This window comes from Armigeres subalbatus, chromosome 2, assembly GCF_024139115.2.
Source record: "Armigeres subalbatus isolate Guangzhou_Male chromosome 2, GZ_Asu_2, whole genome shotgun sequence".
In the NCBI taxonomy this organism is placed as follows: domain Eukaryota; kingdom Metazoa; phylum Arthropoda; class Insecta; order Diptera; family Culicidae; genus Armigeres; species Armigeres subalbatus.
Window position 1 is genome coordinate 236,593,416 of NC_085140.1, and position 72,089 is coordinate 236,665,504.

The 72,089-nt window shown below is 39.0% G+C and overlaps 4 protein-coding genes and 1 pseudogene across 6 annotated transcripts; 2 read left to right on the top strand and 3 right to left on the bottom strand.

Annotated features, from left to right (window-relative positions):
* The first annotated feature begins 14,945 nt into the window (after positions 1-14,945).
* On the top strand, positions 14,946-18,088 carry LOC134216044 (uncharacterized). Its single transcript, XM_062695073.1, has 2 exons — positions 14,946-15,478; positions 17,956-18,088. Exons 1-2 carry the CDS (start codon positions 15,055-15,057, stop codon positions 17,988-17,990), a joined length of 459 nt encoding a protein of 152 aa, XP_062551057.1. The 5' UTR covers positions 14,946-15,054; the 3' UTR covers positions 17,991-18,088.
* A 2,790-nt stretch (positions 18,089-20,878) lies between these two features.
* On the bottom strand, positions 20,879-26,171 carry LOC134216045 (uncharacterized). 3 transcript variants are annotated; one of them, XR_009980449.1, is made up of 3 exons: positions 25,762-26,171; positions 25,292-25,508; positions 20,879-21,369 (listed from the first exon to the last, which is right to left on the bottom strand). XR_009980449.1 is itself a non-coding variant. In XM_062695074.1 (2 exons), the coding sequence occupies exons 1-2, from the start codon at positions 24,738-24,740 to the stop codon at positions 20,941-20,943; spliced, it is 1,116 nt and encodes a 371-aa protein (XP_062551058.1). In that variant the 5' UTR covers positions 24,741-24,836; the 3' UTR covers positions 20,879-20,940. The 3 variants fall into 3 exon arrangements, 1 of the variants encoding a protein (XP_062551058.1); XR_009980450.1 differs by having other exon boundaries at positions 25,961-26,059; XM_062695074.1 differs by lacking the exons at positions 25,292-25,508; positions 25,762-26,171 and adding an exon at positions 24,054-24,836.
* Positions 26,172-28,011: 1,840 nt separating this feature from the next.
* On the bottom strand, positions 28,012-29,240 carry LOC134209627 (CDK-activating kinase assembly factor MAT1-like; annotated as a pseudogene).
* A 4,926-nt stretch (positions 29,241-34,166) lies between these two features.
* Positions 34,167-49,279, top strand: LOC134211944 (inactive selenide, water dikinase-like protein). The gene is made up of 2 exons (XM_062689355.1): positions 34,167-34,942; positions 48,307-49,279. Exons 1-2 carry the CDS (start codon positions 34,430-34,432, stop codon positions 48,988-48,990), a joined length of 1,197 nt encoding a protein of 398 aa, XP_062545339.1. The 5' UTR covers positions 34,167-34,429; the 3' UTR covers positions 48,991-49,279.
* A 14,805-nt stretch (positions 49,280-64,084) lies between these two features.
* Positions 64,085-68,233, bottom strand: LOC134216047 (gametocyte-specific factor 1 homolog). Its single transcript, XM_062695075.1, has 4 exons — positions 68,074-68,233; positions 67,820-68,003; positions 64,680-64,838; positions 64,085-64,454 (listed from the first exon to the last, which is right to left on the bottom strand). Exons 1-4 carry the CDS (start codon positions 68,091-68,093, stop codon positions 64,287-64,289), a joined length of 531 nt encoding a protein of 176 aa, XP_062551059.1. The 5' UTR covers positions 68,094-68,233; the 3' UTR covers positions 64,085-64,286.
* Between the last annotated feature and the right edge of the window lie 3,856 nt (positions 68,234-72,089).

A 72,089-nucleotide genomic window follows, 5' to 3' on the forward strand; every position in this document is an offset into this window, starting at 1 on the left:
CTTCAAAGCTTTCTATTACAAGTGGTTTTATTTGTATCTCGTTGTATTCTCGATATTTGTTATTGAAAAATAACAATTTTTCTACATGTTCTTTGGTATATAACTGCAACGCATTTCAGACCTCATACGCACTTTACTTTGGGTTGTGCGCTGGTTAAAAAAATTCACGATGGCAGAATTTGTTTGAATTTTCCTTGGCGGCGGCGGCGTTTTTGACGTGTATGTAAAAAGGTATTTTGATCATTACATCGGAACGCAATGACCGATCAAATTTACGGCAAAAATTGATTGAATTCTTCTATGACTTGATTTAATCTATTCAACCGTTGAGCTTGAACCTGAATTTTATCTTAATTCCTTCTGAATTCATTTGATCTTTCCGGCATTTCCATGTGACTTTCCTCTAAATATCCGTTGGGAAACTCTTTGAATTTCCCGGGAATTTTTAAAAGAATTTTCTGTGAAGATTTCAAAGAATTCTTCGTGTAAAATAAGGAGAATTTCCGATGAAAACTATAAGGAATTTCTTGTCTAAACTCTGCGGAGTTTCTTCAGAACTTTCTCCAGAAGTTCCTTCAGTAAATCCTTTGGATGTTCCAACAGCAATTCCTCGGGAAATTTCTTCAGAAGTCTTCCAGAAATAATAAGAAGCTCCATCCAGAAGAAAGTTATAAGAAGCTCCATCGGGAATTTATCCGGAAGTTGATCTAGATATTTAACCGGACGTTCCTTCAGAAAAATCTCTGGATGTTTCTTCAAGTATTTTACAGTAAATTTTGCATCCCAACAGGGTATTCTTTAAAAAGTAATTTGGAAGAGTTCCACGTGGAAGTTTAAAAGTTGAAAAATCCGACTCAGTACAAAATCCAGGGAAACTCGTTTTAAAAAAAAATAAAGAATATTAAAAAAAAATAAACATTATTCAACATTAGTAATACAAGAAAATAATTGAATTTACACACCTATTGGATTTTGAAATATCTCGCTGATAATCATAATCAAAATATTGAAGACATTTGAATACATTTTTAAACGACCGTGAAGACATTTGAAAATATCATCTGTCATCCCTGCGTACAATACAATGCTCGAAGGGCAGGGTACGGAAATCATCGTGTTATCGTGATACCAGCGTGATTCTGGGTGACAGACATATGATTTTATACTGTACAGTGATATTGGTATCATATATGTGTCACCAGTAATACAGTTATCACATGACCGTTGGACGGCGGCCATCTCCTGATGATGCTTCTGATCCTATTGATGAGTTGCTTCGTGTCTTTGGCCTTCCAAGCTCCTTTGAATAAAATGGAGCTCGGTATACTTACAATCCTGTATCAGTTTTCGAAACATTTACACGTTCAAAACTGTTCACAGTGTACTTTTCCTACAATCTTTAATCGCTTGACTAAATTGTAGAATGCGGCGCGCATCCTCAATGATTTGACGACATGTTTAAAACGACTGAACATGTTGGAGTAAAAGTGTGTGAGCGACAATTTTCTGAATGCTCTAAGGATTCATTTACATAATGAAATATTTCTCTGAAAGCATTAATGCTCTCATAGAAAAGTATTGAAGTACACTGGATTTTGTTTTTACACGATTTACATTTTCTCAATTTTCCACTCATCCTAAATGTTTAACGTATACTAATTATCATGTGATTTTTCTTTGATTTATTCTGGATTTTTTGAAACATGTTGCGAAAAGTTTGATGGCAAATTGAAGTCACACGATCAAAAATACGAGCGAAAAAAAATCGTGTAAAAACAAAATCCTGTGTATTGAAATTCCCGTTTTTTAGTGACCACCCGTTATATATCGTCGAAAGTTTTGAGCGCAGACACACTGCAACGATGTAGTGGCCGACCACTAATATTCGCACTACGATAAGTGCGGACGTTCGTGATGTCGGAGAAGAATTTGCCGTCGATTAGAACGTGGTCGATTTGGTTGTTCGTTTCTTGATTAGGTGATTTCCATGTTGCCTTGTGGAAGTTCTTGCGGGGGAAGAAAGTGCTTCGGACTACCATTCTGCGGCATGCTGCAAAGTTTATGTATCGTTGGCCGTTGTCGTTCGATACGGTATGCAGACTATTCGGTCCGATGACCGGTCTATACATTTCCTCTCTTCCTACCTGAGCGTTCATGTCGCCGATGATGTTCACGTCTATCGTGTGTTTGCTCCAGCTGTGTATAGAACGCTTCTTTCTGGACGTTGGGTCTCCCTTCGTGTGGGCAGTGCACGGTGAGGATGATATAGTTGATGAACCGGCCTTTTATCCTCAGCTTGTACATCCTTGCGTTGATTGGCTGCCACCTAATCACGCGGTTACGCATCTTGCCCAGCACTATGAAGCCAACTTCCAGCTCGTTGGTGGTGTCACAGCTTGTGTCGCTCGATGCACGCTTTTCCACACTTTCTGTCCTGTCCAGTAAATTTCCTGCAGCGCCGCGACGTCGAAGTAGCGGGGATGTAATTCATCTTAAATTATCCTGTCGCAACGTGTTCAGTTCCATGTTCCAAGCTTCCAATCGTGATCGTTCGTAATTTGTGGCTTATTGGGCCTGTGCAAACCTCTTGTCTCGTCGAAGAATCGTCGTGTCAGGTCTGTTTAGCGTCCCACCTAACACCAGGACTTGGGCTTGTGCGCTTTGAGCGGCACACGGTCGCTTTGGCGGATCCTGCTTTTTATAGAAGTTCAACTAACAACCCACTGTCACCACATCCTAGGTAGGCACCACAACTCGCAGTTGCCCTTGGGAGGAATCGTCTAAAAACAGAAAAAATAGAGATTTTTAGCGAAAACAAAAATTTGGGTCATAGAAGGTTATTAAGCTGAAATTTAGCACCTTCATTGAAAACTAACCAACGCCTCCCAAATAGGGGTAGTAGCAAACTCCTTCCTACATGACTGGTACCAAATATTTTTTCGTGAAAAAATCCTACATTTGAGAACACCCGCGTTAGATGTCTTTCGCCATGCTGATTTAAGGCGGTTAACTACATGCTACGTTAGCATCCGTATGCTGGCAGTGGCTGTGGGTAAGAAACCAGCTGCTGCTTGTGTGTACAATTCTCGATTTCTATCAACATTATACACCAGCTTTATTCGCTTACGTTAAATTATCGAAATCCGATAATTATTATTAGTGCTGTCCAATGAGAGCTTGAAGCAGCTCGGAAGTTTCTCCCTGTCCTGCTCATGCCCATTTGTTGACAAAAAAGAACAAGCTGGACGGGAACAACTTCGAGCTACTTCGAGCTGCTCATTGGACAGCACTATTGAGTTGCTTCATCGTTATCGTTGCAACTGATAACGTTAAACACAATCAGCTTTATCGGCGTTAATAATAAATATTAACGATTAACAACTCTGGTTCAGATGAATGGTATATTAAGTAACAAAAGGTATTAAAGAGTATTATTTTTTTTTGTGTCTTTATTAAGGAGACTTTCAGCCCGAGGCTGGCTCGTCTCCGAGCAAAGAGTATTATTAAGATAAATATATTACAACTCAATAGCCAATTATAATTAATAATTAACTCCTATAATATCTGACTGAAAAGGTTTTCAAAAAGAAAATGAGACCATAAGGATACAAAAGTATTATTTTAAGTTATTTAGTTGAACTACATATTTGTATTTCGAAATTGCCCAGTAGTCAAGAGTATACCTGATCAAACATACGCGCGTGCCAATTTATGTATCTTATCAGCGTTGGCTTTATGTTGATTAGGTGCATATCCGGCCAACGGAATACTTGAATTGCTGTAGCTTTGGACCACATATTAATGTGAACTTCAAAATAACTACAATCTAACTATATACAGTTTTACGTCTCAATTCCAAACGTAACAAAAGTGCGTTGGAAATTAGAATGTAAAACAGGTTGAATCTCAGACAAAATCACATCGTTCGCACAATCCTCTTTTGCTGTTTTTCCATTTTCAATGCCGAGCAAAAATATTTGTGACAAGGCTTTCCTTTCTTTGTTTTTATTTGATGCAAATCGGGCCAAAATCGTTCTCATCCTAGTTAGCGAATAACATCTCGAAAGATTCTTTTGTTCCTGCTGATGATGTGCAATTTTTGTTTGTACTTTTTATTTCGCAGATACTGTATACCGACTCATCGCTGCTGTTCAAGCTCAGCTCGGCGACAACAGCGTGACTGAGTGAAGAATCGCGAATCAAGGCGAGGCAGCGAGGAGGAGCAGGAACGCCCGATCCAGAGAAACATGTCTTCGCAGCCGTCCAGTTCAGCAGTTCGGGCTCTATCGTTGGAGTACAAAAGCCTCCAGGAAGAACCGGTCGAGGGTTTCCGAGTCAAATTGCTGAATGAGGACAATTTGTTCGAGTGGGAGGTTGCAATCTTCGGTCCACCAGACACCCTATACCAAGGCGGATATTTCAAGGTACTATTTCTATTCTCCACTAATTTAGCCAATGACTATTTTTTGTCAATCGGTTCAATTTGGTTTTTGGCCAAACATAGATAGGTTTTCGTTATGTGAAATAGTTTTAAAATACCAATCAAACTATTATGTGTCGTTCGGTGAAAATTTTCTTCCTTGTTCCTTGAACTTCGAGTGCCGTCAAACATCGTGCAGCACGAGATGATGCAGAAAAGTCGATTAGTGGCGCTTGGCAATGCAACAGAGAGGGTAATCAACCGCTATCTCGTAACTACTACATATTAGTCCTAAAAATAATCCCAGACGAATAGATATTACATTAGTGATTGGTTCATTCAGTTGTTTCAACTTCCGATTTGTATAATTGGTCAGCGTAGCGAGCCAATCGCACCATCAATTTCTGACTGCTGTTAGTTAATATGTATTGACAATTCAATGAGATATAGCTCTCCGTGCCTAGGTCGGCTTGCATTCACACTTGGTTGGGCACATTCAGACTGCTGTTGCTGTATGTTGGAACATGTTTGTCTATTACACACTCTCTCACTCTCACGTTCTGTTGGCAAACTTGTCTATTCAGCATTTGGAAGCGAAAATTGTACAGGACAGATAACCTTGTCGACGTTGCTGTAGCCATTCATGCTTCCTCTCCGGTCGTGAATCGCTGCTTTTTCTGTTGCGTGCTCACCGGTGGTATATCATGTCGATAGAAGTTTTATAAGTCAATAGTAGGTACATCAATTTTGTCGATATTTTTTGCAATGATATACTGAATTTCTTGCTAGTCTTAAGACAGGAATTTATAATTTACACTTGTTTCCTTCGAACAATTGATCCATGAACTTTATGGTTTTGCACATGTTTTATGACTTCCTGAATACGATATATATATATATATATATATACTGCAAACTGGACTTGCATAATTACTTTAATTTTTTTATATGAATTTTCAGGCTGTTGTCACATATGTATGTCCCAGTCCACAAACGGCGCGAATTCCATTTCCGCGGATTCATTCAAATTTAGATGCTGTCACCAATTAAGTGTGCTTCCCATTTTTTATGTGCAAGGGTCATAATGAGTGACGATACAAGATAACAGAAATAGTCCGCTCACAAGTGCTGAAATATAAAAAAATACTTAGTACCGTCAACCAGGGGGAAGATGATCATTTTTAAGACAAAACATGCAATAACAATGTGTGTTTACATTTTAAATCGAAACAAATATTTTCAAAACATGTACTGCTATACGTTGCAATAATCAACAACTTTAGTTTTCTGAAATGCTTTCGCATTTATTAAAATAAATTAAATTATCACCCATTTTTTCCAAAGGTTTCCAAACTTTTAGATATGCGACCCACGTATCAGAATCCCATATTGCTTGCCACCCACCAGGTAATTAAATGCATTGATTTTGTGAAATTAGATAAAAATGAGTTCTCGTAGGATTGGACAAATAATAATAAATTGCTTTTCATCCCATCATTGTATTTGTCAAAATTTTGTCATTTTTTTTAATTATATGTGGATTGGATTAAGATGGGATTTGAATTAAATTTGGGTTGGATGGGATTTGAAATTTATTCAGATTGGATTTGAATTGGATTTTGATTTGATTAGAATTGGATTTGAATTAGATTTGGATTGGATTCGAATTGGATTAGGGTTGGTTTTGGATTGGATTCGGAGCTTAAATTTGGATTGTATAGGACTTCTTACTACTTGCCCAAATATCGTATAACAAAAAAAGGCCCTTGACCTCGTCAGGTTTGTTGTTCTTTAATCAACCAATCATTACTTAGACCCTAATTCAGAATATGGAATAGATTTGTGGGTCAAAATAGCAACAAAATTATGAATTAAGATTTGTCTTTCGCGACCCACCACTGAACAGCGACCCACAGTTTGGGAACCTCTGCACTAGGTTATATGTTTGTATGCATGTTGAATTTACTACGTAAAGAAGTCTACGAAGACAATATTTGAAACGAAAATAGCGTCATTTATGACTATCTCTCTCTTCCACAAAATACATTTTCATGATTATAATCGACATCGGTAACATTACTTAAACGGAGAATATTGTTGTTTCATAAAAAAATTTGGCACTTTTGACTGACACATCAAATGATCATCTTCAACTCAATGATCATCTTCCCCGGTACCTATTATAGAAAGGCAAAACGGTACCTATTATAGGTACCTATTATAGAAACGGTACCTGACGGTACCTATTATAGAAAGGCAAAACGTATTGCAAACTGATACAAATTTTGATTTATTTGAGGATGGCTTTCAGTCTTCTTATGCTCAAAAACGGGTTTAACAATTTTATCCGACGTTTCGGTTACATATATTGTACCTTTATCAAGGACTGGTAATGTTGTGTATGTTCAGGATTACTTACTAACTTAAAGTCCCGTTTTATTGTTACTTTGTCTTAGCATAGAACGTTTTGTCACAACTTTATGTAAAATTTTACTTACATCGCCCCCTCTAATGTTCGGTAGGGGCTGCGGAATTTGAATTTATCCGGACACCAGGAACTGTAGTACTTTTTGGCACCACTTCTATTCTGTTTGTATCGAACTGTGTTGTGATGGCGTTTGTGTCTGTCTGTAGGCTCTACACTTATTGTTTTTGAATGTGTGAAGTATGCTGGCATTCGTAATGCTGAGGTTGTCTGTGTTTGTGCGCTTGTTCACTGTGTTCTGTGTGTTGAGTCAACAAGCGCACAGACACAGACAATTCATTCTTTAAAAAAAGGCATTTTCACGAAGTAAGGAAATCGTAGATTTCGTCTCTTCTTCAGAAGCTCGAAGTAACGCAAAGGCGAATGAGTTTCCCTTTTGGGCAACAGGTGTGTGTCCGCTATAAGAATGAATGTGATCTCTTATTTTCTTGTAGGCCAATTCGACCAGAATAAGGAAAATATATATGAGATCCTTTCTTAACCTTCCATGATCCGCATGGTCCTGGTTCACTTACGGAGTCCCGCCGCTTTTTAGAACTACAAGCGTGCTTTTTTCAAAGGTGTTGTACTTTTTACATCGGGCGAGTCACGGATAGATGTGTGCGCCTCCACGCCACGCCGCCGCCGCCGACAATTTTTCATCGGCACGCCGCCGTTTTCATATTTGTCACGCCGCTGATCTATAAATTTCTACGCCGATTTAAATTCAAAGAAGTACGCAAAACTTCTCGATAGGTATCTCCATTCATCGCGTAGAAAATCCACTGAATTTTTCGTGAAAATTCCAATGATTTACTCGAAAAAACTAAGAAGAACTTCGAGTGCAAATTCCGAAGGATTTACCGTTGAAACCCAAAGAATTTCTCGTTGAAATAATGTTCAGAACGAAGCGTTACCTGCTTACTGATAACGCTGCTGCACATTGGTAAAACCACAATGAACAACATCGGAACCAATCTTGTTCACCGGATATGCGATATCGTAAAACCATCAGAGAAGACAGCAACGGGAGCAACCAAGGTTCGTAATGCTCTATTAATCTCAGGAGCACAGGATGCTCCCTCACGAACATTTTCGGGGAGAAATCGCTTTTCGGGAAAGAAAAACAGCCTGGAGAATGATAACCATTTTTCTCTCAAATGGATTACCGACAAACGTTGGTTTGCTCTCTTGCTTTCATATACAAGTCTTCTCGTGGTATCATCAATACAAATGGTAGTTAGGAACAAATAACTTATTGCTTTCATACAGATATCGTGGTGGTGGGGCTCAGAGCATTAGTGATTAATCATAGATTTAATCATGATTAATGAATAATGGGTGTTTTAATCATTATTCATTAATCATAATCATACAAAAAATACGATTTAATCATTAATCACTAATCTTTAATCATACAATTTTACATTTAATCATTAATCACTAATCATATTCATAAATATTTTGAGTTTATTCATTAATCATCAATTTTAATCATTGCATACATCGCTTTTATTCATTAATATTTAATCATAATCATATAATTTTTAAAGCTTTTAATAACCCAATTTGGAATAAAGGTTACTTGCTTTTTGATCACTATGCAAATTATTCAATTTGATTATTCATAATCATTAATCATTAATCATACACATATTGTGTCAACATTTATTCATGATTGGTAATCGTTAATCACACTTCAAACGTTTTATTCATTAATCATAATCGTTAATCATTGTCAAAAAATAATTTAATCTTTAATCATAATCATTAATCATTGGCAAAAACGAATAAATCATTATTCATAATATTTAATCATAAAGTTGAATGATTTAATCATAACATTTTTAATCATTCACTGGAAGCTTTATTCATTAACGCTCTGGTGGGGCTACAGCTAGCGCATCCCTACGGCTATTATTGTTACTATTCTAGGTTCGAATCCCGGCGCGGCCATACAATTTTGTAATTGTTTTGCGCTAATTCTCGCGAAAAGTGAGTGAGTGATAAAAATGATGAAACGAAAAAGGATTTTCATCTAATGGGCAAGATTTTCGTTCATCTTCCAAGGATAATTCTAGAGACAATATTAAAAGGTGAAAGATGATTCTCAACATAAACAATGAATGGCCCGAAAAATGATTGGTTTGGTCTCATTGAAACGAAAAGTCGAAACCCAGGGAGCAGCACATCGCAGCACGCACGTCGTTACCATGGCTGCAACATCTAGCAACAGCCAGCGCGTATTCCTGTTCAACTTAATTAACTTTCTAGAACATTAACTTTACTATAAAAGCAGTGCATTTGCATCGAATGTTTTAGTTTTGAATTGTATAAGCTAGTAATAATATCATCCGAATAGATATTTAGTGACAGTAAAGTGTTCCAGTTTTCATTTACTGAAGGCAACCAGAAGTCCTTTCGGCATTCCATCCAGGAAGAAACCCCAGTGCAGTACAGTCCGTGAAGTTATAGTGGAAGACCTACTCGAGGCCTGAAGCAGGCTCCAACAAATAGAATATTTGAACGGAGAAGATTATCATTGAATATGTCCTTTGACCGAACAAACCGTTTTGTGAAGTCCAAAGATTTTCACCGAAAATGTCATTTGGTCGAAAGGTACATACAGGTACATACTGAACAATTCCTTCGGCTGAAAAAAAACGTTTCTGAATAGATCAATTGGCTGAAATGGTCGTTTGGCAGATAGAGCCACAGTTAATTTCATATATTCGGCAACTCGGCTCGAAAATATTTTTTGTTAAATATCTTTGTGCGTACATACATATTTCGAAATGAACAAATTGATATTAAATTTACGAAAAGAATCCACGTGTCTTGAGAGACTCAAACCTCAACCTCCGAGTCGGAGTGTTTTGCAAAAGGTCTTTTCGTGCCAAAAGTCTCTTTCTGCAAAACAGCCATTTCGGCAACGGCATTTTCGACTAAATGATTTATTTGGCAGAACCACATTCAAGCAGTTTCAGCCTACTAGGGCAAACATTTTGTTAGCCACATAACCTAGATGGGCTGATTCCTTTCAGCTGTATATTGCTTTCACCCAAATTAAATTTTGGTTAAACCATTTTTGACCCAACAATCGTTTGCAAACGTTCAGTTTAATTCCCAATGGAGCTTACTGTGTTATTCTGCCAAGCGGCATTCGAACAAATGGCTTTTCGCCGAATTACCAAACGATGGGAAGGGTTATGTCCAAAAGTATTTGGTCGAAAAATTAGACCAAAACCCATCTGGCCGAAAATGTCGAAATTAGCATACGACCGAGAAAGTCGTTTTGCCAAAATGGTCATTTGACCGAAAATATCGTACACCGAAATGGTCCTTAGCGCAGCAGGTCATTTGACCGAAATGGCCGTCTGGCTGAAATGCCATGATCCATTCAGCCAAATGGGCCTTTGTGTCAAACAACCATTACGATCAAACGCCATTTTCAGCGGCTGACTTATTCGGTCAAACGACCATTTCGGCAAATCAACCTGAATTTCGCCATTTCGGCAAGCAACTTGAATTCTAAAGACTGAAAGTTTTGGTTCTTCGTTCTTTCTTGTAAATTGGGCAACCTTTGAAATCCAGAGATAATGTTTTTGCAAGTTTGCAAATTGAACAAGATATTCGCATTAAACCGAACAGTATCAGTTCTTCCGGTCACCAATCAGTCGATCAAGTAAAAACTGAAAAGGTGTCAATATAAATGGTCCTCCATTTGGTATCCAAGAGTTCCATGAAACATTCCAATGAAGTTGCATCATTCTACAAACAACACGAAACACTTTGAATCAATTAGTTGTCCGATTTTACGAATCGAATCGTCATTCCGCATTCATTACAATCACTGAGCTGTAGTAGTATCATTCGCTGAAATGATTTGTGAATTGTCCAAATATTGATTCAGATAATGAAGACTATGTAAGAACTCTTTCGTCATGGCCAATCCGTCCATATTGAACTGAAGATTAGATTATGCTGAGCTGGTGAAGAGACAGTTGTTCTTGTCATTGTGGACGCAATTGTGGCAATTTTCCTTTTCCCTAAAAAGCTTTAGAAGAAGTAAAGTATGATTTCAGTCACGACGCAGCTCCACGACTACTGTATTACTGCCGGAAGTCCTTAATATAATGTTGTTGCGGATGATTCATGATGTTTTCCTTGAACCTATTCGTATCATGAGCAAAAGCGTAGGATGCAATCCGGAGATGGCGAGTTCGATTCTCGATCCGGTCTAGGATGTTTTCTTCTTCTTTCTTCTTCATTGGCATTGCATCCCCACGGACATTGCCGCCTCGCAGCTAGTGTTCATTAAGCACTTCCACAGTTATTAACTGCGAGGTTTCTAAGCCAAGTAACCATTTTTGCATTTGTTTATCATGAGGCTAACACGATGATACTTTTATGCTCAGGGAAGTCGAGACAATTTCCAATCCGAAAATTGTCTAGACCGGCACCGGGAATCGAACCCAGCCACCCTCAGCATGGTCTTGCTTTGTAGCCGCGCGTCTTACCGCACGGCTAAGGAGGCACATGTGCCATAAAAACATTAGCCAATTTTTCACATAAATAGTAATTCTTATCCGGTTCTCTCACAACAAGTTACATTCGACAGAAAATAAAGCGTAATTGATCCCTATTGAATAGCATTCCAAAAAATCTAAATATTAAAATAGTTCAAGAGAATATTTTTAAAACGACTTATCTGCTTTCGTAATCAAAGATTCAAACGTCGATTTGACGAATCTGATAGCTCTCCCACGCAAACCAACACCATCAACAGGTAGCGGAAGCCTTCATCTACCTATTGATCGTGTTAGTTTGCGTGGGGCTATCAATCAAATCGTCGTTTGAATCTTATTAAAGCAGATAAGTCGTTTTAAAAATTTTGTCTTGAGTAATGAAACATAATAATTGAGATATAGCATGCCATAAAATGCCTTGTTGTATCAACCCATGCAAGCTCTTCTACTCGATTTAGTACACGACTTTAATACACCATTGAAACGCAAGCAAGCTTTGATTGCATGCAAGTTACGACGCATAACGCCATAACGTTTCTGCAGCTTTCTGGTATAATAAAAAAGCTCGCATAAAACGTGCACGCTAATAATACTTTACTTAGTTATTTCAAAATTATCACAAATTATCCAGCATTTCAACGAATTTCCCGATAATGCATTTAATTGTTTGATGGGGTTGTTCAATAATGTACGAGAAAGGCACAATCACTGCTAGGTGGATCCTTCTGAGTTTTATAATAGAAAACAGATTTTTTTTTTATTTCTGAAACAAGTTTCTTCTTGAACAAACTATTTTTTTATATGGTTCGCAAAAAATTGTCATCAAACTTAAAGGTGAAGGTGGGTTGAGTACCAAAACAAAGCTTTGACAGTATTGGTACAATAAAAACTGTCATATACTGTAGTAGTATTGGTGTCGTATTTATAAAAAACATAAAATATTAGTAGGGTGGTTCAAAAACGACCCAGCTCCAACACGCTCACTCGATTCCGTCCCATGCTCCGAGTGTCCTCCAAAAACCGAATCGAACAAAACCTGGGTGAGCACAAGCCGGTTCAAGTTTGTATGAAAATTAGTATGTGAAACTAAACCTTTCACTACACTGGCTACAGCGCCTCCCCTCCAAACGCTGGTGAAAAGAGAACCCACATAGCTGAAAGCAACACTCCAGAGACTTCACTGAACGAAATTCGCACCGCAGGAAAGAACCATTGATTACGTAACGCACAAAAATAGCATTTTAGGGTAAAGTGACCAATAGTGGACCCCCAACCAATAGTGGACCCTCCAGCCATTTTTGCATTATTACTGCACAATGTCAACATTTTGCTATGAAATTCTACCGGGAGAACCTACCTTACAGTCCTATGATTTGCTTACATGCGTTGGAAATGCTATGGAAAGTTAAATTAGATGATTTTTTACAATTTTATAAAAAATAAACACGAGAGTGTCCATTATAGGAATATTTTGGGGGGTCCATAATAGGGAAGAAGAACGTCCCGAAACGAAACATGAAAATCAGATGAAGTGTCGACTAAGGGAAGCAATTTCCTATTATGGACCCCCAGGGGGTCTACTATAGGGCGAATTCAGTTAGACTTTAAAATGTTAATTTCAACGTATAACATTTTGTTTTTGGGTGTTTTATGTATGTATCGTGAAGAGGGGATGCAGAGCTTGTTGTTAGATATCAAGCAGAGTTAATATTTTGAAAATTTCTAAGCCGTATGACAGGAAGAGCAAAATTCCGCTACTAGGGGGTCCACTATTGGGCATTTTACCCTATATCCCGCTCACCCCCATGTCACACTTTCTGTACGAAGTATCTGCCCCTGGTGCAGATATCACAGACAAATTCTGGCTATTTTGTTGAATTACACGTTTCACTGATTCCTTCTGAGTGTAGGTCGCTAGTCGTATTCGACCAACCGATATAAACCCACATTTCGAATGAGTGGGCATAATGAACTTTCAAATGAACATTACAGTGTAATCTGTTATAACCACCTCCTATAAAAGAGTAGCCAATAAACAGCTGATGCGTCGTTTACTCAGAACTAACCGAAGACTTAGTTATTTGTTTTCCTCCACTGAAGAAAGTTCCTGATAATTTAAAGTGGCGACGAGGATAAGATCGGAAAGTGATGGTGTAGTAAAAAAACTTCTGGTGAAAGTGATTAATAGCCCCATTTGTTTGCCATACTGTGTGCATTGAATAGCCATTGGTAAATAGTAACAGCCTGCTGCTGGAATTTGTACTTTTGTTCCTCTGTGCTATTATGGGTGTTGCTATTATTGAGGAGGCCATCGCGTAATAGAACAATAACGGTGAGCAGTTTTTGTCACCATAGTTTTTTTTTGTTAAACGCTTATGTCTGGCAGATCGTGTGGTGTGTATTTAATCGCCGTTTTTATGATCTTTGCTTAGGCGCTGTGTTTTAGTTCCCCCGAAGTGAAAGTATCACCAGGTGCAAGAGGGTGTAAGGAACAAAAATTGGTGGTATTTCGGAAAGGCTGAAGGACGTTTTCGTTGCTGTTGCTTTGGTTGGTCGTTGGTTGCTGCTGCTGTGGTTGGACATTTTGTACAGAAGGCTGGAGGATCGAGTTAATTCGAGCCATTTTGTGATTGGACCATCTTAAAGATTGTACACAAAGGTATGTGGTTTTGTTTGTTTTGTTTGTTTTACAATTGATTTTTAAATAGAACCGTATAGTCAGATTTTGTTTTTCTGGGATTCATTCTTTTTTGCATTAGATAAAAATGCCTTTAATCGGTTCCATTGAAGCTTATGTCCAGGCTCCACCAGTTTTGCCCAGTATGTGGAACAAATAGAATGGATTTTTAAAATTAATAAAATTGAAGAAGATGAAAAACTCGCTTATTTTCTGGGTTTATGTGGTCGAGAGACTTACAGTGAACTTAAGCTTTTGCACCCTGGTGTTGATCTTTCAACAAAGACTTATGAGACAATAGTGGACTCTTTGAAGCGCAGATTTGACAAAGTTGATACAGATATGTTCCAACGCTATAAGTTCTACAACATGGTGCAAGGCGAATCAGAAGCTGCTGAGGATTTTATTTTAAAAGTCAAACTTCAAGCGGAAAGTTGCGAATTTGGCGCTTTTAAGGAAACTGCAATTAGGGATAAATTGGTGATGGGAGTTTCTGATAAACAAGTACAACAAAGGCTGCTAGAAGAGGAAGATTTGACTTTGGCGAAGGTAGAAAAAATAATCGTGAATCGTGAATGCGCAGGTGCGCGAACAAGAATGATGAATAGCAATAATCTTACGGTGGTAGCAAAGGTAGATGATAATAGAAGAGAGATCTATTCAGCGCGACATCCCAGAAGTAAGGAACACTGGAATAAAAGCTATCATAGGCGCAATAGAAGTAGAAGTAGAAGCCTTAGTAGAAGTAGCAGTAGATCTTCTCCGACGCCTAGGAAGCCATATTTTTGCAGTTTTTGCAGTAAAAAAGGGCATACTAAAAGTACTGCTATGAATTGAAAAGAAAAAGAAGCTTCATGTAAAATTTGTTGATACTCCACAACCTCCAGCTACGAGTAACACTGACTATTTCAAACGTCTCAAACAAGATCTTAACAGAAGTGATTCCGAGTCAGAAGAGGGTTGCATGAAAATCTTCTCAGTTAAGTGGTTAAATGAGCCATGTTTTTTGCACCCGATAGTTGAACGTGCAAGTTTAAAGATGGAAGTCGATTGTGGTTCGGGTGTAAGCGTGATAGATGAGCAGGATTACAGAGACAAGTTCGATTATTTGTCCTTGGAACCATACAACAACAGACTAATAGTAGTAGATGGCGCCAATTTGGAAGTGTTGGGATGTGTGAGAGTTTCTGTAACGGTGAACGGAATGCGTGAGCGAGGTCTAGAGCTGGTGGTCCTGAAGAATATTAAGCGCTCACGTAGGATTGTCCCGCTTTTTGGAAGGAAATGGCTAGATGTGTTTTTCCCGGCATGGCGTAGAACATTTTCAAGCGAGTTGGTTGGTCATGTTTCGGATAGAACAATCGAAACCACGGTGGACGAAGTGAAGCGTAAGTTCAGTCACATTTTAACAAGAGTTTTATTGATCCTATTGTTGGGTTTAAGGGTGATTTGATGCTGAAGGAGGATAAACCGATTTTCAGAAAAGCCTATGAAGTTCCTTTAGGGCTTAGACAAAAAGTGATTGATCACATAGATGCATTGGAAAAGGATGGAGTTATTACACCAGTAGAAGCAAGTGAATGGGCTTCCCCAGTTGTAGTGGTGGTTAAAAATAATCAAGATATTCGTTTGGTTATAGACTGCAAGGCTTCAATAAACAAGTTAATAGTTCCTAGTACTTACCCTTTGCCAAATGCGCAGGATTTGTTTGCATCCTTGGCTGGTGCTAAGGTTTTTTGCTCTTTAGATCTTGCAGGAGCTTACACGCAATTGGAATTATCCAAAAGGTCTCAAAAATTCATGGTGATCAATACGCTCAAAGGACTATATACCTAATAAAGGCTACCTCAAGGGGCCTCATCAAGCGCCTCAATTTTTCAGAAGGTGATGGATCAAGTTTTAAAAGGTTTGCCGTTTGTAATTTGTTATTTAGATGATGTTTTAATTGCAGGAGTAGACTTTGAGGATTGCAAAAATAATCTTTTGACAGTTCTAGATCGACTTTCCAAGGCAAATATAAAAGTTAACCTTACTAAATGCAAATTTTTTGTAAATAACTTGCCATATCTAGGGCATATTATTACAGACAAAGGTTTAATGCCTTGTCCAAATAAGGTAGAAACGATCCGTGCAGTGCAACCGCCTCGGAATGTAACGGAGTTGAAAGCATTTCTCGGTCTTTTAAACTTTTATGGAAAATTCATTCCTCATTTGTCTTCTCGGTTGAGTAGTCTTTACAAATTACTAAAAAATAATGTCCGTTTCGCTTGGACAGATGTTTGTCAAAGGACATTTGATGAATGTAAGGCTTACCTCTTGAATGGAAATCTTTTAGAATTCTACGATCCGAAAAAACCTTTGGTGGTAATTTCTGACGCTTCCAGTTACGGTATCGGTGGAGTAATTGCTCACGAAATTGATGGAATAGAGAAGCCAATCTCTTTTACGTCTTTTTCTTTGAATAATGCTCAACAAAAGTATCCGATACTACATTTGGAAGCTTTAGCGGTCGTGAGCACGGTAAAAAAGTTCCATAAATTTTATACGGACATAAATTTACCATATTTACCGACCATAAGCCCCTTATTGGTATTTTCGGAAAAGAAGGAGGAATTCAATGTATGTTACTAGACTACAACGATATGTGATGGAGCTCTCAATATATGATTTCGATATAGTGTATCGGCCATCTTCTAAAATGGGAAACACCGATTTTGCTCCCGATTCCCTTTACCAGAGGAGGTACCCAAGTCCTTACAGCGAGAATATATAAAAAATTTGAATTTTTCATCTGAATTACCTATAGATTACCAGCATATAGCAAGTGAAACAGCCGAGGATAAATTTCTCCAACAAGTTGCAATGTATATAGAACATGGTTGGCCAGACAAACCAAAAACTGAGTTTAAGGATGTTCACACACACTACCAGGATCTTGAAGTAGTGGAAGGCTGCATTTTGTTTCAAGATAGGGTTATTATTCCCCTCACGCTACAGGGCCCCATACTAAAGATGCTACATAAGAATCACACAGGAGTTCCAAAAATGAAACAGTTAGCTCGTAGGTGTGTTTACTGGTTTGGACTAAACAAAGATATTGAGAACTTTATTAAATCATGTCGCACATGCAATGAAATGTATATCGCACAAAAGCCGAAGTCGACCAGTTCTTGGATTCCAACAACCCGGCCATTTAGTCGGTTACATGCCGATTTTTTTTATTTCCAACAGAAAGTTTTTTTGCTAGTGGTTGACAGTAATTCCAAATGGTTGGAATTAGAGTTTATGTCAAAAGGAACGGATAGTAAAAAAGTAATAAAGAAGTTTACAGCCAGATTTGGGTTGCCGGACGTAGTTGTCACAGATGGAGGCCCCCATTCAACTCATTCCATTCATAAAATTTCTTGAGAATCAAGGAATCAAAGTGATGAAGAGTCCTCCATACAATCCTCAGAGTAATGGACAAGCGGAACGGATGGTAAGACTGATAAAGGAGGTGTTCAAAAATACTTACTTGACCTGCAGATGCAATCATTGGACACAGAGGAAAAGAATGTATAACTTCTTATTCAATTATAGAAACATCTGCTTAGAAGATGGACAATAACCTTCGGAGAGAGTATTTACATTCAAACCCAAAACCAATTTGGATCTTATTAACCCTAAACGTTCCTATAGAAAGCATTTAACTCCTAAACAGCATGACGAAGTTAGTTTTGAACGAAATACCGATATTTCTGTACATGACCCTTTAACAAAACTGACCGCAGGGGATCCAGTGTATTATAAGAATCATAACCCCACTGACATTAGACGATGGTTGAGAACTAAGTTTATTAAAAGATTGTCTCCCAATGTTTTCCAGATTTCGCTGGGCGGCCGTCTACTTTCGGCCCATAGACAACAGTTGCGCCTAGTTGAAGAAACCCTCCAACGAAGTACAAATGTTTATTTCGATCGAAATTCTACAGTTGACTCAGCAAGCACCACCAACCAGCAACAAATCAGGAAACCGATGAGGAGGATTTTTACGGTTTTGCATCAGATTCCTTCATTTTCGATGCGCCCGTCCAGTCCACGCTCTCAATACCTGCGTCTCAAGTGATATCAGACCAAGTGCAACTGAGTATCATAGTCGGCACTTTCTTGTTCGAAGAATCAACCCTAAATACCGTCCACTAATTTATCAGAAACCCTCACCGTGATTAATAAGGTAGTGATACTTGTAGGATTTTTATAGGATAACACACAACTGTTTCTGAGCTCTGTCTGAAATCGAGTCAGCTATTAACGTATATTTTTCCTTTATAGAGATCGCCAAGCACATATACATCCGTATTGCAGGGCTGGTAGCGATAAATGCCGTTCATAATAGTGACTTAGTGACCAACAATGACGAAAAAAGTGACCAAATAGTGACTTTCAGAAGCAGAAAAAGTGACCAAACAGTGACTTTTGTATGAAGTACTAACCAGGTAGTGAGCTGAGTGGCATTCGTATTGTTAATGTGTAACTCGTAGTAGATCGGAAACTAGGGATATCAAGTTTTTCAAATCCTCATTAGAATGCTATCAGAAATCAAGAGAAGACAAAAATTACAATATCATGAGGATTACTACTGCTGGCCGTGTGCATCTTCATCTTAACTAGGGAGAGGATGGATCTTAGCAGGGGACAACCGACTTGGCGACACCATCATAAATACCACAGAGTTGGATATTGAGGAAGGTATTCGTTGGGACATCCAGAGGCTAGCAATATGACCATGGTAAACTTTATTCCGTAACACATAGGAGCAGGTAACGAGTTACAAGTTGTTACACTGAACTATGCTTATAATTTCATCAACGATTTTGGAGCAAGCTCTACAGCATTGTGGTCATAAAGTTGAACATGAGCTCGAAGTTTTTCGTGAAACTTATGCTTATGAAACAAAAGCTTATGAATCTTTATAAGGAAAAATTGAAGAAAAACTTCAAGAATCCAAAATTATGATGACATTTTTAAAATACGATTTTTAGTAATTAAAAATAACATTTTTAATTGAAAAAAAAATCAAAAACAGAGTCCATTTGCCATTTGTTTTTCGAGACCCTGATCTCGGTTTCAATTTTCGTGAAATGTGATCAAAAATCTTGAATTTGATGCAGAAATTGCTTCGGAAAACTCTGAATTTTTTTTCAGAAATTTCAGCGAAAGTTGTTTTTCTGCCTTGTGGAAAACCTTGTGATTTTTTTTCAGAAATGGTGCAGAAAATACTTCAATCCTTGTGAAATCTTTCTCCAGGAGTTCAAACGGAAATTCCAATTCCTGGCGAATGTCAGCACAAAAACTTCCGGAAATTCTTTCATACCATAAATTCAAGGCAGAATATTTTGTAGGCATTCCTGCTGTCTTTCAGGAATTTCCGCGGAAACTGCACGTCAATTACTATAAAAACTTCTCCGCGAATCCCTGAAAAAAAATCTAATTCCTGTATATATTGTTTGGTGAATTCCTAAGAAAAACCTTCCGAAAATTATTTCCCAAACTCAAGGCGGAATTTTTACGGAATGTTACATAAAGATTTATGCGGTCATCGCTACAGAAATTACAGTGAAAGTTCCTCTAAGAGAAACAAAGTTAGGAAGCTTTTTATAACGAAGGTGGATTTTTTTCTAGATACAGGCAACTTACCCAACTTAGGAAGTAGTGCGCTGGATTCGCCTAAAGATGCGCTAAACAACGCATCAATTAGTTTGACAGATAAAACTTCGGAAGAAAGTTCGGTTCGGAAGTCCCGATGTCCGAATTCTAATGTGGTGCTACGCCGACAATATCATGCTGTGTGGTTCGTCGTAGAGGGGTTAATCAATCAGAAACTAAGAAATATCTCGGAATTATGTTAAAATTTACGTGACAAAAAATGGATATTCAGAAACGATGAAAAATGACAACAAGTGAAGTTCTTACCCTTAAAATGCTTGTTAAACGAGTGCTCAAGAGTATAATGCATTCAATAATGGCTTGGAAATATCCAAAAAATTGGGTAAGCATAGACTTCAAATGTGGAGTCCCTTCTCAACGACATTTTGCTATCGAAAACAAAACCCTACGCTCCTTATTTATTAAATTTCCACCCAAAACTAAATCCGTTATGTAAATCCGCATCATATCCGCGAGAATAGCAAAAACCGCGAAAATCGCGAAATCCTCGTAGTCGTAACAATCCTGCGCTTTATATATGGAGTTGCCTAAACGTATGCCCAAGCTTTGCTGAGTGGTCTGTCTGTGTGTCTCTTGATCCCGAAGTCCATGATTCGAACCCACTCTGCCTTTCATAAGACGGTCTTGGAGCAATTTTTCAAACTTTATATATTTTGCCAACAGATTTACATTTGATTTAGTTAATGATAATGGTAGATACAAATGATTTTTATTTTGAACTTTTTTTTTAACAAACGGTGGTGCGAAAATAGTGACTTTAGTGACCATTTTCCGAAAAATAGTGACTTTAGTGACTTTTGGATGCAAATAGTGACTTTTTAGTGACTAGGCTCAAAATAGTGACCAAGTCACTAAAAAGTGACTTGCTACCAGCCCTGGTATTGGAACTTCCGATCGGAATGAATTATAATATATTCATGAGTTCACAGTATAGCTACATTTACTTTCTAAAGTGAAATTCCGCTAATGCGGATACAACAGCTCTTCCTTCTATAATTGAGTTCGAAATGAACTTTGTTAATTTTACTAATGTTTTCAACAAGCTCATATTTAAAATTCAGAATTCAGAATTACTGATATGGTACAATTCGTTTGATATCTACATATAGTCTAACTCAGATATTGTAGATTACATAATTCATCGCTACCATTTATCATACACATAATCACTGTTTCTATTCATCATTTTAACTCGCTTCGACCTACGTAGATCGTCATTTACAGGCTCCTTTATCCGTGTATCTCGCTTACGCTTCCTTCTCATTCGAACGGCCTTCTCAGGGAGTTCCCTGCCTCCATCCCCGGATCGCGACTCGTTACCATCCTGATTGATTCGAATGGGAATATCAGGGATTAGCCTGCCCCCATCGCTCGAGTGTAATTCGTCCTGTCCTCTATCAACCCGAACAAGTACCACCGGAAGTCCATTATTGTCCAGGCGCGATTCACCCCTGGGTGACTTTCCAACTTCCTTCATCGAAATGGAGATCTTGGGCCGAAGCGAATATGATGAGCTTTTACTGACTCTTAGCTGGTTGCGATGAGCCATGACCGGGACGTTTCCAATGGTAATCTGAAAAGTATTCAACGAATATTTTTTTAAAAACGTCGCCTTTATCCATCGTTTAGGTATGTTAGGGTAGTGGTTTTTATACCACACCTCATCTCCCTCAGTGAGTTCGTCTAAGGCGTCAGTTGACCTGTATTTAGTCACATTATACCTTGACTTATCTTCATCAATCTCAAAAGGTGCCCCGAAAATCTCTTTATAGCTTTTTTGGGTTAATAAGATCTATTAAGGTCTTCGGGGTTTACGAAAATATTCGTTCCGATGGGAACCTCCCCTCCTGTGATTCAGTATTGCAGTAATTAAATAAAAATAAACTTATTTGGTCGTCCAACCTTAACTCCATCATCTCAGGGTCTAATAAAAATTTCTTAAGAACTTCTTCCACTGTTTTACCCATCTTTCCGCTTGGCCATTGCTAGACGGATGATATGGTGGACTTTTCAAAACAATAATCCCTTGTTTTTCTAAGAAATGTTTAAAATGATGCGAATTAAATGGAGGACCTCCATCTGACACCAAAACATCGGGCAGACCAAACCTGGAGAACATTTCCACCAATTTTAATAGCACCTGATTGCATTCTGTTCCTTTTTTCATCCATTCTACCTCGAGCCATTTTGAATCACTGTCCACGATCAGAAGAAAAGTTTGATGGTTGAAATAGAAAAAGTCTATATGGATACGGCTGAACGGTCTCGTAGTAGGAATCCATATGGATTCTACCTTTGGTTTCGGTAATATTGCCAAGGAGCTACATATATCACAACCAGCTACAAACCGTTCAATATCCGAATTTATCCCAAACCAGTATACGTATCGCCTTGCCTGCTGTTTCATCTTGACTATCCCTGAATGGTTGCCGTGCAATAGAGTTAAAATTTGTATATGCATATTTTGCGGGATTACTACTCTTTCTTTGTATAATAAACACCCTTGTGTTACTTCTAGCTCATGTTGATTTGAACAAACATCTATAAACCGCTTATCTATTCGTTTAGGCCAACCATTCGCCAAAAAGCCGATGATCGATTGAAGAAATTCGTCACTCAATGTTTTACGCGCTATGGCCGTGAAGTTTAATGGAAATTCATCGCTAAAATTTATGCTACTTACGCAACCCATATCATATTCTTTTGGTACTTCATATTTTAATGGAAACCGGGAACAAAAATCGGCATTACCCATTTTGGCCGATGGTCTGTATTGGATATCAAAGTCGTAAATAGATAGCTCCAGGACAAACCGCTGAATTCTTGTAACAAAAATCGAGTTTTTGCCCGCTTTCCCAAAGATACCCACCAATGGTTTGTGATCTGTATACACCAAGAATTTTTTACCATATAGGTATTTGTGAAATTTCTTCACCGTACATACCAATGCCAAAGCTTCCAGATGTAGTATAGGGTAGGCTTTCTGGGCATCGTTTAGAGAAAATGAGGTAAACGAAATTGGCTTTTCAGCCCCATCAATCATATGCGCAATCACCCCTCCTAATCCATACCCTGAAGCATCCGATACCACCACTATATCTTTATTAGGATCATAAAATTCCAACAAGTCAGCCTTCAAAAGCGCCTTTTTACTATTTTCAAATGCATCGTTACAGTTTTATCCCAGATGAATTTAACACCCTTTCTTAAAAGGTTATATAAATAATATAAATTTGATGATAAATGCGGAATAAATTTATTATAATAGTTCACCAAGCCTAAGAAAGATTTTAGTTCTGTAACATTCTCTGGTATTTTTGCCTTTTGTATTGTTTCAATTTTGTCTAAACATGGCCTTAAACCACCTTCACCGATAACATGACCCAAAAAATTTAACTCTTCACACAAAAATTTACATTTTTCCCAGTTTACTTTAATGTTTGCTTCCTCCAGGCGCTTCAATACCAAATCGAGTTTTTTATAACATTCCTCCAAGTCTTTACCGGCAATCAATACGTCATCCAAGTAGACATAGACATACTCAATATCCTTCAGAACTTGTTCCATAACTTGGTGGAAAATGGATGCGCTAGATGAGGCCCCTTGGGGTAATCTATGGTACACATACAGTCCTTTGATTGTATTAATAACCATGAACTTCTTAGACTTTTAGACAATTCCAGTTGAGTATATGCTCCTCCAAATCCAGGGCACAAAAGATTTTCCTACCGGCCAAGCCCGCGAACACATCCTGCGCTGTAGGCAGTGGGTACGTATTTGGTATAATTTGCTTGTTGATCGACACCTTGCAGTCGATCACCAGTCTAATATCATTATTTTTCTTCATCACTACCACCACCGAAGCCCATTCACTTGTTTTCACCGGGGTAATTACTTTTGTTCTTCTAATTTTACTAAATAAGATGAAACCTTGTCTCGCAATCTATAGGGTACATCATAAGCCCTTCTGAAAATTGGTGAATCCTGTTTTAAAACTAAATCCGCTTCATAGCCAATAATGGGTGAAGAAAAATCTTTTTTAAAAACATTACCATACTTATGCTTAATATCACAAATTAGTTTAGCATTATCATGCTCCGTCACTTTATTTATCACAGATAATTTTGAAAAATATTCCCTCCAAGTTGGGAAAAAAAAATCCAACCAAGTGCGACCAAGCAGAGGAATAAAATTGTTGTCGCAACGCAATACTAATAGCTTGAGGTTAGCTTCCCTTCCTTGGTAATTAGCACTTACTAAAACTTCACCCTCGATTTTCAGTTTAGCACCATTTACTACAATTAATTGTTTCGTGCACTTTTGCAAAGGTTTGTCAAACTGATTCAAATACTGTTCTCTGTTTATTACCGATACTGCAGACCCACAATCTACTTCCATTGTAACTAAATGCCCTTCGATGGCTAAATCAATCAAGAATGGCTCACTTATTCTGTTTATTGACGTCACTAACATGCACGAAAATTCACCTGACTCGTTGTTGTCGTCTTCATCGTCGCTTCCTAGATCGTTGGTCGTCATTCGGTTCATTAGCTCATTCAAATTTGTGTCGGTGCTGGGTCCTGGTTGTGGAGATTGCACCAGGTTGACTGCATTGCGTCTGAGGTTTATGTATCTAAAACATTTTCGCTTGATATGCCCCTTGGCACCACAGAAATCACAAGTGTAACCAGAATAATCAGGACGCCTTCTTTTCCAATCTGCTGACCTGAAGCCTTCGCCTAAATTTCTATCATTTGCCCCCCTTTTTTCGTTAGAAAATCCATTATTATGTGGCCTAACCCCCAGCCTATGTTTTACGGGTCCTCTGACAGAGGCAATCTGACCATTAATCTGGTTTGCAACAGCATAAGTGTTTAATAGTTTATTGAAGGATTGCCCTATAGTACCCGAAACACCCAAAGTTCTGGCATTTGCCCCAGCCATTTCCCATGTTGTAATGATTTTTTCTGCCGCTGGCAGAGTCAAGTTTTCCTCGTTTAATAGTCGCTGCTGTAAGGCAGCTTCCCTTATGCCAGCCACTATTCGGTCCCTGATTGCCAGCTCTTTAAAGTTTCCGAAGGAACAAAACTCCGCTTGCAGCTTAACCGATAAACAAAATCCTCTACCGATTCATCCGGTTGCTGCACTCGGTTATTAAATTTAAATCTTTGTATTAAATCTGATTCAGTTTTGTCAAGTCTGGATTTGAGTCTGGCAATCATGTCTGCATATGGCCCTTCATTGATATTAGTGTTCGGATACAAAAGTTTCACTTCTTTATACACTACGGGTCCCCCAAAGTGATAAAATGCGGTCTACGCAGATTATCCTGGATATCGTTTGCTTCGAAAAAAGAATTCAATCTCTCTACCCATTCGGCAAATGAAATCCCCCTGCGATATGGCTCGATAGTAGTAGCCATTGCCATTTGGGCCATTTTTTTTTGTTGGAACAATGGGGGTGAAAGGTTCAATAGAAGCAAACGTGAGACTCACCGATACTGCTGTTCAAACTGCACCTAGCTGGCGCTTGACCTTTGCCAACTGTAACGAATCCGTTCTGCAATTTCGCACCCCGAATATGCCGTCGTCGTCGAAGTTGTCTCGTCCAATTTGTGCCGCACCTATTGTATGGCTCGCTGACAGAGTGTTTAGGTACTAAACTGGGTAGGCACCCAGTTAATGTGGTGATAATTGGCACTGCGATGATAACCTTTCAAATAGAAAAGAATCACTTTTAGCGAATCACGTGTACTTAACCAATAAAGGAGCAATTAAAAATGTCTTCAGCCACTGGTCGTATTACAATAGACTATTCATACAGCACCGGTAGATTACTTTATAATGTATTCTCGACCTCAACAAAGAGTAATTTGGCGTCCTAATATGGCTCCTTGGTGGATTAAAAATCACGCGTTTTATTGATTACAATTCCGTCGACTGATTGCTACTTTTCTGGCTTTTACCACACTGTAGCCTGTATTGTGCTTTTCGGTTGAAACGGTTGAAACTTCGTTGAAAAATCTGCACACGTGTTAATCACCACTTTGTCTAAACCCAAGTATCTAAAGCACGCGCTATGATTAACGTATTTGTCTCGTCGCCACTTTCTTGTTCGAAGAATCAACCCTAAATACCGTCCACTAATTTATCAGAAACCCTCACCGTGATTAATAAGGTAGTGATACTTGTAGGATTTTTATAGGATAACACACAACTGTTTCTGAGCTCTGTCTGAAATCGAGTCAGCTATTAACGTATATTTTTTCCTTTATAGAGATCTCCAAGCACATATACATCCGTATTGGAACTTCCGATCGGAATGAATTATAATATATTCATGAGTTCACAGTATAGCTACATTTACTTTCTAAAGTGAAATTCCGCTAATGCGGATACAACATGCACAAAAATCAAGATTTCAAATCATCTGTAAGACTTGGAAAGCGAAGAAAACCGCTGACACCAGATGTTAAGCGTTCGAAGAGAATTAGATTAGGGAATAAGAAAAATGACTTCATTTATTACTAATTATTCAGCAACCAAATCAGTTTAGGAATAATGTATGAATTCAATCTGAATAATTTAAGGGGGGAGAATTGTAGGTCGCTAGTCGTATTCGACCAACCGATATAAACCCACATTTCGAATGAGTGGGCATAATGAACTTTCAAATGAACATTACAATGTAATCTGTTATAACCACCTCCTATAAAAGAGTAGCCAATAAACAGCTGATGCGTCGTTTACTCAGAACCTCTCAGAACTAACCGAAGACTTAGTTATTTGTTTTCCTCCACTGAAGAAAGTTCCTGATAATTTAAACTGAGAAGCCTGATTATCATGCTAAACAAGGATGTTATCGATCGTTAAGTAATTTGCGTTCGATCATTTAGTATTTTGTCAATAACTTATTCCAGAAGCTGATTTTCAAAATGTGTTGTATGGTGGACTTCTAGTGCGAAGGTTTTTCTACAACTCTGCCTGATGGTTTGTTGTTAGAATTCAACTAATAACGGAGTTATAGCGCTAGTAGCAGTAACTTAAACTAAATTATTGAAATTTCGTTATCATTTAGTCTAAGTTACTGAAAATATTGCTGTAACTACGTTACTAGTGGATCGAATGCAAATTACTAAATGATCGATAACATCCTTGATGCTAAAGACTGGCAACCTCGATTAAAATCGACTTCCAACTATTGGAACGACCATTCAATATGCATTGTCTATGGAGTTAAAGCTCTTGAATATTTCATCAATTTTGTTAAGAAAATTATTTTGAGCTTTTTAGTGGAATGTTTTCACTTGTCATAAGACGAGTTTGTACAATCCCATTTAATTCCACCACTTTGTCGGGTAAGAACAAGACACTGAAGACGACCTTACTATTGAGGTCGAAATACGTATTTGTCAAGGTACAATTAAGTGGTGAATTAAATGGTCTTATGACAAGTGGTATTTCATCCAGTCATATGGTCTCCCCCTCGCCAGCGCCCAATGACGGAGTGCCACAATCAGAATAATAATGCTGTCCAATGAGCAGCTCGAAGTAGCTCGAAGTTGTTCCTGTCACGCTCAGGCCCGTTTGTTGACAAAAAAGAACGAGCAGGACGGGAACAACTTCGAGCTACTTCGAGCTGCTCATTGGACAGCACTAATGTTAAATTCAACCTCGCCATATCAACTGTCAGTCATACAAACCTCAAACGACCTGTGCACGATAAGCCCCTATTTAAACCAGCCCAAACCATCAAACGACAAAACGGCAAAAATAGCAGTTTTATAAATTTTTCGGTTCAAACAAGTGACTGATTTCAAAAAGTGATGTTTCACTTGCATTCCATCAACATATCGGGCTGCTCATGTGCGATGAAGTGAGTAAAACTTAATTTTTCCAATGCCCTTTGAGCAGAAGTGAAGTGCAGTGATAACCCCACCAAATCGCGAACGGCTATTAAATTGGCACAAGATTGCTGATTTATGATATAATTCGAGCCGAAATACATAGGATTCTTCGGAGAAACATGTTCATTATCACGGGAAGTGAATACATATGCTGTGAACAGGTTAGTAATTCGAATATTGAACTTTTGTTCGAGGCTGTTCGATGCATTCTGAATGTTTGTGGGAGAGGAGTGCGGTAGGTGTGGGGTTGACCCGTGGATGGTCAGGTGCCATATTGACGGCCATCGTGGTACTCTTCCAACTATGTCCTTAAACTAACAAAAAAGATGATAGGAAGAAATAATTCAAATATATATTAAATAAATTTAATATTAGCACCCTGTGATACAACCCAACGAGCGCATCCTGGATTGCTCGAAGGCACGATATATTAGTTTTGAATCCGCCTGCTCGCTCAGCGAGAGTCTCACACCTGGAATGTAAAGAAATGAAAATACACTCACAGAAAGGCTGGTATGGTATCCTTCGGTTGGTGGTATCCTTACCGTATATGCTTAATGTAGCCGTTGCTATCGATATCAGCAAGGGCAGGTTGCGCCGGTCCCTCTTTTGGATAGATCTGCGTCTCATACACATAGGATGGACCTTCTTCGATTTTGGGTACCGGCAGGAAGCCGTGTTGCGACTGGAACTTGATCCCCGTTGAGAAGTGGGTCTGTTTCGGCGCCGGAGGGGCCAATGGTTTCGGAAGCGGAATCACCTGTTGTTCCGCCCGTTGCGCAAACTTGTCCACAATTGCGCTGGCATCTTCGTAGCTTTCCATCAACGAATCAATGAGATCTTCCTTGTTCTTTGCCTTTTGTTTGCGGTTTTCTGCTTCGATCATGGCCAATTCTTTCTTCCGCTGGTCGGTTTGCTCTTTTTCAATTTCGATCAACTGTTCTAGCTCCAGCTCTTCTTTACTGAGTTTGGTCTTATTTTCAGGATTGTGTCCCTGTTTTCCTTCTTGTACTGCTCGATGCGTTTGTTCGTGTTGATGATATCGATGTTATTGCACAGGTTGAACACCAACTCTTCGATCATCTCTAAGTAATCGTTGTACTCGGCCAGCGAAGCAAAGTCGTCCTCTTTTTTGTTGAAATCCTTTAAAATCCGCTTCCGGATTTGAACCTCCTTATCGACGTTTGAATCCTCGAACAACTGTACACGAAAGTTACTTCGCCGTAAAGCTACATTACATTCTGGACAGGAACCGGATCCTTTGAGAAACAGCAGTTCTACACAACTTTCACACAAAGTGTGGCCGCAAACGTTGACCATAAGCTTCAATGAAGGATTCCGGTATTTTGTGGTTTTGCAGCGCGGACATCCTTGATCATCCATCGTCCCGTTGATTGAAAATTTTAAGAGTCAACACTTCACTATATAAGTTCAAACTTAATTCACCAATAATTATTCTCGGATAATTCCAAACAAACAAATTTGAAGTGATGTGACAAAACCCTGGCACTTTATAAAATAAAAGCAACAAAAGTTATTTATTTATGTTTAGCGTTGCGTTGCGGTGCCGAGAAAGTTTGTTCATATATAGGCCTTTTCGTGACACTGCCGAAGACTGAACTTAAAAGGCCTATAGGCCTTTTCATGTGGCACTGCACGGTTAGATGAATTTACCCATTAATGGGTACTCTGCACGGTTAAATATAGTACCTAATATTAGGTACTTTTCACTCAAATCGAAGGTTTGTGGAAACCGAAAATACGGTCAATTTTTTTGAAATTAAGTAAAATTTACTTAATATTAAGTAAAATGAAGTATTTTGAATAGAAACTAACCAAAAGTTAGGTCAATTTTATCAAACTTTTGTAAACATGAGATAACTTGAGTCAAAAGATGTTTTAGTTACAAGATAAAGTTTGTCGCTGTCGTCGCTGTCCGGAAATCCATACGATTTGACAGCTTGATACCCAACATGTTCCGGACAGCAGAACAAAGGGAACCGAAGCGACCATCTTTATCTAGTAACTAAAATATCTTTTCTTGAAGTCCCGCACATTTCCCATGGGAAAACTGTCAAACGCAACGCAAATGTATCCTATCACCAAAAAAATCTGCACATTCTTTCCACCTGAAAACATACGTAGATTTTTTCCACCTGAAATTCACGTAACTTTTACCTGATTTTCCGATAGAAATTTCATTCTACGTGAAAATCAGGTAAGTTCTACCTGAGTTTTGGATAGAATTCACCGGACACGTAAGTTTCACCTGAATTTTCTGAAACATTTGCAGCTACGTGTGCACGTAAAATGTATCTGAAAATTCAGGTGGAAATAACGTTTGGATTATTTGGAGTGATGTGCAGGGCTCTTTTACGTTAGGTTCTACACTTCGCGCGCAACATGTGATTGCGGCTTATAAGCCAAAAATCATGATTTTTTATTTTCTGGCATAAACGATTGCTTTGTAAATGATTCTTCATGCTATCCAGCTTTCCACGCTCGGTAATGGCGGCTTGTCGGTGTGAAAAATCAATCGGTCACTGTAGCATTTGACACTAGCTGGAGGAAAGCTCATTGGCGTTCCTGGGAGAGGGAAGGGAAAAGGCCTTTTCGCCGGTGAGTTTTCCTCCAGCTAGTGTCAAATGCTACAGTGACTGATTGATTTTTTCACACCGGCAAGCCGCCATTACCGAGCGTGGAAGGCTGGATAGCAAACTCATGCTATGCTATAGCAAAACTCCGCTTTTATATCTGTTGAGAAACACATTAAATGTGTTTTGCAATCAAAAGCTTTCATATTGGTCTATTGATTGCAATATTCAAATTAAATCACGAAAAAATGTTACTTAGGTCCTTTTGAAAAATTAAGCGAGATTTATTGTTATTTCAAGTGAACGTCTCATGAATCATTTGCACCATAGTGGTTTTTAAGTCCTTTGTTTGGCGCCCTTAACTATTTACCATGCGGAGTGTTGCTTTGGTTTTAAGGCCGTTCACTTTATAAGGCCAGTATCGACTTAAAAGTAGAGAGGTTACGGAATTTTGTTCAATATTACCAAGAGGAATTTTGACAACTGATCTGCATGGAGCAAATTGTCACTTTTCTTACGGAATAATCGAGCAGAATATTTTTCCGAAAGTAAAGTGACAGTTCCCATTACTTTGCATGGGAACCTTACAAATGCCAATTTTGTGGTTTGTTCTTTTCATGTGGATACTGTTGTAAGAACTTTGTTTCGATTCTTTACTTTTCCGATTCAGTGAACGGAATTTAACATGTGATCGAGATAGAAAAAGAAATTTCTTTTGAACACGATACCAACCTATATTGTTTATTTAGAAAATCTAGCTTCACGTTCTTTAAAATGTATACCCGAATAAAAAAGTCCAAAAGAATTACAAAAGAAATTATTGTAACAATACGATAAATTAAATTGTAATTACAATAAACTCTATTGTTACTCACAATTGAATAACAATTAAGACTATGGTTTTCCACCATAAATCCTATTGTAAATGGCAGTTTTACAATAGAAAATAGGGGTTGTTAGTTACCCTAACAATAAACCGTTTTTCTCGAATATTTTTTTTACAGTGCAATTTATTGTAATTCTATTGTCAACATTTTATTGTACATTTATTGGGACAACAATAAGGCAATTGGTACAATAGAAGAACAATAGAATTTAATGTTCATCAATAAAATGTATTGTAATTTTATGATATTTTAATGTGATTCCACCGACAAACTGACGTGCATACCCATACAAGTGCACTGGTTTTTTTTTTAACCGCAGTAATCCTTTTCCAACCAGTAACTCCATCTGCATAATGATTTATAGATCGTCTGTTCAATGTATATGTGTGTGCAAGAAAACACATAATAGTTAACAAACTTCACTCATTTCTGAGTAAGATATCACTTACTGACTTTTATGCTACGTTTAGACAAGGCAAGTGAATTGAGCAAGTCGCTTGAATCGAACGCGAATTGAACGTGTAAACACCTTAATTCAATTCACTTGAACAAAAGGAAGTTGATTATGTTCAACTTTTGGCAAGTCAATTGAATTCAACTGAGTTGTTCAATTCACTTGCCCTGTCAAAACGTAGCATTACAATCCCATTGGAGTTCACTACGAGCACCTAAATACTTCAATAGATTCGATGTCTCACACATTAAATAGTACCCGACCAACCATTTCTTCAATTTTCTTTAAAATTCTTCATTTAGATCTTTAAAGGTTTTCATATCAACCGTCGATAGCGATCGATGCCATTCCACGAAGAATTTTAAATTAGTCAAAAGTCAAAACACGGAAAAATTGTTATCGATCTTTTCCAAAATATCGATATCAGTTGATACCGCCAAAAGACATATTTCTTCACACTTCTACTTTATCGACTTGTCAAAATTATCAACAAAAACAAAAAATGGTTCTTCAGAGGTTCACTTTTACATTTTTCTATTAATTTGCTTAATCGGGAATCGAACCTGAAGTGATGATGTTATAAAGAGAACCCAGAGAACTTAACCATTAGCCCACAATGAAGTGATGACTGTAAGTAGCTAAATTGCATTAACATTCTAAGCCTTGAAATTTTCATTCGAATATCACGTGCATATAGAGAAATTATTTTCCACTTTACACCATTTTCATATTCATCTTATTTACTTAAATGCAAACATATAAAACGTCAACTGCGGTTAATTTTCATAATGGATCTATATTATGGCTTTTATAATTGAAACACGAATGTCGTTCCAGTCAACATTCGTTCAAATCATTTTTCAGAAAATTTCTTAATCTTCATTTCTGGGATATAAACAAACCGCAAAATGTCTATCGATGTTTTGGTATGAAACGATATGCATCGTTGAACTAAAAAGTGGTGAAGGTGCAGCGATGTTTAACAGTAAAATTCGTTGTCAAAATGTATCATAACGTTGAGATCGTACTTCATCAGAAATCTGATAACATTTCATGAATATTCATATCGTTATTACAATTTATTTAGTGGTAAAGATGTAGCGATGTTCATATTCGAAATACTATATCAAAGTTTATCATTGCGTTGATATCATTCTTTACGTGAAATGTGATAACGATTCATTAAGATTTATATCATTTTGTGAACAATTTAGTGTAAAGAAATACAGATAAAATCATTCAATTTTAGTTAAATAACTTTGAAGGAGTTTGACGAATGGTTGGCCGGTATTATCTGAAAAGCAGAGTGTATGTAATTGAAGAGCCCCGCACATAGGATACGTTTGCGTTGCGTTTGACACATTTCCCATGGGAAAACTGTCAAACGCAACGCAAACGTATGCTATGTGCGGGGCTCTTAAGAGTGGCGACATGTGCCGCATTTGACAGGTCTCCTGCTCGTTTGGAACACGATATTGCATGGGAATGACATGACTTTTGTTCCAATTCTTTTAGTGTCGCCACTCTTAATTACATACACGCTGCTGAAAAGTATATGAGTAATTTAATGTTAACTTCCAGAAATCTGAGACAATTTAATATGTTTCAGTTATTTTCATAAGCCATTGAGTGAAATATTTTGAGAGTGTACGTTATGTTTACACCAATATTGCAACTGTTGAATTTTCCTGCAGATTGCACCTTCTTCTTCTTGGCCTAACCACCTTTCGCAAAACGTCAAAATCAATTTGACGTGATTTGACATTAGCGATCACTCGATATCCAGCTTTCCACGCTCGGTAATGGCGGCTTGTCGATGTGCAAAAATCAATCGGTCACTGTACTCACTGGCTCACTGGCGTTCCTGGGTGAGGGGATGGGGAAAAAGGCCTTTTCGCCAGTGAGTTTTCCTCCAGCTAGTGTCAAACAGTACAGTGACGGATGGATTTTTACACACTGACAAGCCGCCATTACCGAGCGTGGAAAGCTGGATACGAATCGACCGTTTCACATTTTTGGTCAGGGTTTATATTTTAGATTGACGTCAGTCCATCAAAAAATATTTGAGGTCAACTTTCCCAAAGAACCCATATTTTTTTAAGTCTCTAACTATTTTTGAAATCGAAAACAAAAACCGAAAGTGCTGCACGTGTTAAGCGGCCTGAAAAATTCACCCGAAAAAACAGCACTTTTTCGACTTTTGTTTTAAATTTTAAAAATAAGGCGTCAAAAAATATGGGTTCTTTGGGAAAGTTGACCTTAAATAAGCCAAAGAATGGATTGAGCAAATAACAATTTTTGACAGGAAAGGTCAATAATTTGTCTACACCCAGAAAAAAATATTATATGATCTGGTCGCACTGCAAACTCTCCAAGAACGGGCTCCGCCCTTTGCGCATTTTTGACAATCGACGCGTGTGAACGAGCCTTTCCGCTGCATCGTTTTCGCCGCGGGAGAAATTTCTAGATTTGCTCCGCCAGCGCGGCCACCGCTAGCGCAGGGTAGCCAAACTTTCGATTTTCCTTCACTGACAGACACGCGCCAGAGCTTGGACATAACAGACGCTACGTTCTCTTCGTTCGTTCGGCTTTGCGCTCCATTCAAACGCAGGCATAAAAGAAAAAAGTCCTCATCAAAGTCGGCCATCTTGGTTGAAGTAAATTTTGAGTGTGCCCCGTCAGTGCGCCCAAAGCGGAAAAAGACGAGAAAAGTGGAAGCCGATTTCGGTGCGGTGTGCGTGATCAGAGTGATTCAGTGAAATTATTAAATTAATTAACTGTTCTGCGCTGAAATGGGTGATTATCATCACGATTCGCTCGGTACAACCCAAATGGAGATCGGAGGCAATCCGGGTTTGGGACTGCGGCGTGCCTTCGACCCGACCGCCCATGACTTGGAAGCTTCGTTCCGATTAACACGCTTCGCCGATCTGAAAGGCCGCGGCTGTAAAGTACCGAAGGATGTGCTTGAAAAGTTGGTGTCCTCGCTGCAGCAGGATTACACACAGGATCCGGAGGCGGCTTACCTGTCCATGTCGTCGCCGCGGATTGGAATCGGACTGGACTGTTCGGTGATTCCGCTGCGGCACGGTGGCCTTTGCATGGTCCAAACGACGGACTTCTTTTACCCGATTGTGGACGATCCCTACATGATGGGTAAAATCGCCTGTGCCAACGTTCTCAGCGATCTGTACGCCATGGGAGTGACCGAGTGCGACAACATGCTGATGCTGCTGGCCGTGAGCACCAAAATGACCGAGAAGGAACGAGACGTGGTCATTCCGCTAATTATGCGAGGATTTAAGGTATGTTTGGATTGTTTTCTTTTTGTGTTGGCTTCGAAAAGCCGGTATCAACAAAAGTCTGTTGATCTGAAATTGGGTAATAGGCCGTTTACGTATTCGCTAAATCCATCAAACAATGCACTATCCAAAAATACTAGCATAATGTAAACAGTTGTTGTCAACTGCTAATAAGTTATAAGATTATGCTGATTTTCGATGGTCAGATAGTCAATTATTATGCTATGCTACTTAATACTGAATACATGTTTAGGCTTTTAAGTCTGTAAGATTAATAACATAGTTAAAGACTGTAAATAAATAAAATGGACTAAATGCACGAACAGTTTATACTTTTTACCACACATAACTTACGTTGAATTTGATAATATTGACGCAGAACAAAAACCTTGATGAACCAATCACTTAGGCAATCAAAGTAATTCAACGAGCGCATACCATACCAAAGACAAGAGTGACATCCTACAAATCAAAATTGTAAAGATGATGTCTTTTGAGCCAGTTCAACGTCTTAATGGACGGCATGATACTTTGTAAGAACTGCTGCAAAAGTTATAAACTACACTGAAAATAATCGAAACGCTCGATTCAAGAATCCTTGCACTTGAATGTCACTGTAGGTCCACTATTGGATTCGAAAAGTATATCTCTCCAATTTGAACTTTTTCACCCCTTGAGATCAAAGCTAAAACACTTGAGAACTCAACTTCGAGTCACTCTCCGACATCAAGTGTGTTGGTTATTTTATAAAAGTGGAATACACTTGGTTTTGACCCTACTGGTCAGAAACAGTGACTTCGAAGTGTAAAACACTTTCTATTCGATAGTTTTGTTTTTGGTAGCGAAGTGAATTACGAAACAGTCTATCGAAGTAAAATCCGTAGAATTTGAAGTGCTTTACACTTTAATAAACTGTGTTCGGCTATGAAAAAAAATGAGTACATGTGTTACGGCAGTTGCAAGAGCATGGAAGGCGCTTCACATTTTCAGTGATTAAAAAACAGGATTATTCTATCAGAAAGTAAGGAGAATTGAACACTTTTAATCCATATGAAATTGTTATGTATATTTATCCATATTTTCCTATAGTTTTCTTCATTTGCGGGAATTAAATACTAATAAAAAAATAGATTCTAAGAGTCAATATTGGCAGCAGCAAAGCTTGGCATAAACGTAAGTACAACTTACTTAAATAGGACAATCATCATACATTACATACATTTTCTATCTCTTTACAGAGCCCAAGAGCCCGGCGAAATTTTCATCTCAAACTTGAGAAATGTTTGAGAACATGGTAGAGTGCGGTGCTACAATCAACTCCAGTGAAACAAAAGTTAAATCTAAAATATGAAATATTTCGGGCGAGATGGCTTGTCTAATGAGCAATAAAAATTCAAAGAAATTGTTAACCACGATTTTTATATTATTTAGAACTATGAATTCGAATTAGAATACATTGCAATCCAACGAAAATAACATTCGTTTTCAATGCTCTTTCTGTTGCAAATCAAAAATAATTCTTCTTGATTCCAACAGAAACAATATTCGTATTAAATGCTTTTTCTGTTGAAAATCAAAAATAATTCTTCTTACTTTCAATACAATGCCATTTAGAATACAATGCGAAGAACATTTTTTCTCAAGCATAAAACACTTGTGTCGAAAGTGTTTTGCTGTTGAAACTAATAGGTGGCATGATGAGTTACTGAAAGTGTTTTGCACTCGACTTCCACATGTCTGACCAGTAGGGCAAATCAAAGTGCAAAACACTTTATAGTAGCGTGTCTATTTTTTTGAGTGTAGTCATTTTTGTGAACCGGGGATAGAATACTTTCTTATATTTGATTTTAAAAAAAAACTTCCTATTCAGTTTCTACGGTGATTGGGCAACATGTTCCATGTGAGTCGAAGAAACTGCTTCGGTAGATTTTGAGCGCTCATAATGACAAAAGAACATAAAAACTGACAAAGTGATTTGAATGACAATCAAATTACAAAAATGACTTCAAAAATTTACGAAGTTAACATTAAACCTTTCTGGTAAACTGCTTTGAAAAAATTACACTGGAGTCGGTTTTTACGCGGGGGATACGTGCCGCGTGAATCAAAAACGCGTAAAAACGACTTCATTGAAAACCAATTTTCGCGTGTTTTCCGACCTTTTTAAAAACAGCGTACTTTCGAAATAAAATAGCGTAAAAACGACTTTTAATCGAAAATTCTCGGTTACTTATTCAAAGATTCAAACGTCGATTTGTATAATCTGATGGCACTCCCACGCAAACCAACTCCACCAACAGGTAGCTGAAGGCTTCCCCTCCCTTTCTGTGGTGATGGTTTGCGTAGAAGTGCTATCGGATTGGACAAATCGACGTTTGAATCTTTGTTTACAAAATCACATATGTCCTTTGTAGGTATGCCCATATTGCCCCATAGAGACATGGTTTTGAAAAAAAAAGTTTTGTGATAAATTCAGATTTGTATCAGTACAAACATGTGTGCACAATATTCAATTATAATAGATCTTTTGATTGTGATGCATTTTTGACCTGTATTTTAAACAGTTTTGTGTAAGAACCTTATTTATAAACTTCAAATCTTATAATAATTTTGCCTATGCAGAGGAAATTTACATTTTCAAGTGTATTTTCATGTTCGAATTGAATTTTAATGCGGGTTCTACGTTGAGCTTCAACTTCTAGCTTTTGGCTGTATAATATTTGAATGAAAGCAGCCAATGCTGAATAAAAGAAAAGCCTCCGCAAATAATCCCTTAAACTTCAACTCGACTATTAACCAAATATCTATCAGCTAGTCAGTTTGTGCCGAATATATTTCATCTTTTATCGTTTATGCAGCTTTCATATAGTCATACAAAAGCTCTGTCTGAATTAGCAACAAAGCTTATCGGTTAAGACGATCCCCACCGATGTGTATCCAAATGAGTGTCTAGTATAGGAACGAAATGCGTTCATATTTCATTTATGCACTTGTTCTCGCACCGGTTGTTTAGGAAGATCCATTAATTACGTAACGCCAAAATTGGCCATTTTCAATCCCCCTCCCCCTATGTCACACTTTTTGTATGAAACATTTAATAATTTCACACTTCGGGCAATTCCCCGTTCCCCTTTAAGCGTTACGTAATTTATGGATGTTCCCTTAGTATCAAGGTTGTTGAAGTGCAATCATGCTTCGCACCGGTGGTGAATATCCGGTTGCTATTGAGGCAAACACGGAAATAAATAAAATCAGGAAAAAGTTATTATTTATTTTCAAATCTTTCAGAACGCGCTCCAACTTTTTGTAATATAAATATGTGCGTAATGCATTTTGTGATTATTAGATTAGCTAGACACACATCTGCTAGGTGGCACTAGCTTATATGCAATAATTTAGTGAGGTGGATATCTCGAGATCCATAAGACTTAGAAAGATTTTGTCTTCTACAAAGTTGTTCGGTAGCCATAACATTTATGATGGAGACTAGTTTAGTTTGAATTCATACGCTTAGCGGCGCTAGTGTATGAGAAATAACCTGTGAGGTTAAATATTTCAAAATCCGTTAGAGTTAGAAAGTGACCATCTTCTACAAAGTTATCCGAATTATCTGTTAGGTTGGTTATTATGTAAGATTTAAAAGGGTAGTCCAAACCAGAAGTTTAGTTTGAAACCGCAATACTCGCTGGCGCTCGAGTTGAGTCGAATCGAGTCAAGTACGAGACAAGTCGAAATAAGTATCTGTCAAAGGTACAACCAATTGGTGGAATTAAATGGAATTGTACGAACTCGTCTTATATCAAGTAGCTTTGTAAAATACGGCAATATTCTGAAAATTCCAGATTTTGAGATATTTAACCTATCAGTTTATTTCTTATACACTAGCGTCGCTAAGCGATTGTGTTTAAAACTAAACTTGCTCGCATCATGACGGTTTTCACCACCCGAACAACTTTGTGGAATATTGCAATATTCTAAAAGTGTCAGTTTTCGAAATATCTAACCTAGTAGGTTATTTCTTATACACTAGCGCCACCAAGCGGTTATATCTTAATCTAAACCTGCGTTGGTCATAATGGTTTTGACCACCCAACCAACTTTGTAGAAGTCGGCAATATTCTAAAATTCCAGATTTCGAGATATCAAACCTATCAGGTTATTTCATATGCACTAGCGCCGCCAATCAGTTGAAATCCAAACTAAACTGACCTCCATCACAATGGTTTTGATGATGAATAACCGAACATTTTTTCAGAAGACGGCACATTTTTTATTTATGCGTTACTCTATATTTCCGTGTGATGGTTTGGCAACGGTTCCCGCTCGGAAAGATCTTCTAGAAGTCTCCCGTGATATCTCTGAGACAAAAAATGAGTCTCCTAGATTTTTTTCTACGATGTCTAGAACCTGTCAGACCTCAAATCCGCCTCAAATGCAACAACCGTTTCAACCGGTGTCTACCTCAAATTTTAGACGAGTGAACCGTTTGAACCGGAAAGGATTTGACATATCGGTTCTCTTAGATGACGCAGAGATATCTCCTAGACATGGGTACTACAGCTCTACTAGATTTTTACTAGATATGGTTGAGAAATGGGTACCTCGATTCTTCTTCTTAGTATTCTTTTACATGTTTACGTCATTTTTCGAATTTGAATACTTCTATTTTTTAATTTAATACTTTTGCTTGACTTTATTTTATAAATAATAAAATTCATTTCGGTAATTGTTTGACCGCATCGGGGAATTGGCGATGAATTCGACAAGTGGCAGCAGATCCCTGCATTATTCCATGACCGATCGATAGCCCTGGAGGTCTCGTTCTCGGCGGTCTTGCTGCGAAGGGGGGAAAGTGGAAAGCGGTCTATTATAAATCCAATCCTGTATGGAAGATAGGAAGAGAAATTCAGTATGGATTCTTCCGGGAAGAAAAATGGGTTTGGCTGGAATCTGGACTGTACTCCAAAAAGAGTCACGACTGGATGTCAGAAAGAACCAGAACCCTTCTTGGAATCCAGTTGTGATTCCTTCTGGAGACTTCCATTCGAGATTATTTCTGGGATCCAGTCTAGGTGCATCCAGAATTTTATCGGGATTGCTTTTAGCTTCCGAAAGACATTTCAACTGGATTTTAAAAGGAATTTCGACTGGTTTATAGTAGAATTTAGACCTGGAATCCAGTTCAGAATCCTTCTCGGGTCGAGTTGGAATTCCTTCTGGAATCTGGCCGAAATTGTTTCTGGATTCCAGGCGGGAAGTACTGTATTCCAGGAAAAAAAATCATTCTGAATTCCACAATGGAATCTCGACTGGATTTCAGAAATAACCCTTATCAGCATTCTGTGGGCAGCATTCTAGAGCTAGTCCTTCAGGAATCTGGTTGACTAGCTTCTAGAAAGAATCTCGACTGTCTTCTGCTGCTTACCTGTATCGGATTTTCCCATAGTGAGACTCTTTGTCACTTGTCGTTTATTTCACTGCGTGCCAGATGTTTTGAGCAACTTTTACCGTCGTTTCAGTTGTAAAATGAATTTTCAGCAGGATCTCATTCCTCCTCAAGGGAAACTGTTGCTTCCTCGCTGATGGTTGGATACATCAGGTCGACGAACCGGATGGACATCCGGCAATTCATCCACCTAATGCAACCTAGGTCCCTCAACTTAGATGCGGAGCGTTCCTTTTCCAGGAAAATTGATGGATGGGTCCCGATAGACACCCGGCGATCCATCCACCGTTGTCTAGTTAGCCGTTGTCCAGTTGTCTGCTAGGTAAATTGTATTCAGCTGTGTCATTTCCAACAACTTAGCAGCAGAGTGTTAAATAATTATTTAACCCTTCGCTTGCAATGCTTCGGCTAAAACAAATTGCTCTGCTTCGTACCGAGCGATGCCAGCACATGCAATAATTTCATCAAAATGGCCGTGAAAGTGCATCGTGTAAATTTTCTCCATACTGGCCTCCAAAGCAGCCTGGTGTTGCTGACCTTAATGTATCCGGATGTCCGCTGACCATGATGTATACCTCGATGTATCAGGGTGGACGCCTCCAGTCGGATTTTCTACAATCCGACCATGATCCAAGTATATAACTTTTATAGGCTTTTATGAACGATGGCTCGGAAAAAAATGATTTTTGCTCACCACGACCGACTGGCCAGAGAAACTTTCGGTGAAAAAAGATGGCGATGGCGACAAGGTTTTGACGGTTGAACTCGCTGAACCGTTACGTTTGCTAGGCAGTATAAAATGTACCGTTGAACACATATACATATATACATGAAATGGACTTGGCTCGTGTCCAAGATGAAAAGGAATCTTGACTAAGGTGGTTTGCGTCTGATTCAGGTAGATTCCAGTTCGCTTTTAGATATTTTTTAATGCGGGTTGGAGCCAACCCCTAGTTCTTGAAGCCACCGTTTGTTGTTGTGGCGCTAGTGCTGTTATTGATGTTTAAAGCTCCGTTCATATTGTACCGTACATTTCACGCGGGTAATTATGTATCGCAAAATGATTTTCGATCTGAAAATTTAAAATTTTAATAACCTAAGTTATATTGCTCTGTTCTCGTCATTTATCCAGCATTTTACATGTGGTAATAGCTGCCACAATATAATTATCATCAAAATCAACCGAAATTATCACCGAAAAAAAAAAAACAAAACAATTTCGATAACCGCCACAATTTAACATGTTCTGGTAAGGTGCAATCTATTTCACGTTTATCTTGTATCGTTTGTCATCGCAGCGATCATTATCATCCTAATGAATTTATCATTATTGGCGAATAAAGGTTGCACGAAGAAGAAGAAGTCGAAGGATTATTTGATTTTACGGGGAAAACATACGGAAAGTTTTTTAAAACTTATCTCAAAATTTTAGTAGCAATTTTATTAAAAACGGTTAGCAGTACGTGGCTAGACATTCCTTCTAGTGTCTAATAAACGCAATTTTTATTTCAAATTTTATTTTGTGATATCACACTTGATACACAGTATGAGAAAAGTCCAACCCCGTACTGCTTTCCGTTTTTGATCAAATTACTTCTAGACATTCCACTAACAGAGCTTAAAATAAGCGACCATTAGCGCTCGTAAGATGCTGTACATGACCACATTAACTGGGTTAAGCAAATTTTGAGAGGAATTAAATAAATACATTGTAATTCTGTCAATTATCATCCGATTTTGACAATTTAGGGATGCCTGAACCGGAAATTTTATATTGTTTCACAGTATGTTTACAAGGCCGGCTAAGGTCCTTCGAGAAATAAGTTTATCAGAATCCGATTGAAAATAAACATCAAGGTTTATCTCATCTACCGAAAATTAGGGTAACCAACTTGATTTGGAGCCCTACATATTTTGGACCCTCCTGTTAACATTTTCTTGATATCTTAACTAAACTCAATGCCGCTGCTGAATCCCGCATGGTCTTTATGCAAATAAGATTGCTGCAAATGTGTTTTGAAATTTGAATGAAATGTTAATGAAATCAATTTTGGCGTAAACTACGTCTAAGGGGAAGACTCAGATACAGGGTGTAAAACCGAAATTTCCAAATTCGAGACCGTCACGAAATTAGGATAGATTTCAAACGCTAATAGCGTCTTTATCTTTCGATGGATTTTCGAGATTTGCTTATCAATAGATTCGGAAACTCTCCAGCAATTTGCCAATTCTATTGATACTATTGATTATCAACGTTAAACTATTGAAAATGTTATTTCTTTCCAAATCGGGTGAAAAATTCAATTCCGTTCATAAATCCCCAACACGGACATCAGATTGCAGTAAGGTACGGGCCTTTTGATCCACTGCTTCGTTTTTCCTGTGTATAAAAAGCCCCATGTTTCGCGTGCGCGCGTCATTTTCATTCTGGATTTCATGGAAAGCGGACCAAGGCGTCCAGAAGCGGTCCTAGCGACAACGGCTGTGGTGGTGCGGATGAAAATTTTTAGTTCGATAGGGGTGGCGGTCGTGGCAACAGCAGTACATCTTTACATCCGTGTTACAAGCAGCATTTTTGGATCTGGCAATTAACGGCGTGCGTAGAGCCGAAACATCAGATGGCTGTCGCGCAGTCCAGTAGTTGTTGTTGCTGCATCGGCGGAGTTGCTGAGCAAATTTTATTTATTACATATGGGATATTGGAAAAATCGGTTCTTCTCAGGGCTTCCGTTCTAAACAAAGGAAGATTGAGGCGAGGCGAACTTTTTTCAAAGAGCAAATTAACCGCTTGGAGACGCCATAAAGTTGCCTGGCGTCCGTAGCAGAATCACGAGGGCGCGTCGGAGGAGATGCTACAAATATGTTTTCGCATGGATGGCTTCAGTGGCAGTCAAGTTTAATTCTTTCAAGATTCTTATTTGGTTTTGTTATTCCAGCCTACGGCGTGGGTCGTTAATGGTCGTTAGTGATTCGAAATATGCATTATTGGGAATTAATCGATTCTTCTCATGGACACCATTTTAAACATACGAAGATTGAGGCGAGACGAATTTGTTCAAAGTACGACGTCGTAGCAGAATTACGTTGCCGTTCGTAGCAGAATAACGAGCGCGTATTGTGAGAGCTGCTGCAAACATGCATTCTTGCACTGCCACTAGATTCTTCATTTCACCAAACTGTTTTACGTAGTTTACGTCGGGCGGTCGTGTCTTGTACACAACCCTTATGATTTTTTCAAGAAGGCAAGCACAATGCGTTACGCCTCAAAGCATACATCATTTAATATCTCAGAACGAACACAATCAGTTCATGTTGACATTGCAAATTTAAATTACTGCAATCTTCTCATTGATGCATGTAAATCGAAAGATAAGACTTTGCTTTAGCTCAAATGACCTGTGCAAATTGAAAATTCATTTTGAACAGACTAAAAGAAGGTGTCCAAAATGTGTACATTTGGGGGTCCAAAATATGTTGCACTGTCCAAAACGAAGAATATTTGCATTTCAGATAGTTGAAAATCTCAGCGATTTATAAACATCCGATGCCCATTTCAAACTTCCTTTCCATAAATAATATTCATATTCATATATAAAATTATGTGATTTCGGCTTGTATCACACGTCTCATTTGAAAGATATAAGTGGATATTGGGTAGCACTTCCTCTAGGGGTCCAAAGTGGAACATATACCCAAAACTTGAAAGTGCCAGTTCGAAGATTAAAAAATACCCAGTCTTAAAAAAAGGTGCACCAAAACCATTAAAACGTAAATCTATCAAAAGTAATCTTGGTCTGCAAGCAGGGTTATTCGATAATTGTTGAACTGCCACTATAAGATATCCAAAGTTACATTTTTAATTTTATAACGTTCTTGAAGACCACAGTTTACTCTACAAGAGTATTATAAAACCAATATAAAACCAAAATGTTAATAGGGATGAGACAACACACCCACTTTTTAGTGACGAACTCAATTCATCTATTGAATCTAGACGCATTAACTCTTTGGTTACAAACTTTAGCTCACTATAATGTGGGCGTCAAAACTAAGATAAATTTTAATCTACTTAGTCATTGTACGTGTCATCGACAGGTGTTTTATGAAACACTATTGGAACCTTTTTTCTTTACATTTGATTTGATCCAACTGGAACTGGATGTCGCATTGTGGATAAAATTTTGCATTAAACTGAACCGTTTTAGCTGACTGCCTGTTGCACAGCTTTGTTCTATTTTCTGCAAATTGAATCACGAGATTAAAATTTTGTATGTTTTGGCGATTGAACGCGTTATTTTAACTATGGAATTCGGATCAATGTACTTTGCAATTACGCCGCATTTCTGAGCAGCAAAATAAATAATTATTTTATTTATTCAAACAAAATTCAAGCATGAACAGAACACTGCTGGAGATGCACGCGTTTTTGTTTTATTTTGCTTCAGTTTCCAACGAAAATAGTGTTCTATTGTTTGGAGGAAAAATAAATCACTGCTGATCAATCAGTTAATTGGTTTGCAGTCTTATTTTTTTCTACTTGAAAAAAATTGTTTTAACAGAACGATGCATTAGAAATTAAATGTCCACTCTTTAGCACAATGGCAAATATTTGTGAAATTCCCTCAGACATATATCAAACTGTTTAGATATCGACATGGGTATCAGGCAGACTTGATAAATTTGTTATTATTAATAATTTGGTATTTGTTATTGTGACAAATACAGAGCTGAACTTTTGCGCTATAGCTAAACATGTGTATCTGAAATGAACGAATCAGCTATAGAGATAATTGTAATAAATTTATGAAACATATTTTAGATGTTGCGCTTTTTCTTTTAAAAACAGCCTAAAATCGAGCCCAAAATTTAAAAAATACTTTTTATCTATTTTTTATTTGAATTAAATCATTCCTCGAGCGATTTTGTCGCATGCGTCACTGTGTTCCGTGCTTAAAGCCACACCTTGACAGCTAGCACCAAGTTTAGCACCAAGTTTTCGGCTTCAATCATATTGTATGCAGATGACAGCCGTTTCAGGGGGCTGGTTGGAGGTCGCCAAATTTGCCAACTCGCTATTCACCGAAGGTTGCGTTTACATTTCCCAAACCCGTTTACCAACGACCTATTTTACTATTTTGGCTTTATTTACGCACTGGTGGGGATCGTCTAAGAGCTCATGTATGTATTTAAGTTGCTTGTTAGCAACTTCCCATATTACAGTGAGTAGCATTCACAATGAAAACGATTTCGCTGTTTTTATAGCACTAACAATATAGCGTAATGGCGCTATAAATGAACTAACAAAGCTTTTAGGCAACTTCTGTATCTTTGAAGATTACACAACGTTTAAATAAACCTTATATGTACTGCTTATTTTAATAGCTTATCAGTATGGAATGTCAAAACCGCAATGTTAACATTTGATTTTTGTTGCCGGAGCTGTGTATGAGCTATTGATTTCTGTAATGCAGCTACAAAGGTATACACCTGCTCTTATAGCAACTGACAAAGCGCTGTCATTAATGCTAGCAGATAGTGTAAGAAAACAAGCCATTTAGAAGCGATATTGCTGTCGACGGCTACTGTTAAACGATTAGCAGCAGAGTAGCATCTATACAGATCGAGAAAATGTTGCTTAAAAACAATTTCAGCGATTGATGATGCATAAAAGTTAGCCCACAGAACATTCTGACAGATGTTTGAATAATGGTTGAAATAATGCTGAAAGCATAATTTTTAAGCTTATGTGCTGAAGGCAGCGTGTAGGCCTCTTTCTAACGTTTATACAGCATTAATCTGGAAATTGCGTTAGTAAAACAACCTATAAGGTATGCAAAGAAGCACATCCATAATTTTCTTTGTTATTTACATATGTCAAAGTGACGGTGATGACAGAGCAGCGGCCATTGAATCAAGAGATCAGGAGTTCAAATCTAGGTAGCAACAAAATTGATATTTGAGTTTTCACAAAAAAACATTAAATAAACTCCGAAATTTACCCTCCTCTCAAATAATATTTAATCAAATTGAATTCAGTGGCTGTATAAAACTTATTTAACAGATTTAAAAAATCTGAATAAGTGCCATTGAAGCGAATTATATTACTAAATGGTTTAATAAAGATTGAGAAAAAATTGTGTAACATGCTGTAAAGTAGTTGTGCAGGCACGTCAAAAACAGCTGAATAGATTCGCCAGATTTGCTTGTAAAAGCATTGAATAGAAGTTCTTGATCATATGTATAGCACACATATTCAGCTTGAAGCCGTATAGACGAGTTGAAATAACATTTACATTGACATTAAATGTTAGTTGGGATGTGGATCATTCTTTTGAAGATCATATAACTTTCACATGATAAAACTTGTCAATTAGCATTAGCATTAGCATTAAGCAGTTCGCACAAATTCGTAGGTGGTACAAGCCAAGACTATTGTATGAGAGTAGCATCACTTTCATCCGTTACCACAGATATTGATTTGGGACTAATCAGTATCTCTTAGATGGAAGCAATGCACTCTCCAATAGTCGAGATCTGTCCTGGCCACGTCCTTGCGAATGCTGAGGAAGGGAAGGACGGTTAGTTGGACACCTACTTAAGAAAGATGCAGAGAACTCTACGACCTCTCATAGGTGCCACGGGAGGTTTTGGATTTGTTAGTGTGGAAGGTTCATAACAGTAGGAATTGTTTTGGTAGAACGTGAAACACAGAAAGAACTAAGATAGAAATACAAAGTAGGAAAAGGGACGAGCCTGGAATTGAACCCATGACCTCCTGCTTATAAGGCAGAAGCGGTAGCCATTAGACCACCGAGCTCGTCTATCACATGATAAAACTTGTCAATAAGCTCAAAATTAGGGTGGCTCATATTGCCCCGTATGTTCATATTGCCCCTACTGCCCCTAACCTTCCACACAATCCCAAAAACCTCCCGTGGCACATATGACAGGTCTTAGAGTTCTCTGCATCTTTCTTAAGTAGGTGTCCATCCTTTCCCTTCCTCAGCATTCACAAGGACGTGGCCAGGACAGATCTCGACTATTGGAGGGTACATTGCTTCCATCTAAGAATTAGTGATTAGTCCCAAATCAATATCTGTGGTAACGGATGAAAGTGATGCTACTCTCGTACAATAGTCTTGGCTTGTACCACCTACGAATTTGTGCGAACTGCTAAATGCTAATGCTAATGCTAATTTATCGGTTACGATTGTACAAATAAGACATACAAATGATCTTTAAAAACATCATTCTTCCAAAAAATATGATAAATATTTTTCCCTTGAAAAGACGAAGTATTTAAAAAAAAATCGCGCTGATGTCAATTCCTTTTCCTAATTTATTTCCCACCAAACCAATTACTTATCTGTACGAAGTCGTTTCTGTGGTGGTTTGCGGTGACGCCCTCCAGATCCCAGATGAATAAGAGTTGAATGCGCGATTCCTTGTGATAAACTTACATTATATTCGCCTTGTTTTCCAATTCAAATCTCCTTCCTGAGTTCCGTGTCAGCAAAGTTGTATATCTAAACGACAAGACGATGGCCCTGGATCGGACCTGTTTCATTATTTTACAAATTCGTCACACATCCAGAAGAGCTTCGGAATAGCTTTTATATGGTGATCTTACCTCACTTTCCTATATTTTGTTTTTCGAAGGAATTTGAATATCTAAAAAAACATACAATTTTCCCAATTTGTTCAAAACATTATAAAATAGATGTTCTCCATTACTTGGAAAAATTGTAATGAAACTCCAGCTATGTGATAAGCAGATGTTAACACCGCAGAATAATTGCGTGCCTACAAAAGTGCAAGAATGTTTTCTAAAAAACACGTGATTTCTTGAACAGACTTAACAACAACCATATTATAATACCAGCTTCATTATTCCATTCTTTCTCTTCCATTCCTATTTCAGGATTCCGCTCTAGAGGCCGGGACGTCTGTCACCGGAGGGCAGAGTGTGGTCAACCCCTGGAGTACAATCGGTGGAGTGGCGACCACAATCTGCCAGCAGAATGAATTCATCGTTCCGGACAACGCCGTCGTGGGTGATGTGTTGGTCCTGACGAAGGCCCTCGGAACTCAAGTTGCCGTCAACGCGCACCAATGGTTGGATCAATCGGAACGTTGGAACCGCATCAAGCTTGTCGTTTCCGAGGAGGACGTTCGCAAAGCTTATCACCGGGCGATGGATTCCATGTCGCGGTTGAACCGTATCGCTGCCCGATTGATGCACAAGTACAACGCTCACGGGGCCACAGACATCACTGGATTCGGACTCCTAGGCCACGCACAAACATTGGCATCACATCAAAAGAACGACGTTTCCTTCGTAATTCACAACCTTCCCGTTATCGCCAAGATGGCCGCTGTTGCCAAGGCCTGCGGAAACATGTTCCAGTTGTTGCAGGGCCACTCGGCAGAAACCTCCGGAGGTTTGTTGATTTGTTTGCCACGTGAACAGGCCGCCGCTTACTGTAAGGACATCGAAAAGCAGGAGGGTTGCCAAGCATGGATTATTGGCATTGTTGAGAAGGGCAACCGCACGGCTCGAATCATTGACAAACCACGAGTGATTGAAGTTCCCGCTAAAGAGTAAGATCTCATCATTTTGTGAAAAGCATTCTTTCCTTTTATTGAGCAGTTTGACGAATCCGACCATAATAGCCTATTCAGACTATTAGCTCATTATAATTTGATAAAGAGTATCATTATATCAAAGTACACATCCAATATTCACTGAATAATAATCTAGATGACTTTATATCAAGATACACTTTATTAAGTGATGAAGCTCAAAGTCTGAATAGGTTGTAATGGTTTATCTGTTGAGATGTTTGTAATATTTCAACAATTCTGAAGTAAAGTTACTCTTCTTACAATCCAAACATTTTTTATCCTTATAAAAACAAGTCAGAACCTTCAATAATTTTAGTTTTTTAAGCTCAGACACTATTTTAGCCGACATGCAATGATATTGATAACGATAACGTTTTAGCCGACTTGAAATACAGCAACTATGAGAGTAGAAATCCATACAAAAAGATGTGATGATTGTGATTCAAGTCAGCTTATCATTCTGCTAAATTTGCGTTTTTTTTCTGTGGACTTAGTGTTGTATCAGATTGAAGAGAAATAATCCAGTCTGACCAAACAAAAGGTCAGAAATGTAACAAACATCGTAGGCGTAAGATCAAATAACATTTTATTTTTCCGAATCAAACTGTAACCGATATCTAAAGACCTTCAACTTTCTGTGGTGAAAAGTAATATAAATTTTTCGTTTTATGAAAAGCTTTCGAAAATATTTTCCTACAAACTACGATTACGATGCGCACCACACAGCAGCAAAACATTTTGTAGATGATAGTTTATGAAGATAATAAAACTAATTGAAAATCATTTCTTTTTTTATATATATATACCGACTCAGACCTGTGTATCACTTCTCAGATAGGTTTTTCAACGTTTATTGAACATTGTAATGATTGTATGGATAAATCATTCGTTTTCATCAACTACACATCGCAGCGAAATTGGATCTAGGGCAATAATCCTATACGGGAATACGGGAACATCCATTAAATACGTTGGGAGGGGGTTTACCTGAGGTGTGACGATCCATACCAAATTTTCAGATGCTTTATATAAAAAGTGTAATGGGAGGGGGAGTTGAAAATGGACAATTTTACGTTACGTAATCAATGGATCTTTCCCATGTAAAAAGCAACGATAGATACAAAGATCCTATTATACCGTTCATTTATTTAGATAGTCTGATCCTGAATTTGGACCATGCAGCGTCGCACAAATCAGCCTAAAAAGCTTTGCCGGAAAGCCATGATCTAGCATTATATGCCACAGTTCGTTCTGTTTCACTAATCTTACGCCCCCTAATTTATTTATTTATTTGATGTAAATCAACTGGCTAAGACAACCCCAATGATTATTTACCCATCTTAACCTGGTGACCCATCTTGCCCCACCTTATCCTGTTCAGGATAAGGGGGGGCAAGATGGGTCAGTGCCATTTTTGAACAGCGTAGAGTATGGCAAGAAACAATATTTTTCAGCCATGTTTCTTATGCGAAACACATTTTATATAAATCGAATAATCGACAGCAATGTGAAATTTAAACATTTTTAGTAATAAAGCAAGACCATGCTTTGGGTGGCTGGGTTCGATTCCCGGTGCCGGTCTAGGCAATTTTCGGATTGGACAATTGTCACGTCATTCGACTACAGGAATCGGGTGACGGATACGACTCGACTCGTGTCGATTCGCACGAGACGCAGAATAAACCTGAACCTGCAGAATTTCTGTTATTTCAAAAACTCTGGCTTACAGATTATGAGCTAATTTTATAGATCCACGTATGAAAGCTAAATTTAAATGTTTCTATTTTAACCAGGTGGGTGGCAGGACGCCATGTTTTGTAGCCAACATCCCAGTATAACATGCATGATAGTGTGTGTTTTGTTTACAAACATCACATTTGATTCTCATTAGGATACAGAACTGTCAGTGGGATACGGTTGCGCAATGTTGGCTGCAAAACAAACCTATTGTGTGAGATAGGGATGCCACCGGGCTGATTTTAAAGACATGTGCACCTCGCCTTCTTGTTCCTGTCGGATCGTTTTCGAGAACCATTTTCACCGGATTACTGTTAAAAATTCTGGCTACGTGCCCGGCCCACCGCAGTCTTCCGATTTTCGATTACCGTCCGCCATCTGCACCCCACCATAGATGGTACGCAGCACTTTCATTTCTAAAACTCCCAGTGCGCGTTGGTCCTCCACGAGTATCGTCCAGGTCTCGTGCCCGTAGAGAACTAATAAGCGTTTTGTAGATAGTAAGTTTGGTACGGCGGCGAACTCTATTCGATCGGAGCATTTTGCGGAGTCCAAAGTACGTACGATTTCCTGCCATGATGCGTTTCCGAATTTCTCTGATGGTATCGTTCTCGGCGGTTACCAGTGAGCCCAAGTACACGAATTCTTCAACCACCTCGATTTTCACCACCGATAGGAACTCGTGGTGGGTGGTTTACATTGTCCTCTCTTGAGCCTCTTCCTATCATGTACTTCGTCTTCGACGTGTTGATGACTAGTCCAATCCGTTTAGCTTCGTTTTTCAGTCTGATGTAGACTTCCTCTATCCTCTCAAAGTTACGTGCCATGATATCAATGTCGTCGACGAAACTAAATAACTGGACGGACTTCGTGAAAATCTTACCACTCGTGTCAATCCCTGCCCTTCGTATTACTCCCTCCAAAGCGATGTTGAATAACAGACACGAAAGACCATCACCTTGCCGTAACCCTCTCGAGTCTGAAGGGACTCGAGAATGCCGCTGAAACTCGAACTACGCAATTAGAGGTGTGCGCCGGTCCGATATTCGTCGGCGGCGGCGTTTGTCAAAATTTTGGTCGGCGGCGGCGGCGTTTTCGGCGTCACGCCGAAAGCCATTTTAGCCGGCGGCGGCGGCGGCGTGAATCGGCGTGGCGATTTTTTCATAACGTTTTTCTAAGTTTTTTTTTCATTTTTCCGGGATATTTTCAAGACATTAAAGGAATAATCTTTTGAATTCCACATGAAAAATCTAATGAACTTCTCCAGAAAAATCTATAAGTTTTTCCATAATTTGGAAAATACACAGCAAATAGTTTTGAAAATTCAACGACTTGTAAAATTGCTGCTAATTCCATCAAACGAATTAACATTTGATATTCAATTAAATTTGACTGAGTTTTACAAGCAGGCACAGTTTGAATTTAATTCGATTTAAAGGAAAATTAAGATCAATTAGATATTCCGTCTATTTGCATGCTCCAAATATGTGCATGAAAATACATTTAAAATCCCAACATATTTTTATCTGTGTATTTTCGAACAATCTTTGGAATTACCAAGAGAAGGTTTTTGTATTTCCCAAATAAAATTGATTGGAATTTCAGCAGAAAAATCGTCGCAATTTGCTTGAGAAACTTCAGAATTTTCACAAAAAAAATGTCTTAACTTCTACAGGAAAAACTTCAGAAATTTACGAAAAGTTCCTGTTGAATTTCTGTTAAGTATTCTTTGAAATTTTCACAGAAAATTCTTGATAATTGTAGGAGAGTGTGGTTGGTAGAATGGGTGTTTAACCGTTGGCTTTCTCAGTCTAGAATAATAAAGACGGCTAGCTTGGCATGGCCAACAAAAAAACAGTAAATTCTTAAGAATTTCCGCGGGAGACTTTCAAGAAAAAATCTCTGGAATGTTCACGAGAAATTGTCCGTAAGTTTAACGGAAACTTCTCTAGAATTTCCGCTGAGGATTGTTCAAAATGTCTCCACGAAAAATTGTCCTAAAATAATTGGGTTTCTGTGGGAAATTCTATGTACATTAGACGTTCGATAACTGAAAGTAATTTAACTGTAATGCTTTTAAGAGCATCAGTTTTGCAGTTATCGGACAGCTGAACTTCAAAACGATGTCAATGTCGATGATAGCTGCATCCAGCTTTCCACGCTTTTTCCCTTCCCCTCACCCAGGAACGCCAGTAGGCTTTCCTCCAGCTAGTGTCAAACAGTACAGTGACCAATTGATTTTTACACACTGATAGCGCTGATCAATCAGGGGCACTTCTATTCTGACGCCGTCTGACAATTGTTTGCCGTCTTGAATGCGTCGCAGTTACCGAACGCCATTAGCTAGCTAAAACGAAAACATGTTGCAGTTATCGAACGACTAATGAATTGTCCATAAGAAATTGTTGGAAAATCCCATTGGCCGTAAGCGACACACTGCCGAACTGGTAATTTGGCCCAAATAGTCGTTTGCCGTAACAGGTCGTTTGGCCGAATAGGTCATCAGCCCAAAAATGCTATTTGGCCGAAATGGTCGTTTGGCAGAATGGAATATTTGTCCGAAAATATAGTTTAGGCCAACAGGTTATACGGCCAAATGTCAATAACTGAACGGGTAATTTAATCCAAAATATCCATCCATTTGGCCTAATAACATTTACGTTGAAAAGGCTAATTGTCAAACGACCCTTGAACGACATTTCGAAACCTCTCTACTTTTTAAGTTGATACTGGCCTTAAAGCCAAAAGCCATCTAAACAAATCCCATTAAGCCGAATTTTGCCATTGCCACAGCCAATGCTTTCGGCCAAACTACATTTATGGTCAAACCAGTTCTGACCTGATAACAGTTTCCGTGAAACGTTTAGTTTTGGTAAATGGTACCTGGTTAGATGTCTTTTGGCTTAAAGGCCAGTGTCGACTTAAAAATAGAGAGGCCTCGAAATTTTGTTCAATTTCACCAAACAAATAACCATTTCTGACCATATTACCCGTTCAGTACGAGGATCAGTCATTGAAATTTGGCTTTATTACCCGTTGGACCAGATGACTTTTTCGGCCAAATGGCCCATTCTGTCAAAAGACTATTTCTGCAAAATGGCATTTTTGGCCAACGATCGTTTCGACCGGACAACCTGGTAGGGCAAACGGCTTTTTCGGCCAAATTTCCAGTTCGGCCGTCTGTCGCTTTCGGTTAATGAAACTTACCAAGAATTTCTAATCGAAAATAGAAAGAATTTTCTGAAGAAATCCAAAAATATCCTCAAAAATTCCGAGCATTTTTTCAATGTTTTAAAGTTGGCTATGCCAAACTAGCCGTTTAGTGATGAACTTCTCCCTGCGAAAAAATTACTCTAATAAATGAGAAAAAAACTAACCGTCTTATATAATCTAGATTGGGGAAGTCAACGTAAAGCATCTCTTTTACCAGTCACAATTTTCTGTGTGAATTTCAAAGAATACTCAACAGAAACTCAATAGGAACATTCTGAGGATATTCCGAACATTTTCCTTTAGAAATTTGGAACAACTTCTCTTGAAAAATCTGAAGAGATTATCACGTGAATCCCAAACAACTTTCCTTGGTAAATCCAAAGAGCTCCTCTTGGTAATTCCAAAGATTTCTCGATACTTGAAAGTAGTTTCCGTGGAAAATCTGAAAATAATTTTCGAATAACTATTCTGGAAAAACTAGAAATCTTTCGTTAAAACTTTGAGGAGAAAATCAAAAGATTTTCCCGTTATTGTCTTGAAAATATTCAAAATGACCAAGTCAGCCGAACGACACTTTCGACCGAAAGTGTTTTTCGACCAAACGACTATTTCGGCCGAAGGACATATTCACGATTTTTTCAGCCAAAGGAACTGTTCGACCAAATGACATTCTCGGCCAAATAACTTTAGGCTAGATCCTAGCGATGTCTGAAAACATAATGAGATCATATAGAAAACATATTTTGATTTTAACATCAAATTGAGTCATAATTCATTTTCAAATATGTATAAATCAGTATGATTGATTACACATTTTGATCTCATTTTGCTGTAAAGCCTGTCCAAGTTAAATTTCGGACACCCATCTTTTAAAGCGATTTTTGAAATTTTTCACAAACCACTGAGACGAAGAATTTACATGACAGATGAATCTTTCTGCTTTACGTGTTGCTTTCAGCATGTTTTAAACACGCTGAAATTGATAAAATGACTACAAATCAATTGGACATTACCTCAGTGTCCGAAATTTAACGTGGACAGGCTTTAGATTACTAAATTGAATGATATACATCGATGATATACATTGAATGATACATCAAACTGTGTACTTATTTTGTTATCGGAAACCAATATCAAAATTAGTTTTCGATTTTCTCTCATCGACAGCAGGAATAGTTAATGATTGAATGTCACAGTAAGATATTACTGCTATTACGTTTTGTTATTTTACCCGTAAAACGACCAAAAAGATATCAAGTTAAGTAAACACAATCGAAGATTTCACAACATTAAAAAAAAAGTTATCGGTTTGCTCGGGACGGCTTCTACCAAAATTTGGTAGTCTTTTCGGTTAAACGACGACAAAACAAAACAGTCTAACAACTTTCAGCCTTGTTGCTTTCTGCCGAACGACTCTTTTCTATTCAAAAATTCAATTTCAATTAGGTTTTTTAAAATTTCAACGGGAACTTCTTCGCAATTTTAACGCTTAGTTTTTACGGAGAGCTTTTCAAAATTTCAACAAGTATGGAATTCTCATGGAAATAATTGGTATCTTCACGAAAAATTCTCTGAAGTTTCAATGTGATGATGTAGAGATCTATCAGGAAATTATATGGAAATTGCACTGAATCTTTGGAGTTTCCACTGAAAATTTGAATCGGCGTGGAAAATTATAGATCAGCGGCGTGACAAATTTGAAACGGCGGCGCGCCGATGAAAAGATGTCGGCGGCGGCGTCGTGCCAAAAACTGTCGGCGGCGGCGGCGTGGCGCGGCGGCGCACACCTCTATACGCAATCACCTGATTCATCGTCGATCAACCGTATCAGTTTATCCGGAAATTCGTTTTCGTGCATTTGCTGCCATAGCTGCTGGTCCCGATCGATTGTATCATATGCGGCTTTGAAGTCGATAAATAGATGATGTGTGGACACGTTGTATTCACGGCATTTCTGCAATACCTGACGTACGGCGAACACCTAATTTTGGGTAGAGGGTTGTAACCTCGTCTGTTCCCTAAAATATAGGTTTTGACCCGTAGTGGGTGGCTGAATATGAAAATAACAATCTAAGGAGAAAAAATATGAACAATCGGTAAAGGACACGCCAATGTTAAAGGAAACTCGATAGGGGAGGACGGGGCAAATTTATACATATTTTTAACGAAACATAAGATACCTAATAAAAAAAACAGCGGTGATGGTGCCTTTCTCGTTTTTTTTTTGAGTGACTTTTGGTATGAAAAAAAAGTATTTTGGCCATAACCTCTGAGCCCATAGTCCAATCCGGCCAATTTTCGACGGGAAACAATGGGACAGGATTCTGCATCGAATGCAAGTTGTTGCGAGCAAATCGGCTTAGGGTAAGTGCCTAAAAAAAGTAAGATTTTTTTCTGTAAACAAATGTATTTTGGCCATAACTTTGAAACCCATAGTCCGATCTGTCCAATTTTCAATACTAAACAATAGGACAAGATTCTGCGTAGAATGAAGCCTGTTGCAAAAAAAGAAAAAACCCATTTTAATTCACCGAGTAGTGGATGCTGCCTTTCTTGCATTTACTTGAGACACCAACCTTATGTGGGGCTTAAAGGGTTCGATAAACCGTTTCCTTAATAATTGTAATGAAATTCAATAGTGATCAACAAGGCTTTGTCCCCTATCGAAAAAAAACTTGTTGCGATTTAAGATTACTATATAAAAAGTTGTCTAAAGTTTTTCTTAGCTTTTGTGCACACATATACACACACACATACATGCACACGGACAGACTGGTCAAGAATAAGAGGAAACCGAAGACGTCAAGGGCCGAAAAGAAGGCCCAGGCGAATGAGGATAGCAGAAAGTCTAGGGTAGGCGCCAATCGCTCCAGGGGCGATGCCCTAGTCATCAAAACGGACGAGGCTAAGTACTCGGACGTCTTGAAGGCGATGAGGAGTGATGTCAAGCTCGGTGAACTCGGCGCCGACGTACGTCGAATAAGACGTACCCGGACGGGCGAGATGATCCTCGAGCTAAAGCGGGGCGTCTCGCAAAAGGGCGTCGCCTACAAGAAGTTGGCGGAGGAAGTCCTAGGCGAGACGGTCAAGGTGAGGGCACTCACGACGGAGGTGAATCTAAGGGTTAAAGACCTGGACGAGATCACCGAAGTCGAAGAGCTCGTCACGGCACTGCGGTGACAGTGTGAAGTGGAGGCGTCCACCGCAGCCGTTCGGCTACGGAAAGGTCCAGCAGGGACACAGGTAGTTTGGTTCGGCTACCTGTAGCTGACGCCTCCAAGGTAGTCAAGTTAGGGAGCGTCAAGGTGGGGTGGTCGGTATGCCCTGTGGGCATATACGAGCAACCCGAAGTTTGCTTCAAGTGCCTGGAACCGGGGCACAAGCAATGGGACTGCAAAGGCCCTGACAGAAGCAAGCTCTGTCGACGCTGCGGATTGGAGGGACATAAGGCACAATGCTGCACGAACCCTCCCAACTGCTTGATCTGTTCCAGCAAAGCTGCAAACAGCAAGCACCCCATGGGGGGTTCGAAGTGCCCGGCGTTCAAGCGTGTTGCAAAATCACAGTGCAGGTAACGCAGCTAAACCTGAACCACTGTGATGGATGCAGCCCAGCAACTGCTGTGTCAGACAGTTGCTGAATGGGGGACGGATATCGCCATCATAGCAGATCCTTACCGGGTACCCGCCAGGAACGGTAATTGGGTCACCGATGGGTCTCAAATGGCGGCGATATGGACAACGGGGAAATACCCAGTTCAAGAGTTGGTGTCTTCGACACACGAGGGCTTCGTCATTGCCAAAATCAACGGGGTCTTCTTCTGCAGCTGCTATGCGCCTCCTCGATGGTCGATCGAGCAGTTCGGTCGAATGCTAGATTGTTTGACGGCTAACTTGATGGGGCGTAGGCCGGTGGTGATAGCGGGGACTTCAACGCTTGGGCCGTGGAATGGGGAAGCCGATCCACGAATCAACGGGGCAGATCCTGCTGGAATCACTGGCCATGTTGGATGTGGACTTGGCTAATGTCGGTACCAAAATACCTACAGCTGGAACGGTGCCGAGTCGATTATCGACGTTACGTTCTGGAGCCCTGGCCAAACGAGTAGTTCGAACTGGAGGGTAGATGATGGCTACACTCACAGCGACCACCTGGCGGTTCTCTACAGTATCGACTATACGACCAGCATTCAGCGGACGGAAGAAGGGCGAGGCCTAGTCCTCGTATGTGGAAGACATCATACTTCGACGACGAGGTGTTTAAGGAAGCGCTCGCCGCGAGCACAATACTCTCGGTCTGAGTGGCGAGCAGCTGGTAACAGTACTCTCGCGTGCATGCGATGCCACCATGCCTAGGAAAGTCCTCCCTAGGAATGGGGAGACCACCGGCTTACTGGTGGACTCAAGCAATTGCGAACCTGCGCCGCGCCTGCCTACGGGCAAGGAGGCGGATGCAGCGAGCACGCACAGAAGAGGAGCGTGTTGAACGACGGGTGGCGTTCGTGGCTGCTAGAGCCGCTCTGAAGACTGAGATTAGATCAAGCAAAAAAACCTGCTTCGAAGGCCTGTGTCAAAGTGCCAACGCGAATCCATGGGGTGACGCCTATAGGGTCGTAATGGCCAAGACACGTGGGGCGATGACCCCTACAGAGCGGTCTCCAGAGATGCTGGAGAGGATCATCGCGGGGCTCTTCCCACGTCACGACCCAAGCCCCTGGCCTCCCTTCGTGGAGCTGCCAGGAACCAGGGTGGCCGACGAGGGAAGAGTAACTGTGGCGGAACTTGCGGGGATTGCACAGTCCCTTAGTGTAGGTAAGGCGCCAGGACCGGATGGTATTCCGAACCTGGCCATTAAAGCGGCCATTGCCGAGGCTCCCGAGATGTTCAGATCTGTCATGCAGAGATGCCTGGACGAGGGAGTCTTCCTGAAGCATAGAAAAGGCAGAGCTTGGTCCTATTGCCAAAGGCGGGAAAACCACCGGGGATCCGTCGGCATATAGACCAATATGCCTGCTTGATACGGCGGGAAGGTGCTCGAGAAGATCATCCTCAACAGATTGTTGATACGCACGGAGGGCGCGGATGGTCTATCGAGTAACCAGCTTGGCTTCCGAAAGGGTAAGTCGACCGTAGACGCTATCTTGTCGGTTACCAAACCCGCGGAGATAGCTATCCAGCGTAAGGGGAGGGGAGTTCGCTATGGTGCAGTAGTGACTCTCGACGTGAGGAATGCTTTCAATAGTGCCAGTTGGGCAGCTATTGCAGATGCGCTCCCGCGTCTTGGAATTCCCGAGTACCTGTACAAGATTCTCGGAAGCTACTTCCAGAATCGAGTACTGGTATACGACACGGAGGCGGGTCGGAAGTGCGTTGACATAACCTCAGGGGTTCCGCAAGGTTCCATACTGGGTCCGGTGTTATGGAACGTCATGTACGACGGTGTCTTGAAGTTGAAGTTCCCGGTGGGCGTGGTAATCGTCGGCTTCGCTGACGATATTACGCTGGAGGTCTACGGCGAATCGATCGAAGAGGTGGAGTTGACTGCAGCCCACTCGATCGCAATTGTGGAGGAGTGGATGAGTTCCAGGAAGTTAGAACTGGCTCACCACAAGACTGAGGTGGTTGTTGTTAACAACCGAAAGTCGGAGCAGCAAGCGGTGATAAGGGCAGGCAACTGCACGATCACCTCTGAACGCTCAATCAAACTCTTGGGGGTAATAATCGACGATAAGCTCACCTTTGGTAGCCACGTCAATTACGCCTGCAAGCGTGCCTCCACAGCTATAGTGGCATTGTCCCGGATGATGTCCAATAGCTCTGCGGTTTATGCCAGCAAGCGCAAGCTTCTGGCTAGCGTTGCTCTGTCCATACTGAGGTATGAGGGGGCCAGCATGGGGCACGGCCCAGCGTATTAACTGCTACAGAACGAAGTTAGAAAGTACGTATAGGCTCATGTGCCTAAGAGTTGCGAGCGCGTACCGTACCGTGTCGCACGATGCACTCTGCGTCATCACCGGTATGATGCCTATTGACATCGTTATCGGTGAAGACATAGAGTGCTTTGAAATGCGCGGCACGAGAGGCATCCGCAGGACTGTCAGGTTGGCCTCAATGGTCAAATGGCAGCGTGCGTGGGACAGTTCCACTAGGGGTAGATGGACACATAGGTTGATACCGGAGATAAGTACGTGGGTCAAGAGGCGCCATGGGGAAATCACTTTCCACCTGACCCAGGTCCTTACAGGCCATGGTTGCTTCAGACAGTACCTACACCGGTTCGGACACTCGGCCTCGCCCGAGTGTCCGGTGTGCGTTGGTTTAGAGGAAACGGCGGAACACGTGTTGTTCGTGTGCCCGCGTTTTCGCACAATGCGTGACCACATGCTTGCCACATGTGGTCTGGACACTACCCCGGACAACCTAGTTCGGAGGATGTGTAAAGATGAAGTTGGCTGGAACGCCGTTTTATCGGCTATCGTCCAAATCGTCTCGGAGCTACACAGAAGGTGGCGCGTGGACTCGAGGGATGGCTAGTTCAGGCGCAAATAAGAGGTGGTCCAAGGGATCGGAGTCGGCTTCATGGGTAATACCGGTGGTCATGCTCTGTGGTCGAACTCGATCCTTTTATCGAACAAGTGGCCGCGCGAAGAACAACATGGTATCGTCGCTTTCGCGGCGTCGGTCAACCGGGCGGGTTCCGAGCCCGAGGACGGAAAGGGGTCCTCGTCAAGGCTGGGGCAGGCGTAGGCACAGCGTCGGCAAGTCTCTCTGTGTGCTGGCGAATAGGCCCTATCGCAGAAAGGTCAATTTGGGGTGCACGCGGCATCATCATTCTTGATACCAGTCGTGCAGAGGGAAGCAGGCGCGAAGTCGACCCTGCCCACCTTCCGAGGACATAGGGCGTGGTAAGGCCACCTGGAAAGCCGGCAATGCGCTGGCACGATACCATGGTGTTTTTCTAAAAAAGCGAGTCACGATGTTCGATGCTGCAAGGACACGCAGCTAACCTCGAGGGCAAGGATGTTATCGATCATTTAATAATCTGCGTTCGATCATTTAGTAGTTTGTCAATAACTCATTCCAGAGGCCTAATTTTAAAATGTATTGTATGGTGGACTTTTAGTGCAGAGGTTTTTCTACAACTCTCCTTAACAGGTCGATGTTCGAATTCCACTATTAAAGAAGTTACGGTGCTAGTTGCAATACTTATACTAAATGATAACAAAATATCCAATCATTTAGTCTAAGTTACTGCTACTAGCGTTATATCTCCGTTACTAGCGAAATTCAAACAACGAACTGTTGGGCAGACTTGTAGATAAACCTTTGCACTAGAAGTCCACCATACAACACATTTTGAAATTTAGCCTCTGGAATGAGTTATTGGCAAACTACTAAATGATCGAAGGCAGATTACTAAATGATCGATAACATCCTTGCTCGAGGGTGCGTTATGCACTGGCCCCCCTTTGAGGCATTACTTTCTGGTTGTACCGAAGGGACGATGGGCTTGGCGGCAATGGAAACGGTTTAGCTGGTCGGGGATGCAGTCCTGCCTCCCTCATTGGAGGTGGCCCCTAACCCAGCACTTCCTGGTCAACCCAGGATGTCTGTTGAGCAGATTCCCCCTCCATTGTTTAGGAAGAAAAAAAAAACACGGACAGACAGGGGCTGCGAAATGGTTAGTTGACATCTGGGAAGGAGCGACCTGCACAGCTCTAGTCCTCACAAGTTCCAATCTCACGCCAATCTACCCCGAACAAGGGGTTTAGGAGCCTATGTCATACGAAACATTGTTTTGTGTAAGAAGCTCGCAAGATGGTGGTAGAGGAGCTGAGCGATAGATTTCTCAGAAAAATGTTCATGCTGTTACGTCTGTTTGTCTGTGGTCACATAGAATGATAGAATTTCTAGGAAACGAGCATTTTTGTTCATTTTCAATTCTAGCAGTTTCTACTAGAAGAGTCAAGTTGAAGGTATAGTATAGAAATGGTATGGAAGTCCATTACCAGTTCTAGCGATTGCTAGAACATGAGAAATATAGAGAAAGATACAAAGTAGGAGAATGGAACGGACCTGGGATTGAACCCACGACCTCCTGCTTATGAGCCAGAAGCAAAAGTCATATGACTACCAAGCCCGCTCGAAATGAGCGAAACGATGCTGTTCTGTCCAAAAAACTCTAGCCGTGATGATTTTTTGCAAAACCGCAAGCGAGTTTGCCCCAATGATTGAGATTTTAGTATGATTCTACCAACAATCGAATTGAGCGTTGGATTTTTTTCAGAAATGTGTTCAAGCTGTTTCGTCTGTTTGTATGTGTCTCCTGGAATCATAAAATGTACGTAGGTACCCATATCAATAGCAATAAAAAACAAAACGTAGATGCAAACTAGCGCTTTAATGTTGCATAAAGGAGAAGTAGAAAAATGATAAAAGCACACGAAGATGTTTTTAAAACACTCTTCTCAAAAATTCTAAAAGCAATTTAATTAAAAACTATAAGCAGTACGGGGTTGGCCTTTTCTTATACTGTGTATAAAGTGTAATATCACAAAATAAAATTTCGAGTACCGTGAAGTACCCTAATTTCGCGCACTTAAGATCTGACAAAGTTAAAACTTTCATTAAAAAACATGTAGTGGCAATTTGGAAACATTTGCTACTGCATCACGTAGTAGAAGGATTCTAGGTTCTCAAAAAAATGTTACTTGCAAATTTTGCTGCTATTTAAAAAAAAATTGGAGTATGAATCCGAGACCGTTGTATGCTCCTTATTTCGCGCAAGAAAATAGGATAGTTCCTAATTTCGCGCAAAAGTGTTCCTAACTTCGCTCATGTTTGGAATTGAATATTGTTATTGGTTTGATGAAATATAAACAATTAACCAATAGAAGCAAGCATCCATTGTTCAAAATATGAAAATAACGGTATCAGACAGCCGTCAGTGACCCATTCTTTAGTCGAAATGGTATGTGCCTATATTTCGACCCTGGAGCTTTGCTTAGATTTTACTTTATGCATTTTAGTTGACACAAGTCATAATTCCTAAAATATCGTTTGCTTCTGAAATATAAACCATATTTTAAGAAAAAAGGCATTAGATGAGCAATGTTTAGCTGGTGTATGAAAAAGTTTAAATTTTCGAGACGTCATGAAAGAAAGTCTTAAATTCCGCTATCTCTTACATAGGACATCTTCAAATATGTGTTTCATTCAAGACATCTTCAATATTATATACATTATCGAAAAAGCTGCTGTAGTTTTATGTTAAGTTTAGGATCATTTTATACATCGCACATTTTAGCATCATTTTACACATCGGATTTGGTAGCTATCCGCTATTCGGTGGTTATCCGCCTGAAAATTAGATAAAAAGCGTATGGGAATGAACTTTTCGGGTTCTATTCAGTGTAAAACTGTCCTGTGTATTATTTATATTGCTTTTGTTTCATTAGAATGTTGCAAATGAAACTACGCAACAACAATAAACGAAATTAGGCACCATAATTACTCTCATATTTTGTACAATAAAATCATTTGTTTACTTGGGTCATGTTCTTCGTCGCTGTGCTAAGCACAAGCAAATATGGCGGTCGATGGGAGGTTCAAATTGAAATAATTTTATTTGGTGTACTAAACCAAGTTTGTTTTTCAATTTTTTTCGTGAAAAACATTCAACAACAATGATATTTTGTAATCCTCCAGATTTTTCAATTTTGACTGGTACCTAAAATGAAAAAAAATAAATGTTTTTATAATGCGCGAAGTTAGGGCACGCGCGAAATTAGGGCACATCACGGTATAAATATTGTGTTTATTATACAGTAATCCACCCCGTACTGCTTACTATTTTTAATTAAATTGCTTTTAGAATTTTTGAAAAAAGGTTTCCCGTGGAGGTTTTTTCTAATATCATCTTTCAGCTTCTTCTTCATGCAACATCAAAGCGCTGATCAAGCCAAAATTGTCCATCAGAAGCCGCAATAAAAAAAATCAAAATTATCATTGAAGTCATGGTTGATAGTAGATTCTTTAGTTCTACGTCTGTCTGCGGTCTAAAAATTATAAACGGTATACAACAGATAACAGATGTAACTTTAAGAGACCAACCTCTACAAAGAATATCTTTAACAAATTTATTGATATTAATCCTTTATACTGAGCAAAGCATCAATCATGTTTCAATTAAACGTGATCAACAATCAACTGATGATGAAGTGAATTCTATGACTTTCCCTGAAAAAAAGTAATGTTGCTCCCTATCTATAGATGAATGGTTGTAACGGACCATATCTCTAGGGAGGATTCTCGTCGGATCAATTAATTATTTTTGCTCAGTTTTCACTTCATAGCGACGCTTGAGATCGGCCAGACGTTGGCGTTCGGATTCCTTGAATGCTTTTTTCTGCGATGGTGCCATTCCGGTACACTTCCGAATAACATTTGAGCGGGCCGCATAAGCATGGGGATTATAAGCCCGAACCATCGGACCCTGCGTGAAGAAAGAAATGAAAATAGATTAATATTTCACAATACATTACCGAGGAACAATACACTGATTCAAAAGATAAACCTTATAAGATAGTAGATTAGGAAACCCGAAACAGACATGTAATAAATCCGGAAAAATATACGAAACATTACATGGATTCTATAAGAACTATCGAGTAAGACTTGCTTTTGCTTCGTTTTATTTTATACCGTATAAAAATCTTACCTCATCCCACAGTTCTTCCAAGGGGTTTCCCATAATTTTATTATCCAACGATTCGTCGACCGATGATGCCACCTCTGGAACGATGGTTGCTGCCGATGTTGCTACACAGAACTTGTAACGATCGAACGATTCGCGATCAACGCAATTTTCAACGTGAATCTAAAACCAAGATAAGAGACGAACTGTGTTCAAGATCTTGAAGACTAAATGTACCGGGGAAGCACCATATTTGGCACAGGTCCAAACTTGGCGCACTTTCATATCAAATGATTCATAAAACTTATTTTCTCAAAAATATATCAACGAATCAAGCTAGATGGCTTTATTTGCTCTTCTTCTTTGCATGGCATAAAAATCATATTATTGATGGAGAATCAACGTATCCGAATAAAATATATGGAGCTCATACTCAAATTTTCATATATTTTAAAATTATATCCTAACGTTTTAACTTCAATCTAACAATTATAATAAATATATCCTAACGTTTCAACTTCAATCTAACAATTAAAAAAAAAGTACGCCTTTGTAGGGTTTCAGTTAGAAACAGACCAGAAAATGTTATGCGTATTTCAAACTAGAACAACTTTTCGCAAAACAAAATACATAGTGATTATTAGAAAGCTATTACTAAAGGTCACTCCTTACGGAATCCAAGTTTCAAAATGCTCGCGTTTTCGGGGGCACACCACTCGATACGGAAGCAAGGATGGTAACGATCATTCAGTAATTTGCGTTTGATCATTTAGTAGTTTGTCAATAACACATTCCAGAAGCTGAATTTCAAATTATGTTGTACTTCTAGTGCGAAGGTTTTTCTACAACTCTGCCTAATGGTTCGATGTTTGAATTCCACTAGTAACGGAGCTATAGCTATAGTTTCAATAACTTAGACTAAATGATAACAAAATTCCAATCATTTAGTTTAAGTTACTGCAACTAGCACTCAACTCCGTTATTAGTTGATAACTAATAACGAACCATTAGGCAAAGTTGTAGAAAAACCTTCGCACTAGAAGTCCACCATACAAAATATTTTGAAATTCAGCTTCTGGAATTTGTTATTGACAAACTACTAAATGATCGAACGCAAATTACTGAATGATCATTAACATCCTTGTACGGAAGCAACGCACAACTGTCATTGTCAAATGACAGTTGTGCGCCACCTCTGTATCGAATGGTGTGTCTACGAAAACGCGAGTACTTTGAAACTTGGATTCCGTAAGAAGTGACCAAGCTTTGTAATGACCAGGGAATCATTTTTTTTTGGAATGCGCTTGCGAAACAAGCGACAAAAGAGAACCAACGACAAAGCTTTGTTTTTGTCGGATATAATAATGACAAAGATTCAGCGGCAGGCCTACTTCGATCAGCTTCCCAATGAATTATTGGCAGTGGCTGATTTTCTACTCGCCGCTTCCACATCCAGGCCCTATCGTATATGTGCAAATAGCCAGCATGAGTTAACCGCCAGAAATTTGTATGGCGAAAGACATCTAACGCGGGTTTTCTCAAAATTAGGAAGTTTTCATGAAAAACTATTTGGTACCGGTTATGAAGGATGGTGTCCGCTACTACGCCTACCAAATATTTTTTCGATAAAGGTGCTTAATTTTGAGAAACCGAACCTTAGATGCCTTTCGCCATACTGATTTCAGAAAGTTAACTCCTAGTGTGCCGCTGTAAGCACGCTCAAAGCAGGCGATTCATTACATAACGGAGCATATGCAACAAGGTCGCCAAGAACGTACCCGTTCCTTCATCGTCCCTCAGCACACAACAATAAGTGGGAAGAGTCTGCTGATATACGGTGTTTCCTACTGGCTTACCGCATGAACTCAAAACGAAACCAACTTTAACGTCCTTCAAGGCCGCTGTCAAAAGATTAGTTTAAAGTACATTCTAAATTTCATTTCTTTTCTTGTTAACTCTACCTATTGTTAGTTTTTGGTGTAGCTGTTTTGTTTTAGTTTTGATTGTTTCGTAATTTATTTATTGTTTCCAATGTTTTAGTAGTTTTTGTTTTGACCCTTCCTTGATCCTATAATAAGTGTAAACTAACCGGTTATCGTTTCCAATAAAAATTACTATTACAATTACAAAAAAGACAATCTTGTTGCTAACTTTTCATTCCGTTATTTTGCATTATTTTTCGAGCAAATTTCGGTTTTATGCTATCATAGTTTCTGCTTTTATGGAAATATTCTAGAATCGAACAATGATTACAAAATTAGCATCGTATTTTCGGAAATATCAGAGCAAGCAAGGCAAATGATTCTTGTCATATTGTGTTCAAATTCTGATAAAGGTTTGTCGCTAGGTGCGTTTGTCAGTAACAAACTCTGTTGATGACAAAGAATATATTGTTAGGCGTTGCTCGAATCTTGGCTCGAATATTGATTCCCTGGTAATGACCATATCTAGAGTGCTTTGAGAATAGGTCGTATGTGCAAAAGAGAGTCTCTCTTTGCCTCCATTCTCTTTCGATTATTACAGATCTATAATAAAGTTTACTTCAGATTTCTTGGCAGATATCTAAAGATTATAGCTTTGTCTAGCGTTCTGAAGTGCAAATGTGGCAAAATATGCAAAACTAGCTTATGTACAAGCGAAAGAGAGCGTGAACGAAGAGAGCCTCTCTTTTGCACATACGACCTATTCTCAAAGCAATCTAGATATAATTATTACAGGCACACATAGGCGATTTTTCAAGCACTTTAATCTAAAAAAATGCAAGTAAATTAATTAATTTTGTATACCGTGCACGCGCCAATGCTATTTTTAGACAAGACAAGTGAATTGAACGTGTACACACATTCATTCAATTTCAATTCACTTGATTGAAAAGAAAGTTTAACAAGTTTAACTTTAGTGAGTAAATTTGAACTTCGAACTCAAAGTTGAGTGCTTTAATTTTTTTTAGGTAGGTATACTTTATTTTTCCAGTGTAAATTGAATTTTGCTTGTTAAATTTTTACCTAAAACTAAATGACGAGTGTTGCCTGTCTGTGAAATTATATTTTGTTTCGGCAGGATCGTTTTGTCCTACATTCAGGAACAATATTTTCATTTCATCATCATGCAGTAGAAAGGTCACGCTTTACACGAAATGGCTCTTGCCAGGAATCAACACTTACCGGGAGCTCCTTTTCCGGAATGTCGTGGGTTTCGTTAAACGGACATTTCACGTACTTCAGATCCTTGTAATTTTTGCGGCACTTGGTCAAGTGTGTTTGCATTCGGAACTGCATAATCTGGTGCGCCCGATTGTACGGACATTCCACCAAATTTTCGTACCCTTTGAGAGCCGAGGAGCTTTGGCTGGGCGACGGAAGAGATAAGGTTAGGTTTTTAAGATTTTCATAACGGTAAATACTAAATATAAGCTTACCTGAACAGTTGTGCGTTCATCTTGATATTTTCGGGTATATTTAAGGAATACTTATTATCAACACCGAATTTACAGAGGCTTGCTTTTGCAGGAAATTAATCAACCGCAAAAATGATAGAAGCTGAAAAAAGTAATCAATCGATTGTCAAGGCATCAGAACAGAAGGTAAGAAACCGCAACGCCCGTCGCGTTCAGGTTCGGATAAAATGCACGAACCGCAGCGACGTGTGCTTGCAGGGTTGTATTTATAGCACAAAGAGACCATCAAATCTCGGGTACATTTTTAAATAGACGAATTTATTATCATTTTGAACAAGCTGTGAAAATCGGCTTGGAAGTTTCCATATTTTATTTGTATTCCTAATTATTTAACCCTTAAATGCGATTTTTTTAAACAAGAAACCGAAAATACGTTTAATGTTAATGATTTTAATGTCTGTGTATACATTAAAAATATTTTCCGCGTTTTCTAAAAAACCCAGAATAATCCACCTAGCAGTGATGATGATGCCTTTCTCGTGTATGATAAAATATATTTAAAAAAATCATTTTGCATGTTTTTGCATTGATTAAAATGCATTGCCACCATTTTTGAAAAAAAATCGGCTTTAATTTTTTTTCCAAGGGAAAAAACAATGATTTTCTAAAAATTCAGATATGCAATGTCCGATCGGGCCAGTTTTCAATAGCAAACAATTGGACCCCATTCCCCGTCGAATGCAACTTGTAAGTCGAGTAAATCGGAAAATGCTAAGTTCCAAAAAGTGCGTCTATAAAATTTGTACACACACATACACACAAACATGCATACAGACATCTCCTCAGTTCGTCGAGCTGAGCCGATCGGTATATAACACTATATGGGTCTCCGGTCCTTCTATTAAAACTTCTTTTTTGGAGCAATCATATAGTCACGTGCATGAAAGCTAACGGGATATTGTACGTTACTTGCTGGTTGGACACGGTCTGTTAGAGCTGGGTGCTGCGGATAGAGCCGCTTTTCTGCGCTCAAGCGAGTAGAGGGATATTTTAAAATTACTCCCGTAAACAAAATTATTTTGCAGTTACTTGCCTGTCAAATATTTCCCGCTCTTCGAATTTCTCTTTCCATGCTGCATGAGGGCGTACAAATGCGCTAGACTCTACGTGACTTTACGATTGCTTACATACATTCATGCTCCAATCAGCTGCTGAATCTCATGAAACTTCGTAACGAGTGCTTTTTAGTTGCATTCCTACTAATTTTCCATTCGAAATATAATGTAAAAATGTTTATTACAAAGAATCCAAAAATCAAACAAAGTTTATTTTTATTTCTGCCCTAAATAATAACAATACTTCTTAATATTATATCAGAAACGAACATAACCACAATCTTCAATGTTTGGCTCCGGCACAATAGAAATTTTTGGCTTCAGTTTGACAACCAAATCGATTCTATTCGCACCACCCAGGGTTAGAGTATCGCCGTTCCACCAAGTGTTCGTTAAAGCAATAAAGTAGTCGCTAGACTATTCGCTGTTGGTTTGAGCGAGGCAAAGTAAACGTTAAAAAAATTCAACCAGCAATCTGAGTGAAAGAGCGAAGATTTGTTTATTGGTGACCACGTGCTTTTTCCATTTGAATTTCTGGCGGAATAAATGAGCACGCGTTACAGGAGGTAAGGGGTAGTTTAGTTATAACGATTTCAACCAATAACTCAAAATTGGATAATTATGCTGCACATTGCAGTAACTGTAATGCCTAATGGAACTAGCAAACGCCCTGCGAAATGCGGGCGGATTACGGATTACGTCGCTGCACAGAGGAACAAATCTTATGCAAATTCATGCTATTATATACTGATAAGTATTAATCATCCGCGGAGGACAGTAGAATAAGGGTTTTCGGAGAGTTGTTGAAATGCGTGTTAACGCTTGGAGGGTTGCGATCAAAAGAGGCCGACAAACGCCGGACCGTTTATTAGGTAGGGTATCGGTAGCATCCTTCTGCTATAAACATTAATTTATAGCAGCTGCACTGAAAGTGCAGTTTAGTTTAATTTAGATACACATCAATCCTTCCTTCTTTAAAGTTATTGTTTACAATTTGAATTTGAAGGAATTATTTTCTCATATTTACAAAACTTGTTTAATCACCTTTACTATTGAAAATATTCGAAATTACTTCTGTAATAGTTCTTGTACATTGTTCTCGAACGCCATGGCAGGCCATCGAGCGCCAAACTAATTACGTTCCTCCATGTTCGATGCGGCTTGACCAATCGTGATTCGATACCGAGTAATTCGCACTCCAGGAAACCCCAGAAAGATTCTTCGTACGGCTCGACTTCTTGGATCGTTTCTTGCAGTGGTGGTGGAGATGGACCAGGGTTATCGACAGTACGATCGACATGCACCACCATCCTTCGCCGCACACGGCCGCCCGCATCATTGGTGATCTTAACTTGACTTCGGTGAGCCGTGGTAATCTTACCGTTTTCAATCGTAATCTGTAAAATATTTTTACAAGAAGGAAAATATGTTTTAAACCAATTAGCCTGATGGTTTATATTCTTGCACCTTAAAGCATCATCAGCCATCAGACTGTCCAAAGGATTTTCACTAGGCATTTTACTAATATCGGTATTAGATCCAGTGGTTATTTCATCACTACGATTATCACAATAAATTAATGGTACGATTTTATTGTCTTTGTATTTCTTTACATTAATCATACTGATTAACAGTTTAAAAGTATGGACTAAAACTATCTGAGAAGAAATAAATCCTTCCATCGTCATATTGTTTTCAAAATTTATTGAAAATAATCCAATTAGATCCTCCAGTTCTGCCTTTAAGTATTTTGGGTCAAGTAGAAACATTTCCACTAAATCTTTAACTATACGAACTAGTCTCTTCCCCTTGCCATTCATAGCGGGATTACATGGAAAACTGTCCAAAACCCATATTTCTTGCCTCTCAAAAAAATTCTTGAAATCATGAGGATTTAATAGAGGACCATTACCTGACATTCTGTCTGGAAACCCAAATTTAGCCAAATATGCTAACAGTAGTTTTATCAATTCTTCACATTCATTTTTATTTTTCCTCCGTTCAACTTCCATCCACTTTGAAAAGCCATCAACGTTCAATAAACAAACGTGATGCTTGTAGTAGAAATATTCTTGGTGTATTCTATCAAAAGGTGTTGTGGAAGGAGTACATTTCAAATTATTCAACTGTTTTGGTTGCTCTGCCATAACAGAAGAAGCATCACAAGCACTAACAATCTTTTTCAAATCAGCAACTGACTGCTCCAATGGGAATCGCAAACAAATATCAGCACTATTATCCCTTATTGCATCGGGAACGTCAAAAGCTTTCCTATAAATAGGTGTGTCAATTTTTAAAACCAACTCGGCTTCATTACCTTTAATAGGAGTCAAAAAATCTTTAATGAAAACATCAGACAATTTAGTCTTGACATAAATCATTAAATCGTTGTTCTTGTGTATACTTATTCTGTTTCCAGTTACTTGTTTTTCAAAACTATTACGCCAGTTGGGAAAGAAAACATCCAACCAGGTTCTCCCAAATAAAGGAATAAAATCATGATCACTATCCAATACTAGAAGTTTCAATTTTGCCTTTATATTCCGAAATACTACCGAAACAACAACTTTCCCAACAATTTTCAATCGAGAACCGTTTACCACTATCAAACTATTGGAACTTTTTTTCAGGGGAATATTAAATTTAGCCAAAAATAGCATCTTACCAATCACGGAAACGTCGGAGCCACTATCAATCTCCATCTGCATATTGATGCCTTGAATATCCAGTTCTAGTAAACATGGATGACTTTTGCCAATGGAGGAAACATGCATGCACTGTAATTCACCTGGATCCGAATCATCATTCTTATCTTCCCAACAACTCATCATACTCGACAAATTATCGTCATTATTCGTAAAGGATTTTTCAAAGTTGATGTTGTTGATCGGACTCCTCTTGAATTGTTCCAGCTTCGGGCAC

What these genes read in the sequence shown, in the direction of transcription:
- LOC134216044 (XM_062695073.1), top strand. Translation starts at nt 15,055, where the DNA reads ATGAAAATCTTCTCAGTTAAGTGGTTAAATGAGCCATGTTTTTTGCAC. An exon ending in CACGGTGGACGAAGTGAAGC is followed by an intron (nt 15,479 to 17,955) that starts GTAAGTTCAGTC and finishes AATGTTTTCCAG; the next exon opens with ATTTCGCTGGGCGGCCGTCT.
- LOC134216045 (XM_062695074.1), bottom strand. Translation starts at nt 24,740, where the DNA reads ATGGCTGGGGCAAATGCCAGAACTTTGGGTGTTTCGGGTACTATAGGG. An exon ending in AAATCGAGGGTGAAGTTTTA is followed by an intron (nt 21,370 to 24,053) that starts GTAAGTGCTAAT and finishes AATACTTTTCAG; the next exon opens with ATTACCATTGGAAACGTCCC.
- LOC134211944 (XM_062689355.1), top strand. Translation starts at nt 34,430, where the DNA reads ATGGGTGATTATCATCACGATTCGCTCGGTACAACCCAAATGGAGATC. An exon ending in TAATTATGCGAGGATTTAAG is followed by an intron (nt 34,943 to 48,306) that starts GTATGTTTGGAT and finishes TTCCTATTTCAG; the next exon opens with GATTCCGCTCTAGAGGCCGG.
- LOC134216047 (XM_062695075.1), bottom strand. Translation starts at nt 68,093, where the DNA reads ATGAACGCACAACTGTTCAG. An exon ending in ATGAACGCACAACTGTTCAG is followed by an intron (nt 68,004 to 68,073) that starts GTAAGCTTATAT and finishes TCCGTCGCCCAG; the next exon opens with CCAAAGCTCCTCGGCTCTCA. An exon ending in TTCCGGAAAAGGAGCTCCCG is followed by an intron (nt 64,839 to 67,819) that starts GTAAGTGTTGAT and finishes TCTTGGTTTTAG; the next exon opens with ATTCACGTTGAAAATTGCGT.